This window comes from Nicotiana tomentosiformis, chromosome 10, assembly GCF_000390325.3.
Source record: "Nicotiana tomentosiformis chromosome 10, ASM39032v3, whole genome shotgun sequence".
NCBI classification, from domain to species: domain Eukaryota; kingdom Viridiplantae; phylum Streptophyta; class Magnoliopsida; order Solanales; family Solanaceae; genus Nicotiana; species Nicotiana tomentosiformis.
Window position 1 is genome coordinate 37,349,481 of NC_090821.1, and position 72,089 is coordinate 37,421,569.

A 72,089-nucleotide genomic window follows, 5' to 3' on the forward strand; every position below is an offset into this window, starting at 1 on the left:
TATTGATGATATATCTTCGGATTGTACTTCAAACCTTGAGAAATAGTTAGTTATATGCCAAGTTTTCAATGTGTGAGTTTTGGTTGGATTTGGTTTCCTTTTTGGTGTATGTTGTATCTTCCGAGGGCATTAAAGAGGATCCTAAGAAGATTGAGGCAGTTTAGAACTGGCCTAGACCTACTTCAGCTACAGAGATTCGGAGCTTCCTGGTTTTGGCGGGTTATTATTGCCGGTTTGTGGAGGGGTTTTCATCTATCGCAGCCCCATTCACTAGATTGACCCAGAAGGGTGCCCTATTTAGGTTGTCTGATGAGTGTGAGTTGAGCTTTTAGAATCTTAAGACTGTTTTGACTACAACTCCAATGTTGGTGTTTCCTATGGGTTCGGGGCCTTACACTGTGTATTGTGATGCGTCATGTACTGGGCTTGGCACCGTGTTGATGCAAGAAAGTAGGGTGATTGCCTATGCATCTTGAAAAATAAAGATTCATGAGAAGAACTACCCCGTTCATGACTTAGAGTTGGTAGCTATTGTTCATGCATTAAAGATTTGCGTGCCCAATGTGGATAGGATGCGTAAGTTTATTGTTAAGGGTGCCCAATCAGGATTTGAGGCAGCATTATTGGTGGAGTAGAATGAATAAAGATATAGTAGAGTATGAAGCTCGGTGTTTGAACTGCCAGCAGGTGAAGTACGAGCATCAGAGGCCTGGCGGTTTGGTTCAAAGACTTGAGATTCTCGAGTTGAAATGGGATCGTATTACCATGGATTTCGTTATTGGGCTCCCACGGACTTTGAAGAAATTTGATGCAGTATGGGTCATTGTGGATAGCTTGACCAAGTCGGTGCATTTCATTCCGCTGGCGGCTACCTATTCTTTAGAGCAACTGGCTCAAATCTATATCCGGGAGATTGTTCATCTTCACGGCATGCCAGTGTCTATTATCTCTGATCGAGGCACATAGTTCATATCGCATTTATGGAGAGCAGTACAGCTGGAGCTAGGTACGTCGGTTGAGTTGAGTACATCATTTCACACCCAGACGGGCCGGCAGTCCGAGCGCACCATTCAGATCTTGGAGGACATGCTACGCGCCTATGTTATGGACTTCGGGGGTTCTTAGATCAGTTCTTACTGCTTGCGGAGTTTGCCTACAACAACAACTACCAATCGAGTATTCAGATGGCTCATTATGAGGCCTTATATGGGAGGTGGTTTCGTTCTCCAGTTGGTTCGTTTGAGCTAGGAGAGGCTAGGTTGTTCGGCACAGATTTGGTTCGAGATGCCTTGGAGAAAGTCTAGTTGATTCAGGATCGGCTTCATACAACCCAATCTAGGCAAAAGAGTTACGCTGATCGGAGGGCTCAGGATGTAGCATTCAGGGTGGGAGAGAGGGTTTTGCTGCGGGTTTCACTGATGAAGGGTGTGATGAGGTTCGGGAAGAAGGGCAAGTTGAGCACTAGGTATATCGGTCCCTTTGAGATCCTTGAGAGAATTGGTGAGGTGGCCTACAAACCTGCATTGCCACCGAGCTTATCGGCAGTCCACCCGGTGATCCATGTTTCCATGCTCCAAAAGTATAACGATGATTCGTCCCATGTATTAGTTTTCAGCTCAATCCAATTAGACAAGGATTTGACATTTGAGGAGGGGCATTGGCTATTCTAGAATGGCAAGTCCGATAGTTGAGATCTAGGAGTTATCCTTCGGTGAGAGTGTAGTGGAGAGGTTAGCCGATCGAGACAGCTACGTGGGAGTCCGAGTTTGACATTCGGAGTAGATATCAATACCTTTTCACCAGTCCATGTATTTTTTTATGTCCGTTCGAGGACGAACATTTCTATTAGAGGTGGAGATGTGACGACCTAATAGGACATTTTGTGTATTAGTCCTTATTTTCGTCTTCTGAGACCTCTTTTAGCTCCATTTAATGTTTTTCGATTTGCGTGCACAGTCCGTACTTTTTTCGAAAAGATTTTATGTGAAACTTTTAAGAAAATATGATTTTTGGCTTTAAAAATAACTTGAATTGACTACAGTCAATATTTTGTGTAAACGACCCTGAATCGGTATTCAGACAATCCCCTGGGTCCATATATTGATTTTGGACTTGGGCGTATACCCGAAATTGAATTCGAAAGTCCCTAACTTGATTTGACTTATTTTGTCAAAAGCTAGTAATTTGAAGGTTTAAAAATTTCCTAAGTTTGATCGTAGGTTGACTTTATGGCTACTGGGTTCGGATTTTGGTTATGGGACTTGGTATAGGTTCATTTTGCTATTTGAAACTTGTCTGCAAGATTTGGTGTACATTAGAGTTGGTTTAATAGGATTCGGACGTACGGTTGTGATTTTTGAAGTTCTTGAGTTTCTTTGAAATTTTCATGCATTTTGATATTCGATTCGTAGTTCTATGTGTTATTTTGGTGTATTGATCGCATGAAAAAGTTCGTATGATGTTATTACCCTTATGTGTATGTTTGGTTTGGAACCCGAGGGGCTCGGGTTAGTTTCGGATAGACTATGGATCATTTTTAGACTTAAGAGATAGCTGGTTTCAGCTGTTTCTGGTGTCTGATGTCTTGTGCTTCACGATTGCGAAGCTACTCTCGCAATCGCGAAGGGGAATTTGGGCTGGGGGCAGAACTTTTCTTCGCGAACGCGGGGAACGGGTCGCAAATGCGAAGCAGGGGGGCTTACCCTTCACGAACACGACCGTCCTCTCGCGAACGCGAAGTATTATGGGGTTCTAGAGAAAGGTTGAGCTAACATTCATCGCGAACGCGAAGTTTCGCTCGCGAATGCGGCAGGGGGATAAGCCTTAGGCAATGCGAGGTGTTCACCACGAACGCTTAGGTCATTTTGGCCAGTCTCCTTCGCGAACACGTCAGGTGCTTCGCGAGCGCGAAGAAGACTTGACGCCCAGGTATTAAACATTCCAAAAGTGAGGATTTGAGTCATTTTTCACTATTTTCAAGTTTGAGCTCGGCCTAGAGGCGATTTTGAAGAGGTTTTTCATCCCCACTTCATTGGTTAGTAGATTCTAACTTGTTTCATTACATTTTCATAAACACCCATTGATTTTAACCTTTAATCTATGAATTTTCATGGTAGAAATTAGGGATTTAGGTTAAAATTGGGAATTTAGATCTCAAATTGAGGTCGGATTGCGAAACTAATTACATAACGAGGCTCGGGGTGAATGGGTAATTGGATTTCTGTCCGAATCTCGAATTTTGACCAACCGGACCCAGGGTTGACATTTGTTGACTTTTTCTAAAATCATTAAAGATTGCATCCTTCTAACTCACGGGTAGTTTCTAAAGCATATTTTGAATTATTGGCTATATTTGATTGGTTTAGAGGGTAATTCTAAAGTAAAGGCTACGATTGTGCCTTAATTTGGTTGCGGAGCGAGGTAAGTATTATGGTCAACCTTGATTGAGGGATTAAGACTTGCTGGTCTATTTTTTACGTGTATTATGTATGGGGACAGCGTATATGTGAGGTGACGAGCATATATGCGTTGTAATTGGGTTAAAGCATGCGGGTTGAAATTGTTCTTTTGTATTATGTGGTTTAATTGACTATGTTCATGCTTAGGTTAGATTATTACTTTTTATATATTCGCCTCATATTTATTGTCTATTTTTTATATGTTGAGAATTTTGAAAGTTGAGTTTGTTATCTTGGCACTATAATTGAAGTGAAATTGCTTCCCGCCTTGCATTTGTAATTCGGATTTGTATTGTTGCATGGTGAGGAAGAGTGAGGATTAAAGCACAAAGGGTGATGCTGTGCTAGAGAGTAAAAGCAAAAAGGTGATGTCGTGGAATTTTATTTATGATATTACATGGTGAGGATGACAGAAAAAGCACGAAAGGTGATGTCGTGCCATTTTTATTTCATTACCTTATTTGATTCTCGGATTGGTGATTTACTTGGTTATATTGTTGCTTATTTCGGAAAATGTTATTTAGTGATTTCGTACTTGCCATTCTTATGATATTTCCCCTTTCGCATGTCCCTTCCCAGCTAATATTTTATTGTTCTACTTGTTATATTGTTGCTTTATATATATAGTTATACAGGATTTTATGTAGGTGTCTTGTCATAGCCTAGTCACTACCTCGTCAAGATTAGACTCGATACTTACGTAGTACATTGGGTTGGTTATACTCATGCTACACTTCGGCACTTCTTGTGCAGATACTGATGTTGGTCCTAGTGGCGTCTAGTGGTGTTCTGCTTGGATTCAACCACATTTGGAGACTTGAGATATAGCTGCACGGAGTCCGCAGCCCTGAAGTCCCCTTCTTCCTCCATTTTACTACTTACCTAGCCTGAGATAGTTGTACTTTGTTTCAGACCATATATGTAGTACTCTAGTTGCTCATGTATTCGTGATTCCGGATTCTGGGAGATGTTTAGATATCATCATGTGTTTATTATTATACCATTTCAGACTATTTCAGTTTATCTTTATTAATGTTTTATTTAGAATTGTTAAAATTATTTAAATAATCTAGCTAACGTTGGCTTGCCTCTCCTTGACTTGCCGCAGCCAAGTCTTCCCCAACCTCTCCTGATGTTCTTGGTGAGCTAGCCTATCATCCACTGCCCCAACTGTGATGGTCCCCTTCGGCTAGTTCTTTCACAAGTGACCATGTCTTCCATCTGCTTCTACTTGCCCTTCTTCCTGAACCTCATCACACCCTTCATGGGCGAAACTTTGAGTAGAACCCTCTCACCCAGCATGAATGCCACATCACCAGCCCTCCTATCAACATAACTCTTTTGCTTGGACTGTGTTGTACGAAGCCGCTCCTGAATCAATTTCACCTTTTCCAAAGCATGACGAACCAAATCAGTGCCCAACAACCTAGCCTCCCCAGGCTCAAACCAACCAACTGGAAAACGACATCGCCTCCCATATAAGGCCTCATACGTAGCCATTTAGATGCTCGACTGATATTTGTTGTTGTAGGCGAACTCAACTAGCGGTAGAAACTGATCCCACTAACCCTCGATATTAATGACACAAGCTCGTAACATGTCCTCTAAAATTAAAATAGTGTGCTCGGACTGTCCGTCTGTCTATGGATGAAATGTCGTGCTCAGTTCGACCTGTGTTCCTAACTCATGATGTACGACTCTCCAAAAACATAATGTGAAGTGTGTGCCTCGGTCTAAGATAATAGACACCAGCACGCCATGAAGGCGAATAATCTCACATAGATAAATTTGAGGCTGCTCTGAAGAGTAGGTAGTCCTGACTGAAATAAAGTGAGCAGACTTGGTCCGTTTGTCCACAATCACCAACACAACATCGAATCTCCTTAAGGTCCATGGTATCCTAACCACAAAATGCATAGTCATCCGCTCCCATTTCCATTCTAGAATATCTAGCCTCTGAAGCAAACCGCCCGGCCTCTGATGCTCGTACTTAACATGTTGACAGTACAAACATTGTGCCACATACTCAACAATATATTTCTTTATTCTTCTCCACCAGTAGTGATACTTCAAATAATGGTACATCTTCGTGATGCCCGAACGAATGGAATACCGCGAGCTATGGGCCTCCTTAAGAATAAGCTCCCGTATCCCATCCACATTGGGCACACAAATCCGACCCTAACGCCTCAATACCCCATTATAAACAATAGCCACCTCCTTGGCATCATTGTGTTGCACTGTGTCCTTAAGGGCAAGCAAGTGGAGGTCATCATACTAACGCGTCTTGATGCGCTCAAACAAGGAGGAGCGTGAAACTATGCAAGCAAGAACCATGCTCGACTCTGAAATATCCAACCTCACAAATCTATTGGCCAATGCCTGAACATCCAAAGCTAATGTTATCTGCCCAGGCGGGATAAAAGCAAGACTCCCCATTCTCTTAGCCTTCCTACTCAAAGCGTCAGCTCACTACATTGGCCTTCCTAGGATGATAAAGAATGGCGATATCATAGTCCTTTAGTAGCTCTAACCACCTTTGTTGCCTCAAGTTCAGATCCTTTTATTTGAATAAGTGCTGAAGACTCATGTGATCCGTGAACACCTTACAATACACACCGTAAAGATAGGACCTCCAAATCTTTAGCGCGTAAATAATGGTTGCTAACTCCAAATTGTGCACTACGTAGTTCTTCTCATGGGGATTCAACTAACGCGGAGCATAAGCTATAACTCTACCCTCCTGCATCAACACACATCTAATGCCAACCTGTGAAGCATCATAGTAAACTGTATAAGAACTCGATGCTGAAGGCAAAACCTGAACTGAAGTTGTAGTCAAGGCAGTCTTGAGCTTCTGAAAGCTCTTGTCACACTCGTCAGCCCACCTGAATGGGGGCACCCTTCTGAGTCAATATTGTCAAAGGAGCTACGATTGATGTAAACCCTCCACGAAGCGGCGATAATTCCGGCCAGATCTAGAAAACACTGGATCTTAGTAGCGGTAGAAGGTTTGGGCCAACTCTGAACTGCCTCAATCTTCTTCGGATCCACCTTAATCCCCTTACTGGACACCACATGGCCCAAGAATGCCAATGAGTCTAGAAAAAACTCACACTTAGAAAATTTATCATATAGCACTTCTCCCTCAAAGTCTGGAGCATGATCTTCAAGTGTTTCTCATGCTCCTCACGGCTGTGAAAATACACCAGTATATCATCAATAAACATAATAATGAAGGAATCCAGATGCGGTTGAAACACATTGTTCATCAAGTGCATGAAAGCGGATAGGGCATTAATCAGCCCAAAAAACATCACTAAGAACTCATAGTGGTCATAGAGGGTCCTAAAAGTCGTCTTCAGAATATCTGAAGCTCGGATCTTTAACTGATAGTACCCCGATCTCAAATCAATCTTCGACAATACTCTAGCACCCTAAATTTGATCAAACAAATCATCAATATGCGGTAGTGGGTAATTATTTTGACTGTAACCTTGTTCAACTACCTATAGTCAATACACATCCTTATAGAGCCGTATTTATTCTTCACATATAGAATTGGAGCACCCCAAGGTGAAACACTCGGTCTGATGAAGCCCTTATCAAGCAACTCCTGAAGTTGTTCATTCAATTCTCTTAACGCTACTGGTGCCATAAGATATGGTGGAATAAATATAGGTTGAGTGTCCTACACCAGATCAATACCAAAATCAATATTCCTGTCGGGTGGCATGCCCGACAGGTCTTCTGGAAACACACCTGGAAACTCTTTCACTACTAGAACTGACTCAACGGTATGCGTATCAACACTAACATCCCTCATAAAGGCTAAGTACGCCAAACACTCTTTCTCAAACATCCATTGTGCCTTCAGAAAGGACAACACCCTACTAGGAACCTGACCTAATAAACCTCTCCACCCCAACCTGGGCAACCCCGTCATATACAATGTCATGCATTAAGCGTGACAATCAAGAATAACATGATATGGTGACAACCATTACATGCCCAAAATCACATCAAAATCTACCATATTAAGTAATAGAAGGTGAACCCTAGTCTCAGAGCACCCAATAGTGACCAAACAAGAACGATAGACCCGATCTACCATAATAGAATCCCCAATGGGAGTAGAAACATAAACAAGATTATCCAAATAATCACGAGGCATATCCAAATATGAAGCAAAATAGGATGACACATACGAATAAGTAGAACCCAAATCAAATAAAATTGATGTATCCCTATGACATACCAGAATAATACCTATAATGGCAGCATCTGATGCAACCGTCTCAGTCTAGAAGCAAAAGCATAACAACGAGTTTGGCATCCCCCTCTATCCTCTACCCGCATGTCCTCCACCTCTAGCTGGTTGTACAGGTGGAGAAGCAACTGGAGTAGAAATCATAGCCTGAGTATCCAGTGGAGGTCCACCCCTCTGAAGCCTGGGACAATCACTCACCATGTGCCTAGTATCACCACACTCGAAACAACCCCACTCCGAGCGTGGCTGCCGGTACTGAGTCTGCCCCGAACGACTAGAATAACCGATGTAGGAACCCCGTGTAGAATATGCATTGAAAGATGGATTTCCAATATGAGTACCCTGAGATCCCTGACTAGCTGGAGTACTACGAGTAACATAAAGTGCAGACTGAACTAGTCAACTAATAAAGCATTTGCCATGACGAGATGAAACTGCAGAGGGGGAACCACTAAACCCTCTGAAATCTCGAGGCCTCATGGCCACCCTATCCCCTCTCTCCTGTCCGCGGATACGCTTTAACCTCTTAGCAATCTCCACAATCTAATGGAATGGAGTCTTAGTCTCCAACTCCCGAGCCATCCAAAATCAGAGGCAACATGTGGCTCAGGTGTAGCAACATGTGCCTCAGGTGCCTTCTCCCTATCCGGAGCTACTTGTGGCTCCTCGGTCGTGGCCCAAGCATGGTCCCTCATTGCAGCGCATGCTCCTCCTCTACCTTGGCCTCTAGCAACACCGACACCGGGGGCAGCATTATCAGTAACTCAAGCTCATGTCCTAACCATCTGTGAGAAAATAGAAAGACAAAGGCTCAAACTCCAAAATTAATAAATCTGCACGATAAGGAATTAATGAAGTGGAATTTCCTAATAGTTTTGTAGCCTCTCTAAGATAAGTACAGACGTCTCTGTACCGATCCGCAAGAATCTACTAAACTTGCATATGACTCTCGTAGAACCTATGAACCTAGGGCTCTGCTACCAACTTGTCACAATCCAAAATTCCACCATAAGGGTGTGATGACACCTAGTTCCTAAGACTAGTAAGCCAATTACATGACGAGATCAAACATAATATAAAAACTTAAATATTAAATTAAAGCTAAGAAATGCCATAACATAGCTAAAACAGAAATACAACAGTCATAATCACAAAACCCGATAATACTGAGTCATAAGCTCTACAAGGAATACATAATAAGTCTCAAATGTACATCATTGTTGGAAGACATAAACATCATAACAAAAATAAAAAAGGGTGACTCCGAGGCCTGCGAGCTAAATAGTAGGTATACCTTGAAGTCTCCAACAATGCTGGCTCAACTCTCTAGTGACCAGCATGGTCCGAGGTACCAAGATCTGCACGAAGAATGTGCAGAAACATAGTATGAGTACATCACAGTCAATACCAAGTAAGTATCAACACTAACCTCGGTAGACTAGTGACGAGGTTCAAGTCAAGACACTTACTAGTCAAGTAACCTATAAGACACTAAACAAAACTAACAACAGATAGCATAATGAAACAAATATCAACAACCTCGAAGAACAAGTAACATCAAATTTCAAGTAGAATAACCCATTTGTACCAACAAATTATCAAACAGGAGTGGGACACGTGTTAACATATCAAATCAACCAATGGCTCATGAAAGTACATGGTTGAAACATTTAAGAGAATTAGTATGTGACCAAAACATCAATCCCCATTCCAACACATGAACAATCACAAGGGAACACCCCGAAATATCACATAACATCATCACCATGCCATCATCATGTCACCGCACGCATATCACAATGAAATATTCCCCTTATATTGCTACACGCGCATAAGCTACCCTTATCTTGCCGCATGCGCATCAATAAAAACCACTCGTATGTCATCTCATGCATATCACACCACCTTTATACTCCACACAACAACAATTAACTTGCAAAACAAGCCCACATGTGCCACAATATCACAAAAGCAATAATATTCCAAACTCACATCAAGATATAGCCCACGGCTCAGAATACGAATATGATAATAGTATACGACTGCGGGGAATATTCAACAATAAGGCAGGTTCATATAGCAAACAACCTCAATTCAAGGCATATTAATAGCCTAAGGTCTAATCCCATCTCAAACCACATATACGCCCGTGTACACACTCGTCACCTCATGTACATGTTGTTTCACATAGCACAAATAATGCAATTTAGACCAGATTCTAAAGGGTAATTTCCCCACACAAAGTTAGGTAAAATACTTATCTCAAATAGCCTCAATCAATACTCTAAAAATGCTTTTCCTTTAAAATTCACCTCCGCGCGACTCAAATCTTGCCAAAAATGACTTGATAATATCAAACTATGCAAGAGAAATTAATTTTGATTAATAAAATTAAGATCTTTACACATTTCCCAAAATTCAACCCCGGGTCCGCCAGTCAAAACCCGAGTCGAGGGATAGATCTCGACTATCCATAACTCTACGAGTCCAAATATGTGATTGATTTTTCAAATCCGAGTCCAAATTGACTCTCAAACTCCAAATTTTTATTTTTCAAAATATAGTCAAAATCCCCAAAATATCCCTTCAAATATCATGATTTTGATGTTACAATTCATAAATAAGCATGTCAAAATATCAAAATTGAGTCAAAATCACTTACCCAATAGCTTTGTGTGAAAATCCCCTCCAAAAATCGCCTCCCACCGAGTTTAGGGCTCAAAATATGATAAAACGAGACTAAGTCCCGAAATCCCATCGTTTGACCCAGTTGCAGATGTCGCATTTGCAATCTGAGGTTTGTAAATACGATGTAATGACCCAACCGGTCATTTTAACTTTTGGAACCCCGTTCCCTAAAATAAAACTTTTCGTATGTGCTTTTAATGATTTATGACTTGCGGGGATGGTTGGTTCGGGATTTGGAAGTGCTTGGGTTGAAACCGGAACACTTGGTTCCTTAAGTTGGCCTTAAAGTGCTAAATTTGACTTCGGTTAACATTTTGAGAAAACAATCCCGCAATAGAATTTTGACGATTCCAACAGCTCCGTATGGTGATTTTGGACTTAGTAGCGTGTTCAGAATTTTATTTGGAAGTCCGTATTTAAATTAGGCTTGAAATGGCTAAAATAGAAATTTAAGTTTGAAAGTTTGACCGGGGAGTTGACTTTTTGATATCGGAGTCGTAATCTAGTTTTAAAATTTTTTATAGCTCCGTTATGTCATTTATGACTTGTGTGCAATATTTGAGGTCAATTGGACTTGAATTGATAGGTTTCGATACATAATGTAGAAGTTGAAAATCTTAAGTTTTATTAAGCTTGAATTGAGGGATGATTCGTGGTTTTAGCGTTGTTTGGTGTGATTTAAGGGTTCGATTAAGTTCGTATGATATTTTTGGACTTGCTGGTATAATTGGTTGAGGTCCCGAGGGGCTCGGGTGAATTTCGGACAACTAACGGATCACTTTTGGCCTTTGGAACATTACTGATAGCTGCTGGTATTTTCTTCTGGTATCCTTATACGCGATCGTGTAAGTTGGTCTGCGATCGCGTAGAGTAATTTAGGCAGCTGGAAATTTGTTCACTGCGATCGCGTGGATACGTCCGCGATCGCGTAGGATTGGCCAGTGTGTGTATCACGATCGCGTGTCATTGTTTGCGATCACGTAGGGGAAATTTGAGAGGAAGCTGGGCCACGCATTTGTGCTACGCGATCGCGTGAAGAGGGATGCGATCGCGTAGAGTCAAAACCTGGTGTATCGCGATTGCGTGGGACTTGATTTGATCGCGTAGGGTTAATGTTTGGGCAGAAAATTTGTGCTACGTGATCGCGTGAGGAAGTTCGCGATCGCATAGAAGAAATCACTCGGCAGAGAGTTTAAGTTTTCGTCCCATTTTCCATTTTTAACGATTTGGAGCTCGGATTTAGGCGACTTTTGGGTGATTTTTAGAGAAAATAACGGGGTAAGTGTTCCTAACTCAATATTGGTTAAATAACCCGAATCCATCACTATTTTTATTATTTAATTGGTGAATTGAGTTGGAAAAATTTGAAAACCCTCTTGGATAGATTTGATGATTTGAGGGCCGAATTGTTATCAGAATTTAGTGATTTTGGTATGGGTAGACTCGTGGTTGAATGGGTATTCATATTTCGTAACTTTCGCCGGATTCCGAGACGTGAGTCCCACGGACAAATGTTTAATTAATTTCCTAATTTTTGTTGCTAATATAGTATTTTCTTATAGAATTGATTCCTATAATATTTAGTGATTGTATCGATTATTTTTGGCTAAATTCGAGCCAGACAAAGTTGGATAATCATGGAAAAGGCCTTATATTGGATTAAATTGGAGCAAGACGAGGTAAGTCTCTTGTCTAATCTTGTGAAGGGGAAATTACCTCATAGGTGATTAAAATTAAATAATTGTTACTATTTGTGGGGGCTACGTACGCACGAGGTGACGAGAGTCCGTGCGTAGCTACTATTAATGCTAAAAATATTGTGAATTGTTAGATAAAAATATTAAAGGGTGAAAATCTCATATATTTGATTTTCTATTTAAATTAATTAATTGTTAAGAAAAATTGTTATTCCTCCCGAATTTATCTTATAATAAATATACTCTCCTTCCGGAGGTACATGAGAAAATGCCCTCCTTTCTTGTGGAGCGGGCCGAATGCCTCGGCAGGATAGATGCATCTATGGATCGTGCCGCATGTCCCTCGGCAGTGTACACGATACTCTGAATCGGGTCGTACGTCCTCGGCAGAAATTGTGCTTAATAATAATAATTACATGATACTTTAATAATTTATTTCAGCTTGCAAAGCTAATTGATAAATTGAAAAAAAAATCCTTGGAATTTAATGAATTATTATTCTTGCTTGTTAAAGAATTAATTGGTATTCCTGTAAATGATAATTAAATGATAAATTGAAAATTATTTGAATTGAAAGAATTTAATTAATATATTGAGAATTGTTGCATTTGAAGGAATTTGCTTATTTTCGCTGATTTAATAAATTATTTTAATTTCCGTAAATCATGGTGATTTAAATATCCTAATTTTATTTCAATTATTATTATTGACTCATAGTGAGTATTAAAGTCGGCCATCTCGTCTCTACCACTTCGAGATTAGGCTTGATACTTATTGGGTACGCGTTGTTTACATACTCATACTACACTTGCTGCACTTTTTGTGTAGGACCTAAGGCAAGTACTAGTGGGAGACCTATCGTCTTACACCCACGCTATGCAAAGGCATAGTGGTGAGCTGCCTTTCTGAGCCGTACTGCAGCTACTAGTGTCTCTCCTTGTATCTTTTTATTCTGTCTATTTTATTTCAGACAGTATTTGAGGTTTTATGTAATCTACTAGATACTCATACACTTATGACACCAGGTCTTGGCACACACATTGGTAGAATTTGGGCTTTATTATTTTTCTTGGTTTTAAATTTGGTCAATGAAAGATTAATTTATTAACGGGGCTTGCCTAGCTATAGCATTAGGTGCCTTCACGACCTATAGGTAAAATTGGGTCGTGACAACATGGTATAAGAGCACTAGGTTCACTTAGGTCTCACAAGTTATGAGCAGGCCTAATAGAGTCTTGCGGATTGGTACGGAGACGTCTGTATTTATCTTCGAGAGGCTATAGGGTGTTAGGAAATTACCTTTCTTCATATTCCATCGTGCAATTAATGTAGTACTAAATATCCTTCTCTCATTCTCTCATAGATGGTGAGAACGCGCTCGAATGAAGTTCCAGACCAGGGTAGAGCTACTCCCCCAGTTGCTAGAGGTCGAGGCAGAGGTCGAGGGAGGGCTCCAGCCCGTGGTAGAGGGCGAGGACGTCCCAGGACTAGTCCAGTTATGTCGCCAGTGGGTCCAGCAGAGAATCCCATCATTGAGGAGCAGGGTGAGGTGCCTATGGCAGAGCCAGCTCTGGTGGATTTCACATCTGCACCGGGATTTCAGGATGTCATGGGTTGTATGTTGCGGTTCATGGACAATATGACTCAGGCCAGTTTATTTCTGATAGACCCAGCCACATCTCAGGCGGGCGGGGTAGCACAGACCCCTACCGCGCAGGCTCATGGACAGGCAGTTGCTGTATATCAGACCTAGGGTGCACTACCCGTGGGTGGAGCCCAGCCAGTGGCAGCAGCTACACTTGAGCCCAGACCAGCTGTAGTCACCGATTCTTAGAAACTATTGGATAGATGGACTAGACTACATCCTCCTGTCTTTGGGGATGAGCGACATGAGGATCCACAGGACTTCATTGATCGTTGCAGGGACAGACTACACAACATGAGGATATTGGAATCTCATGGGGTTGACTTTGCTACTTTTCAGCTAGAGGGCAGAGCCCGTAGATGGTGGCAGTCTTATGCTCTTGGTAGACCAGCAGATTCTCCTCTCATGACTTGGGACAGGTTCACCCGTATCTTCCTGGACAGGTATATTCCACCCTCCCAGAGGGAAGAGTTTCGGTTTCAGTTTGAGCAGCTCCAGCAGGGTCAGATTTCAGTGACTGATTATGAGGCGAGCTTTTCTGAATTATCTCGCCATGAACTTATGATACTCCCTACTGAGGCAGAGAGAGTGCGGAGGTTTGTAGCCGGTTTACATACTTGTATTCAAGCCACTATGGCTCGAGAGGTTGAGATGGGTACTTCTTATGAGCGAGTTGTGGAGATAGCCCGGAGGATTGAGGGTGTGCGTCAGCGGAGCCGGGAGCAGATTATGAGAGATAAGCAGTTCAGGTACTCAGGAGAGTTCAGGGGTGCTCCGTCTGGGGGCAGAGGTCAGTTTGTGAGGGGGCAGTCCAGCAGACCTCCATATCCAGCACCACACCTCCTCGAGGTACTCCAGTGCGACCTTATCTCAGTGCTATACCAGAGAGTTCTTACCGCCCACCAGCTATTCAGTGTCCTCTCAGTGGGTATTCAGTTCCCCAAGGCCAGACACTTAGTCAACAGCCCATCGCACCGATGAGTTATTACGAGTGCGGGGATCCCAGTCACATACGGAGGTTTTACCCCAGGCTTCGGGGTAGACCAGTACAGCAGGGTCAGCAGCCTATGCTTACCGGACTAGTTGCTCCACCAGTGGTCCGACCACCAAGAGGTGGAGAACAGGTGGGTAGGGGCCATCCTAGAGGTTGAGGTCAGCCAGGCGGAGGCCAGCCAGTTGGCGCTCCAGCTCGGTTCTACGCTTTTCCTGCTAGACTAGATGCAGAGGCCTTAGATGCTGTGATTACAGGTATTATTTCTGTTTGTGGCAAAGATGCCTTAGTATTATTTGATCCAATATCCACGTATTCATATGTGTCATCTCTATTTGCTCCATTCCTGGGTGTTTCTTGTGATTCCTTGAGTACTCCTGTTTATGTGTCCACTCCTGTAGGCGATTCTATTATTGTGAACCGGATCTACCGGTCTTCTATTATTATATTCTGTGGTTATGAAACTAGAGCAGATCTCTTATTGCTCAAGATGATCGATTTTGAAATTATTCTGGGTATGGGCTGGTTATCTCCATATCATGCTATTCTAGATTATCATGCCAAAACTGTTACCTTGGCTATTCTATCTTTGCCTAGCCTGGAGTGGAAGGGTTCGTCGGTTAGTTCATTTAATCGGGTTATTTCTTTTATTAAGGCTCAACACATGGTTGAGAAGGGTTGTTTGGCTTATCTAGCCTATGTTCTGGATACTACTGTAGAGACTCCGACTATTGATTCAGTGCCAGTAGTTTGGGAGTTCTCCGATGTATTTTTTTCAGATCTTCCAGGTATGCCACCTGATCGTGATATTGATTTCTGTATTGACTTGGCTCCAGATACTCAGCCTATATCTATCCCACCGTATCGCACGGCTCCGAAAGAATTGAAAGAGTTGAAAGAACAGCTTGAAGAATTACTAGCTAAAGGGTTCGTCAGACCGAGTGTATCGCCTTGGGGTGCACCGGTATTATTTGTGAAGAATAAAGATGGCACAATGCGAATGTGTATTGATTATCGCCAATTGAACAAAATCACTATTAAGAACAAGTACCCGTTGCCACGTATTGATGACCTATTTGACTAGTTGCAGGGTGCTAGGGTGTGTTTCTAAGATCGACATGAGGTCGGGGTATCATCAGTTGAAGATTCGAGATTCGGATGTTCCGAAAACTGCTTTCCATACTAGATATGGTCATTATGAGTTTCTGGTAATATCTTTTGGTTTAACTAATGCCCCGACATCGTTTATGGATTTGATGAACAGGGTATTCAGGACGTATATTGATTCATTTGTCATTGTCTTCATTGATGACATTTTGATCTACTCGTACAGTAAGGAAGAACATGAGTAGCATATGAGAGTAGTGCTTCAGACATTGCGGGAACAAAAGCTATATCCTAAGTTCTCTAAATGTGAGTTTTGGCTAGAGTCTGTAGCATTTTTGGGACATAATGTATCGGGCGAAGGCATTGGAGTTGATCCCAAAAAGATTGAGGCAGTTCAGAATTGGCATCGTCCCACTACGGCGACTGAGATCAGGAGTTTTCTAGGTTTAGCAGGTTATTATCGTCGGTTCGTGGAAGGTTTTTCATCTATTGCAGCACCTTTGACCAAATTAACCCAGAAGGGTGTTCAGTTCCGATGGTCCGATGATTGTGAGGCAAGCTTTCAGAAGCTCAAGACAGCATTGACTACAACACCAGTGTTAGTGTTACCTTCCGGTTCGGGGATGTATACAGTGTATTGCGATGCCTCACGTGTTGGTTTGGGTTGTGTATTAATGCAGGAAGGGCAAGTTATTGCATATTCCTTACGAAAGTTGAAGCCCCACGAGCAGAATTATCCGGTACATGATTTGGAGTTAGCTGCGATTGTTCACGCCCTTAAGATTTGGAGGCATTATCTTTTTGGGGTGTTCTGTGAAGTTTATACTGATCATCACAGTTTGCAGCATTTGTTCAAGCAGAGGGACCTAAATTTGAGGCAGCGCAGATGGCTGGAATTACTAAAAGATTATGATATTAATATCCTATATCATCCGGGCAAAGCAAATGTGGTTGCAGATGACTTGAGCAGAAAGGCGGAGAGTATGGGCAGTTTGGCTTTCATTTCAGCAGAGGAAAGGCCATTAGCCTCGGATATTCAGTCCTTGGCTAACAGACTTATGAGGCTGGATATTTCAGAGCCCAGCCGAGTTCTTGTATGTGTTGTAGCTCAGTCTTCACTATTTGAACAGATCAAGGCTCGTTAGTATGATGATCCACACTTGATGGTTCATCGAGAAACGGTACTATGAGGTAGTGCCAAGGAAGTTGCTATTGGAGTGGATGGTGCTCTGTGACTCCAGGACCATCTATGTGTTCCTAATGTGGAAGGACTGAGGAAAAAGATCCTGGAGGAGGCACACAGTTCTCGGTATTCTATTCATCCAGGTGCTACTAAGATGTATCGTGATTTGAGGCAGCATTATTGGTGGCGATGAATGAAAAAGGACATAGTTGAGTATGAGCTAGGTGTCTAAATTGCCAGCAAGTTAAATATGAGCACCAGAGGCCAGGTGGCCTACTTCAGCAGATGACTATACCAGAGTGGAAATGGGAACGAATTACTATGGACTTTGTAGTTGGGTTGCCGCGGACCTTGAGAAAGTTTGATGCAGTTTGGGTGATTGTTGACAGGTTGACCAAGTCGGCACATTTTATTCCTGTTGTGACTACGTATACTTCAGAGAGGTTGGCCTAGATTTATATTCAGGAGATAGTTCGATTTCACGGTGTGCCAATTTCTATCATATGAGATAGAGGTCCTCAGTTTACTTCACATTTCTGGAGAGCAGTACAGAGTGAGTTGGGGACCCGTGTAGAGCTCAGCACAACCTTTCATCCGCAGACTGACGGGCAGTCAGAGCGGATAATTTAGATTTTGGAGGATATGCTCAGGTCATATGTGATTGATTTTGGAGGTCAGTGGGATCGTTTCTTGCCTTTGGCCGAGTTTGCATATAATAACAGTTACCAATCCAGCATCGAGATGGCTCCATTTGAGGCTTTATATGGTCGGCAATGTCGTTCGCCCATCGGGTGGTTTGACGCCGGTGAGGCTAAGTTATATGGTACTGATTTGGTAAAGGATTCCTTGGAAAAGGTAAAGTTGATTCAGGAGCGACTTCGTACAGCACAGTCCAGACAGATGAGTTACGCGGATCAGAAAGCGCGTGATTTATTCTTTATGGTAGGTGAAAAAGTTCTCTTGAAGGTTTCGCCGATGAAGGGGATTATGAGATTCGGAAAGAAGGGCAAGTTGAGCCCAAGGTTTATAGGCCCATTTGAGGTGTTGAGACAAGTTGGGGAGGTTGCTTATGAGCTTGCATTGCCTCCCAGTCTATCAGGAGTTCATTCGGCTTTACATGTATCGATGCTCCGGAAGTATCATGCTGACCTATCACATGTGTTGGACTTCAGCACAGTTCAGCTAGATCAGAGTTTGGGTTATGAAGAAGAGCCATTTGCCATTGTTGATAAACAAGTTCGCCAGTTGAGGTCCAAGAATATTTCTGCAGTAAAGGTCCAGTGGAGGGGCCAACCAGTCGAGGAAGTGACTTGGGAGGCCGAGGAAGACATGCGGAGCAGATATCCACATTTATTCAGCACTCCAGGTACAATTCTAAACCCGTTCGAGAACGAACGTTTGTTTAAGAGATGGAGAATGTAATGACCCAACCGGTCATTTTAACTTTTAAAACCTCGTTCCCTAAAATAAAACTTCCCGTATGTGCTTTTAATGATTTATAACTTGCGGGGATGGTTGGTTCGGGATTTGGAAGTATTTGGGTTGAAACTGGAACACTTGGTTCCTTAAGTTGGCCTTAAAGTGCTAAATTTGACTTCGGTCAACATTTTGAGAAAACGACCCCGGAATAGAATTTTGACGATTCCAACAGCTCCGTATGGTGATTTTGGACTTAGGAGCGTGTTCGGAATTTTATTTGAAAGTCCGTAGTTAAATTAAGCTTGAAATGGCTAAAATAGAAATTTAAGTTTGGAAGTTTGACCGCGGAGTTGACTTTTTGATATCGGAGTCGTAATCCAGTTCTGAAAATTTTCATAGCTCTGTTATGTCATTTATGACTTGTGTGCAAAATTTGAGGTCAATCGTACTTGAATTGATATGTTTCGGTACATAATGTAGAAGTTGGAAATCTTAAGTTTCATTAAACTTGAATTGAGGGATGATTCATAGTTTTAGCGTTGTTTGGTGTGATTTGAGGGTTCGACTAAGTTCGTATGATATTTTGGGATTTGTTGGTATAATTGGTTGAGGTCGCGAGGGGCTCGGGTGAATTTCGGACGACTAACAGATCACTTTTGGCCTTTGGAACACTGCTGGTAGCTGCTGGTATTTTCTTCTGGTATCCTTATACGCGATCGCGTAAGTTAGTCTGCGATCGCATAGAGTAATTTAGACAGCTGGAAATTTGTTCACTGCGATCGCGTAAGATTGGCCAGTGTGTGTATCGTGATCGCGTGTCATTGTTTGCGATCACGTAGGGAAAATTTGAGAGGAAGGTGGGCCACGCATTTGTGCTACGCGATCGCGTGAAGAGGGATGCGATCGCGTAGAGTCAAAACCTGGTGCATCGCAATCGCATGGGACTTTGATGCGATCGCATAGGGTTAATGTTTGGGCAGAAAATTTGTGCTACGCGATCGCGTGAGGAAGTTCGCGATCGCGTAGAAGAAATCACTGGGCATAGAGTTTAAGTTCTGAAAATGGGACTTCGTCCCATTTTTCATTTTTAACGATTTGGAGCTCGGATTTAGGCGATGTTTGGGAGATTTTCAGTAAAAACAACGGGGTAAGTGTTCCTAACTCAATATTGGTTAAATTACCCGAATCCATCACTATTTTTATCATTTAATTGGTAAATTGAGTTGGAAAAGTTTGAAAACTCTCTTGGATAGATTTGAGGATTTGAGGGCCGAATTTTTATCGGAATTTAGTGATTTTGGTATGGGTAGACTCGTGGTTGAATAGGTGTTTATATTTCATAACTTTCGTCGGATTCCGAGATGTGGGTCCCACGGACGAATTTTTAATTAATTTTCGAATTTTTATTGCAAATATAGTATTTTCTTATAGAATTGATTCCTATAATTTTTAGTGATTGTATCGATTATTTTTGGCTAGATTCGAGCCACACAGAGTCGGATAATCGTGGAAAAGGCCTTATATTGGATTAAATTGGAGCAAGACGAGGTAAGTACCTTGTCTAATCTTGTGAGCGGAAAATTACCTCATAGGTAATTAAAATTAAAAAATTATTACTAATTGTGGGGGCTACGTACGCACGAGGTGACGAGAGTCCGTGCGTAGCTACTATTAATGCTAAAGTCCGGGTAGTTTAGAACTCAAAGCATGAATTACTTGTGTAAATTATATTCTTTGTTTAATTAATATTATTTGATATATAAATATATTGTGAATTGTTAGATAAAAATATTAAAGGATGAAAATCTCATATACTTGATTTTCTGTTTAAATTAATTAATTGTTAAGAGAAATTATTCTTCCTCCCTAATTTATCTTATAATAAATATACTATCCTTCTGGAGGTACATAAGAAAATGTCCTCCTTTCTTGTGAAGCGGGCCGAATGCCTCGGCAGGATAGATGCATCTATGGATCGCGCCACACGTCCCTCGGCAGTGTACACGATACTTTGGATCGGGTCGTACGTCCTCGGCAAAAATCGTGCTTAATAATAATAATTACACGATACTTTAATAATTTATTTTAGCTTGCGAAGCTAATTTATAAATTGAAAAAAATAATCCTTGGAATTTAATGAATTATTATTCTTGCTTGTTAAAGAAATAATTGTTATTCCTGTAAATAATATTTAAATGATAAATTGAAAATTATTTGAATTGAAGGAATTTAATTAATATATTGAGAATTGTTTCATTTGAAGGAATTTGATTATTTTCGTTGATTTAATATATTATTTTAAATTCTGTAAATCATGCTAATTTAAATATCCTAATTGTATTTCAATTATTATTATTGACCCATAGTGAGTGTCAAAGTCGGTCATCTCGTCTCTACCACTTCGAGATTAGGCTTGATACTTACTGGGTACACGTTGTTTACGTACTCATACTACACTTGCTGCACTTTTTGTGCAGGACCTGAGGCAAGTACTAGTGGGGGACATATCGTCTTACACCCACACTATCCAGGGGCATAGTGGTGAGCTGCCTTTCTGGGTCGTACTGCAGCTACTAGTGTCTCTCCTTGTATCGTTTTATTTTGTCTATTTTATTTCAGACAGTATTTGAGGTTTTGTATAATCTACTAGATGCTCATACACTTGTGACACCAGGTCTTGGCACACACATTTGTAGAATTTGGGCTTTATTTTTTTTTTTTGGTTTTAAATTTTGTCAATGAATAATTAATTTATTAACGGGGCTTGCCTAGCTATAGTGTTGGGCGCATTCACGACCTATAGGTGAAATTGGGTCGTGACATGCTACCTCCATAAATGCGACACTGGGATCGCAAAAGCGAACCCTGGCATTCCCAAGGAAAGTCGCAATTGCGACCTTAACATGGCAATTGCGATGCCAGTCCATGTCACAAAAGCGACCAAGTGGTCGCAAAAGCGACCTGCCCAAGCCCAGCTCCTCTCTTGCAATTGCGAGGCTGGCTTCACAAATGCGAAGCCTGCCTTTCCCAGCCCCCTTCACAATTGCGACCATGATAATCGCAAATGCGATAACCTCAAATACGAACTGGTGCTCGCATTCGCGAGATCTGTAGCACCAGCCAAAAACCAGCAATCACTAAAATAGTCTGAATCACTCTGAAACGCGTCTGAAACTCACCCGAGCCCTAGGGCTCCACACTAAACATCCACACAAGCTTAAAAATATCATACGAACTTGCTCGCGAACTTGAAAAACCAAAATAACATCTGGAACTACGAATTGTACACCAAAACGCATAGAATTAACAATGAAACTCAAGAACTTCCAAAATCACAACCAAGCGTCTGATTCCTACCAAACCAACTCGGAATGACACCATACTTTGCACACAAGTTCCAAATGAGAAAACAGACCCATTCCAAGTCTCAAAACTAAAATTCGAACCCGATGGCTACCAAGTCAAAGCATGGTCAAACTTAAAAATTTTCAAAACCTTCAAATTGCCAACTTTCGGCAAAAAGAGCCAATTCAACCTAGGAACTCCTGAATTTAATTTCGAGTATACGCCTATGTCCAAAATCGCCATACAAATCTATCGGGACCATCAAAATACTATTCCGGGGTCGTTTTCATAAAATTCAAACATTGGACAACTCTTCCAACCTAAGCTTCCAAACTAGGAACCAATGGTTCCAAATCAACCCAAAATCTTTCCGAAACCAAACCAATAATCTCCGTAAGTCATATAACCAAAAATACACATACAAAAAGTTTTAGAAGGAGAAATCGGGCTCATATACACAAAACAACCGATTGGATCGTTACACCTACTTCCTTTGACCTTTAAGCTTTGTCATATTAATTAGATTTAGGAATATAAAAATGTCATCTTTCAGGAAAATTCCAAAAAACAAACCCAGCCTTTTCGTTCACTGAGAATGTAGAGCAGTGAAAAACTAAGAATAAAGTAGATGAAACAATTAGCAAACTCTCCTGTCATTCGCAACAATCTCAAAATCAGAACATAGCATGAGGTAATAAGATTTGGTATTTTTTTAAAAGTTAGAGATTAAAAATATTTTGTAGAAGGATTTTGGAATTTCTTTTCCATGCTTATGGTTTATTCTTTCAAAGCAGATTCAATGGACTTTTTAGTTATTTTATGAACTAGTGTTAGTACCCGCACGATGTACGGATAATATTATGATCCTGCTAAATTCTATAAATAAAATAGAAAAAATTATATGAATAACTATTGACATACACTTAAATATTATAACCCCATATATAGTCGGTGATACAAACAAACAAAAATACAATATGATTCAAAAATAAATACTCATTCCCTTTCAATTTACATAAAATATTTTTCTTATTAGTCTGTTCTAAAAGAATGACACATTTCTGTATTTGAAAATAATTTAACTTTAAATTTTTTATTTTACCCATTTTACCTATAATGAGATGTTCTTACACTCATACAAATATCATTGCCCCACAAAACTTTTAAGACTATAAGTTTCAAAAGTCTTCTTTTTTGTTCTTAAACTCCGTGCCAAGTCAAACTATCTTATATATATTGAAACTGAGTGAAGTCATGCTATATAAAGTAATAACTAATAAAAATACATTTAGTAATGTCTTAATTTAAATTATAAAAATATATTATATTATTATCTCAACATAATAACTTCTCACATCAATATCAACTTCTACCAACCTAAAATTACACAATGACAAATTAATATATACATACATGATAATTTATTAACAACCAATATATTCTAACTTTTGGGAGTTATCAACATATAAAACAGTTGGATCGTAATTTGCTCAATAATTTTAATATCACCTCAATTTTAACCACACAATTAAAGTCACTTTGTTTTTAACAATTTAAATGATACCTTTGGGATATAGTTAAGATTAATATATTATAATTAAATAAATGTTAACCTACTTTAAATATTTTTCTTCTACCATGCACATGTGCTAAAATAAGATGAGTTCTTGCATGTAATTCATAATTAAATGAATCTTACCTAATGATTTTTTGTAATTCACTTTATTTTGTGTAAATAGCAATCCCAAATAGTGCAATTACATTCCTCTATATGTTTACCCTATCCAAATCTATTTCATTCTAATTGACACATATATGACCCCATCGGTTGCTCGATCAATTGGCTCATACAATTTGAGAGAACATACATATCAACAACGGGCTAAAAAGTCATAGTCCATACCTGAGCCATTAGAGAAGAATCTATCCTCCCTTCCTATCTATTTTAGCATAGAACCTGCTAGCACTAATAGAAAAATAAAAAGACAAACAAATGTATCTATGGCTTCCAAACAATTGAGATATAAAATAAATTATAAAATATTGGATAATTAATTTTACCGTAAGGCAACACAATTGACATTTGTTTAGTCGATGCCTGAGTCGATTCATAGTTTAAAATATTATCCCCGCAGAAATATATGTCATCAGTTCCTTTATTCTTGTGTAAATTTATGATTGATTAACTCCCTTCTAACATTATTGGAGTTGCTTAAAAATTGATCGAATCGAACTGCATTTATGTGATCATTCTCTTTTGGAGAATCATTTTAAAAGGATCGACTCCAAACTACATACATCACACATCTTGATTCTCAAAACTGAAAAGCTAATTGAGCAAGAGATATAGATTTATTTTTAAATTAATTAAAAGTATTAATTTATCCGTACTATCTTTATACCCCCCCTCTTTCTATATTTTTCCCTCTACTATGAAAATTTATATAATTATTTCATTTATATGGAAGTTTGACTTTAAATTTCCATTTAAATTAACTATATAAGAATTTGAATTATATTTAAATTTTTTTAATTTGTTTCTCAGAATTATGTCAATTGTTTATTTATTTTAGTTTTATCTATTATAACGGTTTTAAATACGTGTATCTTATTTATATAGTATAGCTTAGCTCATTATTATTTTAAAAACTTTGTCTTCTCAAAGATCAAATAAATCTTATCATTATGTATACATCTACTACTGAAATTATTTAATTACATATTTAATGCATTACCCATAACTTAGAGTTGTTCATATTATTGTCCACAACTCCCATTAATAGATGAATTTAGTTTTTTTTATTATAATAAAAATTATATTCACTATTTTTTTATTCTACTGCTCAAATTAATATTTAAATTTACCAATAATATTTTTGTGTGTCATTTATTTATTATCTTATATTTTATATTTTAGCTGAATGGAGTAGTGGTACTCGTAGTATGTATTAATAATAACTCCATATTTATCTTTATAATGAGTTAAGATAGGGGTGTTGTTTTTATCTTTCAGTTCAATTTTTTTGTGTGGTCAAAACCTTATTAATTAAAATAGGTAGTTGGTTATATCATTATAAGACTATTATTCTTTCTTTCCATTTAGATTCAAAATAATCTTATTTACTATCTTTCCATTTAAATTAAAAACATTATCTTCTAATTTTAAATTAAATTAAATATTATTATAAATATTATCCTAAATTGTCAAATAACTTTATAGTAGCGTGCCACTGCCCACTTAACTTAGCCACAATGCAAATTATTCCTTTAATATGTATAATATATATATATAGATTGATTTATCACCAAAGCAAATTTTTCTTTATTAATCACCATACAAGTTGATGCTTCAATTTATATTTTCTCTCTTCTGTTATCACTATATGTTATACTTAAATCTTTTGAATTAACGTCTTAGGGCACACGGAGAAGTGAACACTATTGATCACCTAAGGTAGTTACGCAAGTTAAGTTATGATCCAACAACTCGGTAATTATGATTATGGGTTCGAACCTAGATTATTTAGTCTTATTTCTAGTAACAAATACGTTTTTGTTTTTTATGTTGTTTTTGTTGTGAACTCAAATTTCAAAAAACTCTTTCTCATCATTTAGAACAATTTGCCTCACTCGTTGAGCCTCTCGTTTGAATTGGAACATTTATGTTTTGATTAGCTTTCCTAATTAATTAATTAATCAATCAATTCAAATTTAACTTTCTTTCCATTCAGATTCAAAAGAATCTTATTTACTATCTTTCTATTTAAATTAAAGAAATATCCTATCTTTCAATTTAAATTAAATACTATAACAAATATTGTCCTAAATTGTCAAGTGACTTTATATTAGCCTGTCACTTGGTTTAACCACAATGTAAACTTTCTTACTTTAATATATATATAGATTTATGTTATTTTTTGTAACGACCCGACCAGTCGTTCCGAGAGTTATAGCCTTGTTTTCCCATTTCAGCTTCTTTATATATTGTTCACCTGTGTTGAGTTGCATCGAGTTGGTAGGTTTAGGTCCGGAGTAGTTTTGGAGTGAAATGAACACTTAGTCTCTTAGTTAGAAAGTTAAGTTAGAAAAGTCAATCGGATATTGACCTATATGTAAACGATCTCGGATTTAAATTCTGATAGTTTTGTTAGCCCCGTTAGGTGATTTTGGATTTAGGAGTCTGTCCGAAATGTGATTTGGAGGTACGTGGTAGAATTAGGTTTCAATTGGCAAAATTGAAAATTTGGCGATTTCGGTCGGCAGTAGAAATATTTTGATATCGGGGTCGGAATAGAATTTCGAAAGTTAGAGTAGGTTCGTAGTGTCATTTGTGATGTGCGTGCAAAATTTGAGGTCATTCGGACGTGGTTTGATAGGTTTCGGCGTCGTTAGCGAATTTTTGAAGTTTAGAAGTTCTTCAACACTGGCTGCCTTGTGGTCAATACACGGATTGGAAAATATCCGTTATAAATGCGAATAATCTTACGTTAATATTTACTATTAACAAATAAATTTGGTCCAAAAAATTAATCAATCAATCGATCATTTGACCAAATCTAAATCCGAAGCCGAAACCGTAGCCGTAGCCGAAGCCGAGCCGAGCGAGCGACGACGACGACGGCGCGAGGCTTGCTTTCTTATTAACTCTTTAAGAGCTACAAGAAGAGCAATTATATATATACCCACCAAAAATCTTTTCCTCTTCCAATATGGGACAATGTCTCATTGTCAAGAGGGGAAACTTAAAATTTTACTCAAAAATTTCATTTTCCCTCCATTTCCCATTCACCCTCATTTTAAGACTATTTCATCTTAAAAACAAAACCTCAACAATCCCCCACATGAATGAGGAATGGCTATATCACGGAAGTATGCATGGAAAAACTGTGTGATTTATAAGCAAGGATTAATCGCATCTGGATAAGTAGGTTTCCCTTTGAACTTTCCGTAGTAAACTTATGTCGGATATACTCGGTCAATCGGTAGATTTGATATCTTTGAACCGTCGATCTTTGGTGTATACCTAAACAACCATAAGTCACACAATCAACCCTTAACCGTATTTGGTTCTCATTGTTGTGTTCGTTTCAGCCATGAACACCGCCTGGTTTCATAAGTGCGTAGAGAACTGGCCTTACAAAGTTCTCCTTGAAGCGGCTAACACTTCACACTTACATAGGTGATTCCTAAACGTGTCATCCTATAGATACACTATTTGATATACCCCGTATCAAATTTAGAAATCATTAAAAAGCCTTAATGCTTTATCCTTGGTACTGAACATTGTCTCATCACGAGAACGGACTAAAATTTTATTTGACAATGTTGAACCGTCATTAATGACTTTGTTTGATCTCCTTGAACCTAGATCTTGGGATCTCCAGTCTTCTAGGTAGAGTTACTGCCACAATGACTTGTTCTCGGCCATAGCCCCATTTCCCTTGATGATTTCTCAACTACCTCTCTAGTTAAGCCTTTTGTAAGTGGATCCGACACATTATCACTTGACTTTACATAGTCAATCGTGATAATTCCTCTAGAGAGTAATTGCCTAACGGTTTTATGTCTTCATCGTATATGACGAGATTTACCGTTATACATAACGCTCCCAGCCCTTCCAATTGCCGCTTGACTATCACAATGTATGCATATTGGTGCCAACGGTTTGGGCCAAAATGGAATGTCTTCCAAGAAATTCTGGAGCCATTCAGCTTCTTCACCGGCTTTATCTAAGGCTATGAATTCAGCCTCCATTGTAGAGCGGGCAATACATGTTTGTTTGGACGACTTCCAAGATACCGCTCCTCCACTAATAGTGAATACATATCCACTCGTGGACCTAGAATCAGTTGAACCGGTGATCCAATTTGCATCACAGTATCCCTCAATCACCGCAGGGAATTTACTATAGTGCAAGTCAAAGTTCTGGGTATGTTCTAAATATCCCAAAACTCGTTTCATTGCCATCCAATGAGATTGGCCTGGATTGCTCGTATATCGACTCAGTTTACTTATAACACAAGCTATATCTGGTCGTGTACAATTCATGATATACATTAAGCATCCCAACACACGAGCATAATCCAATTGTGATATGCTTTGGCCTTTATTCTTTGGTAATGCAAGATTCACGTCAATTGGAGTCTTTGCAATTTTAAAGCCCAAGTGCTTGAATTTTTCAAGTACTGTCTTAATATAATGAGATTGTGACAATGCCAGACCTTGAGGAGTCTTATGGATCTTAATTCCCAGAATTAAATCAGCAACTCCCAAGTCTTTCATATCAAACTTGCTATTGAGCATACGCTTAGTAGCATTTATGTTGGCAATGTCATTACTCATTATCAGCATATCATCCACATATAGGCAAACAATGACTATGTGATTTGGAACATTTTTAATGTACACATATTTATTACATTCATTTATCTTAAAATCATTTGACAATATTGTTTGGTCAAATTTCGCATGCCATTGTTTTGGTGCTTGTTTTAGTCCGTAAAGAGACTTAACAAGTCTACATACCTTCTTTTCTTTACCTGGAATCACAAACCCTTTAGGTTGTTCCATGTAAATTTCTTCCTCCAACTCTCCATTTAAGAAGGCCGTCTTAACATCCATTTGATGAATTTCAAGACCATACACTTCAGCTAATGCTACTAATATCAGTATGGGCGTAATTCTTGTAACTGGAGAGTATGTATCAAAGTAGTCTAGACCTTCTCGTTGTCTATACCCTTTGACTACGAGTCTTGCCTTGAATTTATCAATAGTACCATCATCTTTGATTTTTCTCTTAAAAATCCATTTAGAACCCAAAGGTTTATTTCTAGGAGGAAGATCAACCAATTCCCATGTATGGTTGTTCAATATGGATTCTATTTCACTATTGACTGCCTCTTTCCAAAATAATGATTCCGAAGAAGTCATACCTTCTTTAAATGTTTGAGGCTCATTCTCCAATAAGAAAGTCACAAAATCTGGTCCAAATGAAGTAGACGTTCTTTGACGTTTACTACGTCTTGGATCCTCCTGATTACATGTACTTTCTTTTGTTTCTTCCCGAGGTCATTTAGATCCTTCACCAAACGACTCACATTCCTTTTTATACGGATATATATTTTCAAAAAACTCAGCATTATTTGATTCTATAACCGTATTATTATGAATGTCGGGATTTTCTGATTTATGAACCAGAAATCGATATGCTTTACTATTTGTTGCATATCCTATGAAAACACAATCAACGGTTTTCTGTCCTATCTTTACCCTTTTGGGTTTAGGAACTTGCACTTTTGCCAAACACCCCCACACTTTAAAATAATTCAAGTTGGGCTTCCTTCCTTTTTATTTTTCATATGGAATGGATTGTGTTTTGCTATGGGGCACTCGATTTAATATTCGATTAGCCGTAAGAATGGCTTCCCCCCACAAGTTCTGTGGCAAACCAGAACTTATCAACAACGCATTCATCATCTCCTTTAATGTGCGATTCTTTCTTTCCGCAATCCCATTAGATTGGGGCGTGTAAGGGGCTGTTGTTTGATGAATAATTCCATATTCTAAACATATTTCTTCAAAAGGAGATTCATATTCACTACCCCTATCACTTCTTATCATTTTTACTTTCTTGTTAAGTTGCGTTTCAACTTCATTTTTGTATTGCCTGAATGCGTTTATTGCTTCATCTTTACTATTCAGTAAGTAAACATAGCAATATCGAGTACCATCGTCAATAAAAGTTATGAAATACTTCTTTCCACCGCGAGATGGTATTGACTTCATGTCACAAATATCTGTGTGAATTAAGTCTAAAGGATTTGAATTCCTTTCAACTGACTTATAAGGATGTTTAACATACTTAGATTCCACACATGTTTGACATTTTGAATTTTCGCATTCAAACTTAGGCAGTACTTCCAAGTTAATCATTTTCCGCAAGGTTTTATAATTGACATGACCCAAACGTACATGCCATAAATCATTCGATCAAGTAAGTAAGAAGAAGCTGAAATATTATTATTGTTTTCCACAACCATTACATTCAGATTGAAAAGGCCCTCAGTGAGGTGACCTTTTCCTACAAATATTTCATTCTTACTTATGACAATCTTGTCGGACACAAAAATGCACTTAAAATCGTGCTTAACAAGAAGTCCAGTAGAGACTAAATTCTTTCTCATTTTAGGAACATGAAGGACATTGTTCAAAGTCATGACCTTGCGAGAATTCATTTTCAGAAATATCTTCCCATATCCTTCAACTTTTGCTGTTGAAGCATTTCCCATATAAACTGTCTCTCCGGGTTCAGCAAGAGCATAGGTAGCAAAAGCCTCTCTAACTGCACAAACATGGCGAGTGGCTCCTGAATCAAACCACCACAGTTTAGGATTTCCCACCAAGTTACATTCAGAGAGCATGGCACACAAGTTATCAACATCATCATGGTTTACTACCATGTTTGCTTGACCCCTTTTCTTGTCTTTCTTCGGAGCACGACACTCCGTAGATTTGTGTCCGGTTTTCCCACAGTTGTAGCAGTTTCCACTGAACCGCTTCTTGCTTGGGTTGTATTTCGGACCAGAAGCCTTCTTCCTCTTTTTGTTAGCTTCAACAATATTTGCTCCCATTATTGTTGAATTTCCACGGCCTCTCCTTTCAGCAGCTTTATTGTCCTCTTCGATTCTCAACCGAACAATGAGATCTTCAAGGGACATTTCCTTTCGTTTGTGTTTCAAATAATTTTTGAAGTCCTTCCACAACGGAGGCAACTTCTCAATCATTGCTGCTACTTGGAATGCTTCATTGATGACAAGACCTTCAGCAAGTAGATCATGAATAATCACTTGCAATTCCTGAACTTGGGTAATAACAAACTTGCTATCTACCATTTTGTAGTCCAAAAATTTTGCGGCAACGGATTTCTTCATCCCGGCATCTTCAGTTTTATATATCTTTTCAAGCGCATTCCACAATTCTTTTGACGTCTCCACGCCACTGTATACATTATACAGATTATCATCCAGTTACATAAAAAATCAGAATGCTTCCACGCTTCAAGCACGATAAAGCGTTCATTCTCTGGAGTTTTATCTGGCAGATCAGGAACATCTTCCTTGATGAACTTCTGTAGACATAACATAGTTAAGTAGAAGAACATCTTCTGCTGTCAGAGCTTGAAATCAATCCCGGAAAATTTTTTGGGTTTTTCTGCCGGTGCCAACGCCGGTGTTCGGCTTGTCGATGCGTTGGCAGTCACCATCTGAATAGCTTGGTTTTCGCTTTCAGTCGTCATTTTTTCTGTAAAAGAATGACACAAACAAACGTTTATTACACGTTTTCAAACTTGAGTAAAAATCACGTAGATTTTAATCTCCAACAAAACTCCACGAAGTCTTTACTCTCCAAAACGGGAGTACACAAAACCACAAAGGTTTTAGTTTGCAGAATAATAAGAATAACATAAATACAGAAATAAAATTAAATTCCTTAAGATTGTTAGTCCCGCCAATATTGCTGTATTTGTAAATAATAATTCTACAAAATATAAGTTAACGTAATGAAACAGTTAATTATTCGAGCCCACTGAATTCACAGTATTTCCTTAAGGAATTTAATCCCCTCCTAGTACCCAAGGTAATGGATTATTTCCTTCCAGGATAGAACGAATCACACACTGGTGTAGCGGTACTTTAAACCCCAGTGTTTCAGCGAACACAAAGTTCGATAGCAAATCACACTTACAGTTGTTTTATTTGAAGTTAAAACAATGCAGAACGAAGGAGTAGAAACTCAGAAAATCGTATGGAAATGCTGAGAGGAAGGAGTGCAATGAATAGCCAAATCTGTTGAGCGATTTCAGTTTTGTGTGTTGTGTATTGTGTGTTGTGTGTTATGTGTGTCTTTCTTCAACAGTTGCTGCACATATACATAGCAGCCAGTGTTGAAGAAGAACAATCGTCCACCCTCCATGGTGGAGCAAGCATTAGCTTGTTTGTGGACCAAGCACATTCATGGTGGGAAGAGTATTAGGCGACTGCCTTGTGGTCAATACACGGATTGAAAAATATCCGTTACAAATACGGATAATCTTACGTTAATATTTACTATTAACAAATAAATTTGGTCCAAAAAATTAATAAATCAATCGATTATTTGACCAAATCCAAATCCGAAGCCGAAGCCGAAGCCGTAGCCGTAGCCGTAGCCGAGCCGAGCGAGCGACGACGACGACGATGCGAGGCTTGCTTTCTTATTAACTCTTTAAGAGCTACAAGAAGAGCAATTATATATATACCCACCAAAAATCTTTTCCTCTTCCAATATGGGACAATGTCTCATTGTCAAGAGGGGAAACTTAAAATTTTACTCAAAAATTTCATTTTCCCTCCATTTCCCATTCACCCTCATTTTAAGACTATTTCATCTTAAAAACAAAACCTCAACAATCCCCCACATGAATGGGGAATGGCTATATCACGGAAGTATGCATGGAAAAACTGTGTGATTTACAAGCCAGGATTAATCGCATCTGGATAATTAGGTTTCCCTTTGAACTTTCCGTAGTAAACTTATGTCGGATATACTCGGTCAATCGGTAGATTTGATATCTTTGAACCGTCGATCTTTGGTGTATACCTAAACAACCATAAGTCACACAATCAACCCTTAACCATCTTTGGTTCTTATTGTTGTGTTCGTTTCAGCCATGAATACCGCATGGTTTCATAAGTGCGTAGAGAACTGGCCTTACAAAGTTCTCCTTGAAGCGGCTAACACTTCACACTTACATAGGTGATTCCTAAACGTGTCATCCTGTAGATACACTATTTGATATAGCCGAATCCGAATCCGAATCCGAATCCGAAGCCGAAGCCGAAGCCGAAGCCGAGCCGAGCGAGCGATGACGATGACGGCGCGAGGCTTTCTTTCTTATTAACTCTTTAAGAGCTATAAGAAGAGCAATTCTATATATACCCACCAAAAATCTTTTCCTCTTCCAATATAGGACAATGTCTCATTGTCAAGAGGGAAAAACTTAAAATTTTACTCAAAAATTTTATTTTCCCTCCATTTTCCATTCACCCTCATTTTAAGACTATTTCATCTTAAAAATAAAACCTTAACAAATTCATTGGTTAATTTTGATAAGAACAAGATAATGAAGTTGGCTAAATATTATCCGAATGAGTTTAATAGTAACAAGCTCCGGGATCTTAGTTGCCAACTTGACAGTTTTATAGTTTATGCTCGTGCTTGTGACAAGAGGTTATTCAACATGAAGAGAATTAGTGACCTTTCTAAAGTGTTGGTTAAGCCAGATCCGCATCAAACTTGGCCGCTTGTATATGTGCTTATCAAGTTGACTCTCATTCTTCATGTTGCAACTGCTTGGGTGGAACGAGCTTTCTCATTCATGAACTACATAAAAAATGAGATTCGTAATAGCATCGGTGATGAATTTTTAAATAGTATTTTAGTTTGCTATATAGAGCGTAAGATATTCTCAAATGTGAATAATGATGTCACTATTCATTCACATTTGTGACTTGTGACTAGAAGTCCTTCTTGGTAATAATAATAATAATACTATTAGTAGTTCATTGTGACTTGTGACTAAAAATCTTTTTTGGTAATGATAATATTATTAGTAGTTTTCTCATAAACTCTTTTTACTCTTGCATTCGAATGGTTGTGCACTTGTATTATGCGATATACTAGTTGCTGCAAGTTCCCAAGAATCCTCTCCCCACATCCATGTTCTCCAGCATTGTTGGGTATCGTAGTCTTAATAATATCAATGCCTTTCATGTAAATGTTAAATGGCGATAGCTTCTTTATTAGCTTATTCTTTTTTCTCTAATTTAGTATTCAAAATTGTGAAGAAGAATATTTTGGGAAAGACTCATATTTTGCTTCTATACTTCATTTTCCTTATGCATCAGCAGTTTGAAAGATAATAGGAAAATGTAATTTTTCTGTTCCATTGGGACTAATTTAATTTTCATCCAGCTAATTAATATAAATAATTATTTATTGTTGAAAGAAAGAGTAGAAAATTGAATCTTTGGCCTAGCGATTAAGAAGATGGAGATCTAAGTGTTGATATTCTTTTAGCATAAATATGGATATCCTTTCCAACTTAATTGTACTAGAAGATTCAATAATTTAGTAATTATTGACGTAAATAGTACTTGATTCGCCATCTAAAGAATGTAGGTTTAAGGTTGAACCATTGAAGGCCACCAATGTATAAAATTTTAAATTGAATTCGAATATCAATTTCTTACTTTTAAAAACATATTTTTAAAAACTATACTTAAAGAAAAAGATAATATTTGACTTTTTTTGTCAGCAAAAACTATTTGAGTCAATAAAAATATATAATAATAATAGCAATTATATATTATTAGATATATTTTCTTAAAAATCCTCTGCCTTTAGCATTTAAAATTAGAAGGTGTAACCTTTGAGTGTCTTTATGGTTATATTGATTTTGCTGGCAAGAGTTGAGTTTTATTTTTGAGCTTTGTGCTTTTGTGTCTTGTGTTAAAAGTTTTGATGGGAGCTTGCTATGACATTCTGTCTGTTTTAGAGCTAACTTGTGCAGAGGAGAAGATGTTTTTTAAGTTATATATATTGCTATACCTTTAAATTCAAGAAAGTATGGTTGTATTGTATTGAAAGAGGAGTGAATTTGTAGAATAGGTTGAATGTAAGGGATGAGTCAAATAAGACTCACAGTGGCTTGTTTTCGGGGACATAGAATTGAGGGATTGAAATTAGCCTAGTGCTTCATCTATTGATCAAGTTGCTAACTTGCTATAGTCAAAAGCCAGGCACATGACCATTTTTTTAGTTGCTTGAGGATTGTAAAGTTAAGTGAGGCACATGACCGATTTTCTAGTTGCTTATGGATTTGTAAAGTTACGTGAGTTGAGTGCGGATGCACAAAATGTCTTCTTGACTTTGCAGAACTGAGCATAAGGTTTGGATCTTTGCTGGGGTTTTAAGGTTTCTAGTACTATAAAAATCAATCTAGTGCATGAGGAATTTTTTTGGAGCTAGTAATCCGGACTATTTCCCTCTCGACGATGAAGCTTATCCTCCATCATCTCACTTGAGGTCATATCTAGTATCCCCTGTTATTTTGAGGCCATATTTAGTATTCAGAATTTGCCTCGATTTGCTCGCAACCCCATCGAAATAGTGCTTTACCCCTAGATATCGACGACGGAACGAAGAACAAAACTTTACGATAGCTTTGCCGTAGACGTTCACTTGTATCACATCATCTTCAACCAACCTCCACACGAGATAGTTTCTTTAACTCTTGAAGTATGTTGTGCAGCTCCAATTGCTTAAACCCAGCTGAAACTATGAGGCTTATTGTCTCCATATGTTGCGGTGTCATTTTTGGCTTATTCATTGGAATTTCATTTCCTGCTGGTTCATTAACCAAGGTATGGATAACGTCTTCCTTTTTCATACAATCATATGGTGGTCTTATTCGATTCGTGCAGTTGTTGTAATTTAATATACGTCCAATTAAGTAACTTCTTTCGATTCCAATTTGGCAGCTAAATATTACAACCAGTATGTTTGTGAGCAACTTCCCAATTGCTAGAGACAGAAATAACATTGATTCTTCGATCAAAAATCAGAATGGTACAGATAAAGTGAAGGTATTTTCTTCTTTCTGCAGTTCTTCCAGAAATAACAATTTTATAGACATCAAATGTGAAGACACTTGTGCAAAATTGCCTTCTAAGAATACAAAAGGAACTTATTCTTGCTATTCTCCTTTAAAAGGAGTTTGTGTGCACATTGAGTGACATGGTTTTTCGATAGATCCCTGCTAGAGTTGAATATATGGTCTATCAACTCTATTATTTTCTGGATAACGGAGAAATCCCCGCCGGTAGCACACTGTTTGAAACATGGTGAAAAATGGGCCTACCCGTCTACCTTTCTCAACTTAAATTCCAGACTTTGTTTGTGGCATGGTTCGAACCAATGCATGCACTTAACCCACACATCATGCATTGCTCTGTATCAGCTAGACCAAAGCCCGGGGGGTGGTCATCAACACTATTACTGAAGCTAAACATTCCAAATTCTAGCCTATCCTGCATAGCAACAGTTAACAATGCATCACAATCTTCCAAACTTCTTCCATTTTCAATGTAACTTCTTAAGTTGCACTCTTTGCATCATATTTAAGTTAAATATGCTCACTAAGTGCTGCCTAATCTATCTTCTTCATCTTTATCGTCTTTGCTTCATGTGTGTGAGTACTGTGTTTGATGTTTGAGATTATGCAAGTTAATATCCTAAGATAAAAATCACATTTATTTTGTCTGATGGTCATCCTTATGCTGACCAGATTTGGGTTGAATCAAACCCAAGAGGGGCAGAAAGATTACCTCCAGAGATCATTGCTTCTGAGTCCGACTACTATACCCGGAGATTGTGGGGAAAACCCAATGAGGTAAGTGTTCTGTTACAACTTCTGTATCATGTTTCCTCAACTCTATAGACCTATACTCTTATCATATTTATCTGCAGGACCTACCACCCAGCAAGCCAAAATATCTGGTAACATTTACTGTTGGTATTAATCAGAAGTATAATGTTGATGCTAATGTAAAAAAGGTATATCAGTCTGTTTCCTTTTATAGGTCCCTCCCTCCTCTCAGTTCCCAATTCCTCACTCATTTTTCCTGTGCAGTTCTCAGACGACTCTACAATTCTTCTTTTTCACTATGATGGTAAGACGACTGAATGGGATGAATTCGAGTGGTCAAAACGAGCCATCCATGTGAGTGCTCGGAAACAAACAAAATGGTAAGTAAACCATGTTAGTGACAAGAACTTTACCTGTGATCAACTTTAAACCATGTTAGTGACAAGAAGTTTACCTCTTTATAAGGTGGTATGCAAAAAGGTTTCTGCATCCAGACATTGTCGCCCCATATGACTATATTTTTATCTGGGATGAAGACCTAGGAGTTGAGCATTTTGATGCCAAGGAGTAAGTACTGTCTAATTTCCTGTGTTTAACGACACAATATCTTAGTTTTTCTAAATTCGCCTGTCCAACACCAGGTACATTAGACTTGTCAAGAAGCATGGTTTGGAAATTTCACAGCCAGGTTTAGATCCCAAGAAAGGAACAACATGGCAAATGACAAAGAGAAGAGGTGATGGTGAAATTCACATGTAAGAGCCAGGAATCCCATGATATCATTTATCTATCGAGTCCTGTTTCGCTCTCATCCTTTTAACTGTTTTGTACTTGTTGATCAGGATAGCAGAAGAGAAACCTGGTGTGTGTCCAGACTCCCATTTGCCTCCATGTTCAGCGTATGAATAGTTCTCCTGTTTGCTGTTTTGTTTCACTTCTTACTTTGTCCTTACCACATACTCTTCTCTGTTTTCAGATTCATAGAGATCATGGCTCCTGTCTTTTCCCGAGATGCATGGCGTTGTGTGTGGCATATGATTCAGGTATCTCAGCTTGCATATTAAACGCAGAGAAGGTCATACACTTTGTGCTATGTTGAGATTGACTGTGTTGTTTTGTGACTTGTAGAATGACTTGATCCATGGTTGGGGACTTGACTTTGCACTTCATAAATGTGTTGAGGTAAGTTCAACTCATCGAATGAATTCAGTCTTCTTAGCTACTTTCTTTCACATGTATTCGTCTTGTTAGTACCAAAGTATTCAAGGCACTAAGCATACATATATATATATATATATATATATAATATATATATATCTATATTCTGTTTTGAAGCCTGCTCATGAGAAAATTGGAGTTGTAGATGCTCAATGGATTGTTCATCAAAGTGTCCCTTCCCTTGGAAATCAGGTAACAAGATGAAGTGATTGTAACCAACCTAAGTTGCTTCAACACGACAGTTTAGGTGCCGCCACCCGTGTCGACACGACACTAGTATGTGTGTGGATATGGGATCCGTACCGGATCTGGTCAAACACTTTTGAGGAGTTTGACCACAACGTACGGAAAAATTCGAGACGATATACAATTTGATTCCCGAAATCATAACTAAAATTAGGGTAAATTTGAAGAAAATAACATATTTTATCCAGGAAATCAATCTTTTACTTATCTAACTTAGAATAAAAAAGAACTCAACACTTTACAAGCTACACGTAAGTATTCCACAAAATTTCTCTTAGTTTAGAGATATCTTTAGTTTTTTTATATTTTTTGAATTATTTTTAGCCGGATCCCCGCCCGTATCCATAATAGGATCTGTATCTCGGAATTTTAGAATTTACATTTCGAAGGATCCGATCTCTAGATCCGCACCCGTGTCCGAGCAACTTAGTAACCAATTATATTATACATGTAATATGCTAGTTAGTGTAACTTGATATTGGAAACATAAAGCCATCTTTAGTTTATGCCAAATGGAGTAGATTTATTTGGGTATATAGCATAATTATTATTGGCTTTTACACAAAAGTGACCACTTTTTTTCCTTTCCTCATTCATTTCTATACAGGGGCAATCAAAAGATGGGAAGGCTGCATGGAAAGGGGTAAGTACCTCTCTATGTTACATTTGAACACTTGGGCATATAATCTTTCTATTGACTGTTCATTTATTCCTTTGGAATGTCTCTTTAGCTACTTGTTTTTCATTATTTTCCACTTTAAAACTTGAAGCAGGTGAATTGCTGTGTGATTAATTGAACTTGTGTGTTGTTGTGGCAGGTGAGGGAGAGATGTGAAAATGAATGGGCAATGTTTCAATCAAGGGTAGCAAATGCAGAGAAAGCCTATTTCAAGTCAAAAGGAATTGATCCTTCCAATTTCAAGTCAAAAACCATTGATCCTTCTAATTTCACATCTCATTGAGTTAACTTATAGTCAAGTTGATGGTTATACATACTCTTGGCAATTTTGCCTAGGATTATAGGTGATTCATCTTGTAAAATAAATAGTCAATAGTTCTTAAGATACATCAAAATTTTAAAGTAAAGAATATTATAGAGACTCTTTAATAGAATCGCATACATGATTGCAATGTACTTATAATAAATTAAGTTTGAAAAAACATTGGTCATCCATTATGGTTATATTAAAGCCACTTTAAGTTTAAATAATTCTCTACAAGCATATTACAAAGGAGGTTGGTTTAAAGAGGATAAAGCCGATAAAATGGGATTAAAGTCAACGCCCCATTTTATATAAGCAATCAAAGTAATTTTTGATGATTTATTTCTAATCTCCATCCAAATTTGGGAGGTCTAAAACAACTTTGACATCCTCAACTCCTATCTCACATTCATGGCGTAACTTTTTAATTAAGTATTCTTTTACTAGATAATGCATTTGATGTGGATAGTGGCAAATGTAGAACTTAAAATCATTATTTTTTACTTAAAATTATATTTATGTTAGTCGATCGATGCGTCATTAAATATATTCAGTCATGTGAATCCTCCTCAATGCGTGTGTGTATATAGTAGATATATACTTTTATTGTTGATTTTGTTTTTTCATATAATATGTTTATATTAAATTTGCAATACAAAGAATAATAGATGTATTGATGTGTAGTAACTTAAAATTCCGAATCTGCTTAGGACAAAGGACAAGAACATACAAAAACTTCCTGATTAATCCTTTGTGGATACCGAGGTGGACAAACATAAAAGAGCATGTATTTTTTGATTCATCTGGAGATACAAATCTGCCAAATGACTAACTTTTTTCCCGCTGAAACTGAGCAATTGTGGAAGCTATAGGTGTATCTCCATTTTGTTTCCATCCAAAATGCTTTTTCCATTGTTTTTTTTCGTGTTTCGTGTTCATTAGGTTAGAATTAGATTAAGGTATGAACTCACAAACTTTCATGCCCCAAGAGAGCCAACAGCAATCACGTCTATTTCCATCTTCATTTCCCTTTTTTTTTGGGGGGGGGGGGGGGGGGGGGGGAGTTTGTCAAAAAGTATGAAAAATATTTAAGGAAATAAAAAATCTTGGGAAAAGCCAATTTCGGACTTCCCTCCTTAGCAAAGGTTATATGTTCAAGATTCTTACGCCGGGGATAGACATGCGTGACTGGACATTTTGTTGTATACTTGTATAGAAATTAGTTGAAACTATACAAATCAAGATTTGATTGCTTTTAATCTTAGTTGCCACAAGCTCTGCCATATTTCCAGAAAAGTTCATGAAGTCGTCAAAATGTGTTTGCCCCGTAGGCTGGCCGAATCTAGCCCACTAGTTGAATGTGGTTGGACCAATATTTCTTTAACTCTTAAGACTTGAGCTTTTTAGCTCAGCCTAAGTCAGCTTCTAGCCTCATGGGATTAGCTTAGGCTGCCCCAAGCGACAGAGACAAGATTTTCACGAAAGAGTTTAAAATATTAAAAAGAATACGCGAAGATTATAGGATGATAAACGGGTAGGGTGACTAAGGGAAAGACTAACCTTAACTCGTTTAAATTATATCTTGCTTTGTCATGTCTCGTTTAATATTTCTTCCTATTTTTGCCCTATCCAATCGAGCCCTTTTCTAAAATTTCTTGCGTTTTTTTTTTTCTCACTTTGTAGTGTTCTATTTAATTTTATATATATATATTTTTTTTCAAATTAGTGCCCCGTCAATATATATTATCTTTGAAGATGGCCAACTGTGGGATACAAAGGGATTTTAAATATTGATGGAATTCATACCATCATTTGGGATGTCCAAAGCACTTTGTTGAATCGGAGGGCGCCTTGTATTTAGAATAAGTTTGTGTGCTTCAGGTTCTTTGATAATGTCATGTGAATTTAGTGCACCGATTTTTGCAACAGTTAAGCATAGAAGAAAGAAAAGCAACTACTTGGGCTTACATTTACTAATACTGGGATAGAAATATGGAAAAATTGGAATTTAATAGCTTTTTATCCTATGGATTAAAAGTTGTGGGGAACGAATGAAAAATACTGCATCGAGGAATTGTACTAGCAACGTTTGAGAAATATGAACCCCTTGACCACTGAGCTAAGGTTCTGAGCTATGTCAATATAATTCAATTTATAAAATATAAATATAAAAATCAAAGTTTGTCTTATATATACAATATAATTTTTCGATAAAGGGTTCTGAAGGAGAAAATAGCGTGGCGGGTCCAAAATTATACCATGGATCTCTACCTTCCCGGAGGAGCTTTGCTCTTAAATATTTATGCTGCCAAAGGAAATACCATGTGCACGCAAATACCCAGATAAATTTCTAGAGTTGAGCTCGTCAAAGTCCTTCATGACTCCTAGATTATAAATTATAAAAAGTTAAGAGAACCAAAGGAATCTCTACAGTCTGGTGAGCCAACTTTTACCAAAAAAAATAATAATAAAACCGTTTTCACAAGTTTTGACCATTCCTATCTGAATAAACCCATTAAAGTCATCTTTTCATGCCAAATGTTTCAATCAAAAAATAGAGACCCAGAAGAAAACCCCTTCTGGAATATATAAACTATCATGGCAAAACATGATTGGATCAAGAATTTCAATAAATAAGGAAAAGGAGTTTGGTGGTTCAAATGCCCCCTTACAGCATACTGTCCATAAGATCTGATACCACATTATAAGAATGAAGTAAGAAACTACCAACGAAGCAAACTTAATTATAGACACGAAAGTTTCTCTACAAAAGGGGTGGCGTCACAACCCGTTAGGGATGACTTGCCAAGATGGATTCACAACCCGATAAGGATGGCTTGCCAAATAGGGGCTAGCTTCGACAATCTGTTAGGGATGGCTTGCCAAGCTACACAAACAGTAAATTTGTTTATAGTCACAAAAGTTTTCCTATAAAGGAGCTGGCTTCACGACCCTTCTAACAAATTTGTCCATTCTGCTATATATTCACAGCACAAGCAAAGGATTTTCCCCAAGAACTTTTATTCTTTTTCTGGTACTTATGCCATCAGTATTATATTTTCATGGAATTCAAGTGCAACGAGTTCAAGGATTTTGACAACATTGAACATACTCTTAAATTATTTCTATTATGGTTCAAGGCTAGATGATATTGGATAAAATGTTTCAATGATTCATACAAAGGATTTCAACGATCCATCCTCCTTGGACAAAATGTATTCCGAGAAAATCAATATCCTTTTAGGCAAGAACCATCTTTTTGCCGAAAGCATAATACCATACTGTAGTACCAATGCCTCAAATTGATGTAGCAAATTGATATGTTCCTCCAGTGTACCACTAAATAATAGGATATCATCAATGTAAACCAAAGAGGTATGGAGGATGGCTGAAATACTTTTATCATGGCCTTTTGGAATAAGGAAGGTGCAGTTTTTAATCCAAAGGGCATGGCTTTCCATTGAAAAATGATGATTGGGGATACAAAATTACATTTTGGCTAAGTGGGTGAAAATGGTGAGTTTATTTGGGACATGAAATTTATCATCTTCGAGGAAATGATTAAGAGGTTCATAGTTAATAACTAACCTGAGCTTTCCTCTTATTTTCTCAGCTCTTTTGTTAACATAAAATGCTTCATATGCCCATTGTGAATTTGATGGTTCTATCAAATCAAATTCCAAGAATTCTTCGCATTCCTTTTTTGCAAGCTGAAGATGATCTGGGTTCATTCCTGAATGACCGGCTTTTGTTTGATTGATTTTTTCATTCTTCTTGAAAATGAGCTTGATAAAGAACTCTTCGTTCTTCCATAGCGGGCTATTGCCTTTCTTCATAAAACCTTGTGGGATTCCGCACATGAATGCTCAATGAGATGTTGTTCAATCCCCTTGATTTGGTCGTTGTTCGTGATTTGGAATAGCCTTGGAATATTAGAATAAGGTTAGAACTGCTTCTTAAATGTTATCCCGTTAGCGCTGATCTGGAGTTGATCTTTTAGTTGTCTGAAAATGTCGAACCCAATGATAAGGTCTTTTCCTGGTAGATCAGACCCTATTAGCTTGGTTTTGTATTTCAATCCTAGGAAAAACTCAATTGTAATCGGGTGCTTTGTGATGACAGTGGTAGTCAGGATCCCATTTGATGCAGTATTGAAATCCTTTAAGTGCGATACCCATTGATCTTCAGGGAGAACAACTGGATTCATGAGTAAACAAACCGCTCCAGTGTCAATAAAAGCAATGATGTGAGTTGGTCTATCCCATTTAGATGAATAAACTTTGAGTTCCACCTGAGAAATGACTATGATAGCGTTGATATCCTCTAGGGATTTGGCTACTGGTTCTATAATTTTGTAGTGGTCATCACCGTAATCTTTGTATATATCAAGAGAGAAAAATGTTTCTTCAGTGGGTTTATCATCCATAGAGAATATGGATTCTAGGTCCTCTTCTTCTCCGAGATGTATACTAGTATAATCTTCAATTTTTGCAAGAAGTTTGATAGAACTCCGCAATTGGGGATAATTTCTTGCAAAATGTCCAATCTTCTGGCAAATATAGCATCGATTTTTTTTTTGTGAAAATTTCCTGGCCTCCTTCGTCTGAATTATTTTGTGCGTCTCCTGGACCTTGTTCTCCCATCTGGAATTCTTGGTCATTTGAACCTCTTGAATCTTTTCCGTCACCTACGTATGTGGCAGAACATCCTGATCCGGTGATCAGATCGAATCTGCGACATAGTTTGTCAAGCTCCGGATTATGTTGGATAATTTATTTTAGGGCAGAGCGCTTTCTACAAATATCCTCCAATGCAATGAAAATTTTTTCCCTGATGTAGCTGATTCGTGGGGCTAGTATTGACTGAAAACTTTCTTCAATGATGGTCATGGTTCAGCCTATTAATAATTTGGGGAGAGAGGAGAAAAAGGCTTACTTCAGATTGATGTCTCCACCTATATCAAAGTATATCTTTGCCATTTTTTGAAAATGTTTGTCAATGTCATTTCTCTCAAATGACACACACTTCATCTCGATGCGTTGTCTTCGTATCGTTTATTATCTTTGGCCAGAATCTCAGCAGAAAATTTCATGTAGGATTCTGATCTTGAAGGCAAAATATTAGGAAGTAAGAAAATTATTTTTTCCTTGAATCCAAAGTGAGTTCCACCAATCTCTAAGGATTTCTTAGAATCGTGAAGTGAGTTCTGACATTATGTATACTTTTCTCATTCCACCAAATATTTGGCTAACATCCAAGTATAGAAGTCTTGTATTCTTGAGGCCATTTGGAAGCCTTGACGTCATCCAAGGTAAAAATATAGAAACCAGTTTCAACTATTTTTGATGCCACTGGTTCTTGTCTTCTTACTGGGATCGGTTCATCTTTCATGCTATCTTGATCTTCATTTATCTCAGATATTTCTGGTTTTCTTGGAAGGTTTACAAATATTACGGGATAGTCTTCTATAGAAGAGTTTGGTGTCGAGTCATCGCTTGATTGAGAGCTGTCTTCCGTAGCATCATCATCTGATGAATTTTGAGATTCGGGCCAAGTGGTATCCTATTCTTCTGCCTTATTTCTTGGTTGTGAGACATAAAAGTTTGGAGACATTTGATCATAAATCATCAAATTCTCAGGATTGGCCCTTTTTGAACTTTCTTCCTGATCTCGCCTTTTCTTGGGTTGTTTCTAGGAAGCAAGTGCATCTTTCTTTTCACAAACGTTTTTTGCAATGTCAAATTCATGTTCTTTTGAGGGTTGGGTGAAAGAGATAGGATTATGTGAGGTAGTAGGGAAAGTTAAAAAGGTGTAGTCCAATTTAGGCAGGGTGTATGCTTGTGACGACATAGGGAAGAAGGTTGACTTTTAGAAAACCTGGAGTTTTTTGTAACTCAAAGCGGTCATTTTCAAAAGTTGAATTTGTTCCTTGATGGCAATTGTCTCCTTTTGTTGTTGTTGGAAGAATTGAAAAGGTGAGGTTCCTGGCAGACAACGCTCATATTGTAAGTTTGTCAACCTTTGTTCTAGAGCTTTGATTAGTCCTGCATGTTGAGACGATGTCTGCTCCACCTTTTTCTCAATTGTTTCTACTTTGCTCATCATTTTATTTTGTGTATGGGCCACCTTTCTTATGGTGTTGCCAATATTATTCAGTACTTTCTTTTGACAGATCGCATTTTTTGATTGCCAATTCATTATTGCCTCAATATCACTCTTTGGGGGATTTTTCTCTAGAGGGTAGCATTATTATTTTTTTGGGAATATTTGGAGCATGGCTGATACCCTCTTTTACAAAAGGTTGAAGTGACGGAAAACCTTGGGTATGACTGAAGCTTGAAGGACTTAGCATGAATATTTGTGGATTTGTGGGCTTTGGTGTATTATGAGTTGAGGAGTTTTTAGGTTCGGGTGTTATTTCACTATTTTCCAACTTGGAGCAAATTTTTCTGGTAATTTCGGCCATTTTTGGGATTTGTAACTGACAAAAAAATCATATTTACCTGAACGGCTTAGTAAGCCAATAGAAGGATCTTTATTTTCATATCTAGCTCAAAATTATTTTTCAGTGGTTTTCTCCCTTTTCTAGGTTTTTGGTTTGGTATTATTGAGGTCAAGTTTATTCCAATGATACAGGTAGTGTTCATCATATTCTCCAATCATATCTTCAAAATAGTCTTGAGAGTCGCAACCAAGATCCCATGTGCACTGGGATGTAAAAGGGCATTTGAACCACCAAAATCCTTTTCCTTCTTTGTTGAAATGCTTGATCTAGTCATGTTCTTCCATGATGGTTTGTATATTCCAGGAGGGATTTTCTTCGGGGTCTCTATCTTTGGGTTGAAATATTTGACAGGAAAAGATGGTTTTATTGGGTTTTTTCAGCTGAAAATAATCAAAGCTTATGGAAACGGTTTTATCATTTCTCTTGGCAAAAGTTGACTAATCAGACTGTAGAGATTCCTCTGGTTCTCTTAACTTTTCATAATTTATGATCTAGGAGTCGGGAAGGATTTTAATGAGCTCATTTCTAGAAATTTGTTTGAATATTTGAGTGCACATGGTGTTTCTTTTAGTAGCATCAATATTTAAGGGAAAAATATTTTCTTCTCCGGGAAGGCAGAGATCCATGGCATGATTTTGGACCCGCCACTCCATTTGATGATGAAGAGTGGCTTGGTTCGCATCTTTGGCCTGTAGGGCTCCTTGGATTTGGATTTTGATTTTTAATGCTTTGGTTAAGTATGGATCATAGAGGGACATGTTCAAATTTGGAAAGATAGTTATGAAGACCGTCCCGGCATTTAAGGTAACTTCTGCAATATCCAGATTTGTATGTTAGTACTCATAGTATCTTGTATCCAGAAGAGAAAGGCGAGAAACAACAAGTTGACCTTTTTTTCATGATATGTCAAAGCGATTCGGATAACACCAAAATGGATATGGATAAAATTATGGTTTCTCCATTGTCTGAAAAAATCATCCGGGATTTGAAGGGTTATGAATTGTTCCTCTCTAGTTGCAAGAATAGGATGCTGGTCAAGTTTTGAGGCAGCAACGTCTTTGGGGAAATTTATCAAGATTTGCAAGTTGGACCCGTTGAGTTCCTTGTGTTATTCCAAGTGATGGATATCTCTTCCTCCTACAACATTATACTAGGAAGTCCATGCATACACATGGTAGGAGTAGTTCCGTCCACTCTCCACCAATGTTTAGTGTTTGAAAAGGTTTGTCAAGAAATAGTGATACATGAAGAATGGAGTCATCCAGCTTATTCAGAACACTCGGTTACTTTCATAGAGGGGCTGGATGAGGTCACCTTTCATGCGCTCGAGATCATGTAGACAATGAAAATGGAGAAGAATAAATGGCACCAACACACAATTGTCCTATGGGTCAGGGATGTCGATCAGGGGAATAATGATATACGGGTACAAGCCAAGATCTAGGTTGGGCTCCATATCAGATAAGCTAACTGAACCAATCCAACTGAAGCAGTAGAAGGGTACTACCGGTTTAAGATACCAGCCTACAATCGGAGGAGTCTATAACAATGCCCATATGATAAAAGGTTTCGTCCTAGAGCATATTCTGAGTTCGGTACAGAGATCAGTGCAAGAAGAGGAAATCATCAATGGAATCAGAAGGTTATTTATGGCGATGATCAAGGAGTATTGCGGTAAAGATTACATCAAGACAATGACCACTAGGGACGCTGAATCAGGAGAGACTTTGCAGAATTGGACAACCAATCCATCTTTGGTTCGCCAAGAGTCTTGATAGTGTGGAATTGCAGCAATATTTGAGATTTACATGTACAATTGAGACATGAATCATGCCAATGCCTTTTTTGTTAAACCGCTTCTTTGAACTCTGAGACGTTCTTTTCAATGAAATAAAATTTTATTTTTCCTAAAGTATTGCGCAGACTTATCTTTATTTTCATTTATACTCGTCTTTTCTTTTCAGTGATCAAATTAATAAAAACCAGCATTCCAGGATTATGACATGTAATGAAACCTTTGAACAAAGCGTTAACAACGAGCCGAAATACAAGGAATATGATGAAAGTATGATGTCCGAGAATCTACTGTATGAAATTGAATAGTTACAAAGTCAACACATGCCTAACCTCGGGGAGACTATGGTGATCAATATGGGGAATGAAGAAGTAAAGGAAACTTGAATCATCATCCACCTGGAAGCAGGACAAAAGAGGGAATTGGTGGAGCTACTTCAGTGGTACATTGATGTGTTTGCTTTGTCATATAATGACATGCCTAGGTTGAGTACCGATATTGTCTCATATCAATTGCCCACCGATCCTGCCAAACCACCAGTCAAGCAGAAACCCAAAATATTCAAGCCTGATTTGAGTCTGAGAAGTAAAGAAGAAGTCACCAAGCAAATAGAGGCGAATGTGGTATGAGTCACGAACTATCCCACCTGGTTAGTTATCATAGTACCGGTGACTAAAGAGGACGGTAAGATTAGGATATGTGCGGATAATCGATATCTCAATAAAGCCAATCCCGAGGATGACTTTCCTCTGCCAAATATTCACATTCTTATTGGCAACTATGCAAAATAGGATTTACAATCATTCGTGAATTGTTTCGTCGGATATCACCAGATCCTGATGCCCGAAGAAGATGTAGAGAAGACAACATTCACCATACAATGGGGAGTCTACTATTACAGGGTCATGCCATTTGGCCTCAAGAATGCCGGTGCCACCTACATGAGAGTTGTTACCACACTTTTTTATGACATGATGCACAAGAAAATTGAAGTATATGTGGATGACATCATAATGAAGTCGTGCGAGAGTATTATCATTTAAGTGACCTACAAAAATTCTTCGAAAAGTTGTGAAGAAAAAATTTGAAGTTGAACCCTGCAAAGTGTGCATTCGGGGTCCCCCCGAAAACTGTTGTGTTTCATCGTCAGCATGAAAGGGATAGAGTTAGACCCCTCAAAGATCAAGGCTATTCAAGACTTGCCTCTTCCTAAAATCAAGAAGGATGTAATGAGCTTCCTCGGGAGATTGAATTACATCAGGCGGTTCATAGCCCAATCAAAAGTAATCTGCGAGCTATTTTTCAAGCTATTAAAGAAAGATGCTGCCACAAAATGGCCGGAGGAATGCCAAAAAGATTTCAACAGAATCAAGGAATACTTGTCTAGCCGGCCAGTGTTGGTTCCTCCCAAACTAGGAAAGTCGTTGTTACTATATCTCTCTGTCTTTGATAATGCATTTGGATACGTGTTGAGGCAGCACGACGAGACTAGAAAGAAGGAGTAGGTCATTTACTACCTGAGCAATAAATTCACACGGTATGAAGCCATATATACCTTGTTGGAACGGACGTGCGGTGCTTTAACTTGGATCTCCCCGAAGTTGAGGCACTACCTATCAGCATATACCACGTATCTGATATCCAGACATTACCCGCTCAAGCACATCTTCTAGAAGACAATGCCAACTAGAAAGCTAATAAAGTGGCATATCATTCTCAGTGAATTCGACATCATGTATGTGATGCAAAAGGCCATTACAGAACAAGCTTTGGCTGATCTCCAGTAGACAAGGAATATGAGCCACTTACGACATACTTCACAGATGAAAAGGTATTATTCGCAGGCGAAGGTATTTCGGAGTCTTACCCGTGGTAGAGGATGTTCTTCAATGGAGCTGCGAACTTCAAGGGAGTAGGGATCGGGGCAGTTTTAGTCTCTAAATCAGGACAAGATTATCTGATTTCACCAAGATAAGGTTCCCGCGCACGAATAATATGGCAAAATATGAAGCATGCATCCTAGGATCAGGATGGCATTCGATATGAACATTAAAGAACTATTTGTCATAGAAGATTCTGATTTTCTTATCCACCAAGTCCAAGAAAAATGGACTACCACAAACGTCAAGATTCATTCATACTTGCATTGTGTGAAGGAATTGTGTAAGAAATTCACCAAGATCGATTTCAGGCATATTCCTAGAATCCATAATGAATTCACAGATTTTCTTGCAACATTGTTGTCACATCTCTTTTTTCACCTTAACCCTCTTTAAAAGAGATAGGTGATTTTTAAAGCTCTAAAGGGTTTTCATATTGAAAGTGACAAAAGATTGTTTAAAAAGGATTTTCTCAGATTCGTCACTTGACATGAATTTCGGTATTCCAAGTCACCGTTTAAAAAGATAATTGTCCCTTAAAAAATTTTTTTACTCTAAAACATAGTTTGCACCATAAATCCAAGCAAGGGGGTTCATTTGACTTCTGAAGAAGGTTTTAGGAACTCTCCATGTCCCGTAACTAGTATGGTTCCTCAACCACAAAAACCTCTAAATGACCTGAATCCCTTACACTCACTTGTTGCATTGTGTTTCCATTCTGACAATTGTTGAGCCTTTGTATTTTCTCAAAATTCAAGAATAACTTGATCACCTAAACTTCAGTTATCACCACATTGCTCCTTCTGAATCATGTCACTTGAGATGTGCTTGACCGAACTTCGCTTTGTGCAATTAAAAAGCTGGTAGTAGACTTTGAAGTCCTTTCTTGCTTGTTTAACAAAGACTAACTTGAAGGAGACTCAGAAAAATAGAACCAAAAGAACAAAGCGAAGTGACTTTGAGAATTAGGAATAAAAAAGGAAAAGTTTGAAAAAAGATGACTATTTGAAGAAGAGTGGAAAAGAGACTTATCTGAGTGAAGCAGGTAGCTCCAGTAATTATGACATGCATTTTGGATTGATAAGTCGAATCTCTCCAACCAATCACGCCTTCAGTTTACGTCATTCCTTCACACTATGAAACCGGCCTTCAATGATTCAACTCCTCTATACAACTCACAATTCTCGTTTGACTTGTAGTGCCCCGAAGGGTTTTTACCATCAAGCCTCTCTTATTTCTTTATCTCTCACTCATCGTCGTCTTATGGTGCCCGTGAGAATTTTCACTAATAAGACTCTCATTTTATTTATTTTTCCTGGCGCCCATAGACAAAGTGCTAGCCATGATCCTCTATCTCACGCTTGATTTGGCATCCTCAAAGATTGATCGAAAGGTCTTTCTTTGGACCGTAATATAGGCTTTTGGTCAAGGTTAGAAAGAAAGGGTGGCATAAAGGCTCAAAATAATTTAAGATGAAAGGGTTTAAAATTATAACTTTTGGAATCAGATCTTATAGCAAAACTAAAACATCCGCTCCAGTTTCTTTGAGTATGGGGAATTTTTTAGATTTTTATTTTGTTGGAACCGAATCATAAAGTAAGGCTGCTTACCTATCCTTTAAAGAAATCAGGTCGAACATAGTTCAAACTACAATTTATTTTTTTTCTTTATTCTCTTTTCTCTCTTTCTTTTTTTCTTTCTTTTTTCTTTTTTTTTTTTGCTTTTTCTTCTCTCTCTTTTTTTTTGTACTTTTTTTAATTTTTCTTTTCTAACCTTATTTCCGATTGCAAAAGAGGGGTAACAAAGGATAAAAATATTATGATATAAAAAGGAAGGCAGAATAAGTCCGCGTGTAACCCTAGCAAATTGTGACGACACTCTGTCAAAGCTCGAGCACCTCTTTCATGGCGTCTCCGACCACTGTTCAGCCTCCTTTTGAGGATGGTCAGTCATCCCTACCATCCCCCAGGCTAAAACAACCTCTACAAACCCTAGTCAACCGATAAACTACGCACAATTATTACAACCTAGTTCATTGAATACTCCCATGCAAAATCTACCCGTTGTTCCTATCAAAACTGTTGAATATCTCCATGGTGAGCCTGTGATTAGATAGAAGAAGGCAGAAGTGATGCAATTCATCGTTCAACAAAAGTTAACATTGGCAGTCCTTGGAAAATTTTCATACGGCACGCCAGTGATTCAAGAGTTACGTAACGCAATCCTAATCCAGTATAAATTGAAAGGGGCGTGTTCATTAGGTCTCATTGAGGATAATCATGTGTTAATTAGAATATCTTTGCTTGAAGATTATGTACACTTGCTATCAAAACCTGCTTTCTATTTGAAAGTCCAAAGTGAGATGTGGCAGATGCGATGCACAAAGTGGAACCCTTAGTGGAATCCTGATGAAGAAATACCTATTGCAATAGCGTGGATAAGCTTTCCTGAGCTGCCTCCAAATTTCATTGGTAGGGAGTTTGTGTTTTCTTTGGAAAAAAGCAGTAGGTAATCCACTTAATGTATGCTTGGCAACTCAAAATGGCACACGACCTAGTTGTGCTACGGTTAAGGTGAAGGTAAATTTACTTGCAAAATTCTCTCAAAGAATTAAGATTGTATAAGAGGAAGATGAAACTAGACCGGAGGAATCTAAGTGGATTAAAATTAAATAAGATTACTTGCCAAAATACTGTAAGGCCTGCAAGAAACAAGGGCATAATAAAGTTGAGTATTGTATTGTTCATCTAGAATTACACAAGAGATATGATGAGGCTACTGTTGATCAAAATAATGGTAAGGAGATCGTAGGTACTGCAGCTGCCTCAACCAAGGTTCTTGCAAGTGATAAAGTTCTGGGAAAACCTATTGTAAATCATGCTAAATGCGAGTGGATGCAAGCAAGAAGGAATAAATATCAACGAGACAATACATGCCATATCATTGAGAATACTAATGAGAAGGAAGCTCATAATGGGAAGAGAAAGAACAAAATTTAAGTAGTAGCTACAATCAATCATTCGTGCCATGAGGTTCTTTCTCAAACTTATGTGGATTCTGGTCAAAAGGAGGAGAATATTGAAGTTAATTCTGGAAAATCACTATGGAGTAATGAAGTTGATAATATGGAAGCTAAAACACATAAAACAATGAATACAGGAAGCAAATAAAAAGAAGGCGACACTGACAAGCAAAAGCAAATAGGAGACTTGATTGAAACAGATGTTGCAGTAAACCTTAGGAATCAAAAACCTAGTGTTGATGATAAATTGAACTGTAGTTTACAAAAATTAATTACACCAGCTGGGGGTGATAGAGGAGCAACAAAAGAAGTCAGTAATCAAGGAGGATCATCTACTGCAGCATCAGCTAAGAAGCAATCCAATGGAACAGTAAATACTAGAAGTGTTGAGGTAGTTTTGATCAATGTTGATGATGGTTCGGTGGAGGTTTCAGGGAATATTCAAGCTAGGACTTTTAATGTGGATGGTTTGGAGAATACAGTTGGGTCAAAACTTCACACAGCTGGTGGTAAGGCTGGTGAGTTCAATGGAACGGTAATTCCTGGGAATCCTGCCACAGAGAACCCTAGCTTAGATTCTGTCTATGAGCTTCGATTTAGAGCTATACAAGAGTCTTTAGTTGTTAAAGGTAATGGTGCTGAGGTATTTAAGGATTCATCTATGAAGCATGAGCAGCTGGAGCAGGCTATAGTACCCAGGGAATCAGGTGCAATTGAAACTCTGCCCATGCCATGTGCTTCAGGTACTGGTTATCCAATGCAAATTCAGATCAATGCAGCATTGAAATATCTGAATCAGGTGCTCCATGATATCATTACACACAAGGTACTGCCTGAGGATAGTCATAATGCATTAGTGGATCAACAACAGTTAGAAGATGAAGGTGATGATGAGCCTACTGTTGGAAATCTTAAAGGGGTAGCAAGGGAAGGAGATTTGTCACCTAGGATTTCATCTAGAAGTGGAAAGAAAGGAAAGAAGCAAACACAAGCTAAGGAGCGACTTCAACCTACAAGAATATTGCCCAAGGGGGCAGCCTGAACAACAAGATGATGATTAAAACATTAATATGGAACATAAGGTCTGTTAAGACACAATAGACCTTTCAGAGAGTTATCAACATGCAGAGGGAACATAGTTTTTTCATTGTCGCACTTATAGAGCCATTTCAAAAGGAGAGATTTATTCAGAATTACAGAAAGAGGCTAGGTATGGAAGCTGCAAATATCAAATATTAATGGAAAGATATGATTATTCTTTTATGTTGTTGTGGAATGGGATTTGTTGATTGATATTGAGTAGCAGTTAATCATCAAGGTGTACCATCAAGACATTGGTAAGCACATTATGATGACCTTTGTATATGCAAAGTGCTCATCACTGGAAAGATTAGAATTGTGGGATAATCTATACTACCTTGCTAGGGATATGGAGTTACCTTGGGTGGTAGGAGGGGATTTTAATGTGACTCTTAGTAAAGAGGAGAAGATAGGAAGATTGCCAGCGTACCCCCCAGAGTCTGAAGATTTTGCCTTTTGTGTTAACTCTTGTGAACACTTTGATCTTAGATACAAAAGGCAGCCCCTTTACTTGGTGGAATGGGAGACCTAATGCAGAATGTATTTTCAAATGTTTGGACAGAATTTTTGTGAATTTGCCTTTCCAGGCCCTATTTGCCAATATAGAAGTGAAGCATCTCATAAGAACAGGCTCAGATCATGCTCAACTTTTGATGAGTTATGGTGATCAGGCTTTACAATTTATTATACCATTCAAGTTCTTGAACTTCTGGACCAAACATGAATCTTTTACGGAGGTGATTATACATAATTGGATGGCTGACTTCACTGGAGATACTTTCTTAATACTCAAGAAGAAGCTAAAGAGGGTTAAGATTGCTCTCTCTAAATATAGCAAGCTCACTTATGGGGATATTTTCAAGTAATTAGCTATTAGAGAATATGTGGTTAGAGTGAAGGAAATGTTGTTTGAAGAATAGCGAACATTGGAGAATAGAATAATACTTCAACAAGCTCAAGCTGAATTAAAGAAGTACTTGAGCATTGAGGAGCAGTATTGGAAACAAAAAGCAGGAATGACATGGTTTGCAGAAGGGGACAGAAATACCAGATTTTTCCACAATCATGTCAATGGTAAAAGGCAAAAACTCCAGTTGAAGAGAATTCAGAATAATGATGGTGCATGGATTGATTCACAAGTTTTGATGTCTGATGCTGCAGTTGAAATTTTCCAGAAGCACTTCACATAAGAAGATGACCCTACAAGCTATGAACTCCTAAACAATGTGCCTACAATGGTATCTAGTGAGCAGAATTTAGAACTTTGTATAAGTCCTACAAGAGAGGAGGTGAAGGCAGCAGTGTTTGCATTGAGTGGTGAGAGTACAAGTGGTCCAGATAGCTTCACTAGTATTTTCTTTCAAGTATGCTGGGATATAGTAGGGGAAGACATACACAATATGCTGAAACTGGTTTATATAGGATGTTCTTTACCTAAGTCTATAACTCACACAAACCTTGTGTTGCTACCAAAAAGGCCAATGGTCCAAACATTCTCTGAACTCAGAACTATATGTTTGAGCAATTTCATAAGCAAAGTAATCTCGAGAGTTGTTCATGATAGGCTGGAGAAGATACTACCTACTTTTATCTCTTCCAATCAATCAGGCTTTGTCAAGGGGAGAAGTATATTTGAAAACATTTTGTTAACTCAAGAGATTGTTAGTGACAAAAGATTAAGGAGAAAACCTACCAATGTAGTCATCAAACTTTATATGGCAAAGGCATATGATAGGGTGTCGTGAAAGTACTTGATGCATGCGTTAAGGAAAATGGGGTTTCCAGAATGCTTCATCAACATGGTGTGGAATCTACTTGCCAACAGCTGGTACTCAGTTCTGATTAATGGTCAAGCTTCAGACTTTTTTCACTCCACAAAAGGTGTCAAGCAAGGAGATCCTCTGTCTCCAGCATTGTTTATACTTTCAGTAGAAGTATTGTCTGGGGTCTTTGAATAAGCTATTTGAAGACAAGAGGTTTAAAGGCTTTGGCATGCCTAAGTGGACTGATACATCAAATCACTTAGCCTATGTTTATGACACTATAATCTTTGCTTCTGCTGATTCATACTCTTTAGAAAATATTATAGAAGTTTTGTCCAAGTATGAGCACACTTCCGGCCAAATGATCAACAAGGCAAAGAGTTCCTTTTATATGCATTATAATGTGGTTGGAACATTGTTAAATTCTATGGGGGCTATTACTGGATTCACAAGGGGTGAGTTTCCATTGACCTATCTTGGATGTCAAATATTCTACACAAGAAGAAGGAAGGATTACTACAGTGATCTGATAAAGAAGGTAAAGGCAGAGCTACATTCTTGGAAAGGGAAACTACTGTCATATGGGGGAAAAGCTACTTTGATATCTAGTGTCCTACAAAGCATGCCTACACATATCCTATATGTACTTGATCCACCTGATAATGTACTTGAACATCTACATAAAACCTTTGCCAGGTTTTTCCGGAATAACAAGGAGGAAGGAAGAAGTAGACATTGGACAAAATGGCAAAATCTTTGCCTACCTAAGGAGGAAGGATGAGTAGATTTTAGATCACTGTTTGATGTCTCCAAAGCATTATTTTCCAAGCTATGGTGGATGTTTAGGACCTCAAAGTCCTTATGGTCTAATTTTATGTGGAATAAATACTGTAAGAAAGAGATGCAAATAGTTATTTAATTTGGAATGGGGTCTCATGTATGGAGGAAAATGTTGGAGGCTAGGGAAGAGGTTGAGCATAAAATATCATGGGAAATGAATAGGGGATCAACTAATGTTTGGCATGAGAATTGGACTGTATTAGGAGCTTAATATCATGTTGTTCCTCCAGACTTTCCAATCAATGAAGAACTACATGAAGTAGCTGACTTGAGAGCTGATGATGGATCGAATGAGAAACTCCTGGAGCAATCCTTCCCAAGGGATATTGCTGATCCTATTAGACTGGAAGCAAAATTTGACAATACAAATGAATAATGGGATACTCCAAGATGGATGCCTACTCCTTTAGGTAAATTTTCAGTTAGTAGTGCTTGGAGAATTCTAAGACATAGGGAACCACCTAATTCTGAGTTTAACAAGCTGTGGACTAAAGGTTTATCTTTCAAGATCTCCTTCTTCTTATGAAGACTATGGAAAGGTAAGATCCCTACTGATTATTTGTGGAAGAGAAGTGGTTACATGGTGGTATCAAAGTGCTGGTGTTGTTTACAACTAAAATAAGATTCATTTCAACACTTGTTCTTAACAAGTGATACTGCAATTAAGGTGTGGAAGACTTTCCTTCAGGCAGCAGGATTGGTAGTGAATTTGGTGCAGGTTCATCAAGTAATAAGAGCATAGTAGAATACACCATGCTGCCCCAAACTTAAGCCATTGTTTCAAGCAGCTCCAGCAATCATTATATGGGAAATTTGGAAGAGGAGAAATACTATGAAGTATGGAGGTTCAGTGTCTTGCAATAGGTTAATTCACGAGGTGAACAAGACACTACATTATCTAGCAAGAGTGAGATATCCATGGCTCCCAAACATTCCTCTCTTATGGCCAGATATGATCAGATCTTTTGAAGGCTACAAGCCATATATTGTAACGAAGAGAGTAACAAGGCAACTTCCTTATGAAGGGTGGTTCAAATGTAACACTGATGGTGCATCTAGAGGCAATCCTTGACCTAGTTCCTATGGCTTTTGTGTGAGAGATTGTGCTGGTAATGTGGTATATGCCAAGGCTGAGGTGATAGGGAAACAACAAATATAGTGGCAAAAGTTAAGGCAATATTAGAAGGGCTGGTATATTGTGTGGAAAGGCAGCTGCATCCTCTTATTATGGAGACTGATTTTTTGGTGATGAGGAAGATTATTGATGGGGAATGGGAATCTCCTTGGTGTTTAGGGCCGTAAGTAAGGAAGATAATGGAGATCAAGAGCAACTACAATGTACCCTTTCAGCATGTGCTAAGGGAGGGCAATGAAGTTGCTGATTTTTTAGCTAACCTGGTTTTTTCTTTTGCAGGTACAGTCACATATCACTCTTTTCAGGATCTACCTATTGAAGCAAAAACACTGGTGAACATGGAAAAAGCTCAAATCCCTAACCTTAGGGTCAAGATTGCCAAAAGAAAAGCACCAGACTGATGAAGGAGTCCCTGAGTTCACTGCTTGTTCTTGTCATTGCACTTTCTTCTTCTCTTATCTGTATAGTATGCAACGACTTTCCAGTGGTATTAGCATGGCAACATGCTTAGTCTGGAGGTAGTTTTACACTGTGTAGAATCATTAGGGACAACATGCAAGTCAGTAGATCAAATGCAAACTTACAAGATGATACCTCCTTTCTTATTAGGACGTTGTACTGTCTATTATATGATGATACTACTGCACGAAGGACAGTCATTACTACACATTCAGTGTATGATCATATACTGTGTGGATGTAGATTGGACAATGGCATTTATGCTAAGTCACAAGAACTACTACTGCATATTGTTATAGACATCATAGGGGGTATATTGTTCCATCATTTTCTAGTGGTACGAGTGTGGTTTCATACTCATTCTGGAGATGAGAAGGCAGTATATACCCCTATAGTATTAAGCTGGTAGTTGGTGTGTTATACTTCTGTATGTACAGGTTTGAGAGACTGGCCTGCAAGTGTCATGTCTGAGTTTAAACAGGGTGTATTTGCTGTGAAATGGAGATCAAGATAGAAGAGAACAAGCTGGACATACTGATTTGGCAGTTTCGGATTGCTTCTATACATTGGTGTATTTATCTGGAATTCATATTAGCCTTTTCCATTGGATTGTTCAATGGAATGCATACCCTGGAGCCTGGTAAGAGCTTTAGAGGTGCTACTTGGTATTTTCCCTTGGCTATTGGATTCACTTACACTACTTGGAGATAGATGCATACATCTTGCTACTTTGTATTAACTATTAGTAGTTTACATTTTTGCATTGGCTTAGACATTTTGTAAAGTTTGTACCCATTTTGGCTTTATATTTATATATTAGCCACTAGGCAGCTAGCCTAGTGGTATATTTTCTTAAAAAAGGATAAAAGTATTTGGGTAGCAGAACAAAATGCCTTCGTCATTCCAACTTTGAACATGCCAAGTACAAAATATGCAATTAAAGATAAGCAAAGAACCATACACAATATCTTGGCATAAACACAAACAAAAAGTGCCAATGGGCAATACCTTTATCCCAAGGAATGACCCTTGCTAGCTCGAAGCAGACTTGACTCAACCTTATCTTAATATGGAGGGATGCATTTCAACACTAACTGATCTACCTAAAATTTCTCAAGAAACATCTCATTGTTGTGTAGTCTTATCAACCTCTTGACTTCCTAGACTAACTACCTCAATATTACTCAATTCAAACTTCAGTTTATCTTAGAATGCGTGAATCTTCACTTGTTTCCTCAAATGCATCTTTTTTATCATATTCAAAATTGTGTTTCCTTATTCCATGATTAGACTAACTTTCAAGATCTGGCTAAGAACTCAGCATACATGCCATGTCACTAAAACTAGCGTGAAAAAAACAATATATAAGAAAAAAAAACAAAACAAACTGACTAGAAATAATAGAAGACAATAACCTCATTTAGCCAAAGGACAGAAAGGTTTGAACATTAGAACAAAATCTAGATTAAAGCCCCGAAACAACCCCAGATGATAGACTTACATAACTAAAACTTACTAACAAAACTCGTTGAGATAGACAAAAGAGGATATAACGGTTTGAATCACAAAAACAAACAAGATAAAATATGGGTTACAACCCCAAAATAAATCAGATAGTAGAAAAGATGACAAAATAGGTTACCAAAACTCCTTCCTGGTGAGGAAAGGATGTGCTTTCTAATTACCAAGATCGAGATCTTAGCCACTGAGTTGTACATCAAAAATTACTGGGACCTTCATCAATTTCAATCACATTGACCTCATCAAATGGCTTATTGACTTTTTTGACCAACCCTTCCTCAGTACTAACTATTAGATTCAAGACTGATAGCCTGAGAGATTTTGTAGTAAATGACTCACCAAAGGACTTTGCAAGATTCTTGATATTCTTTTCCATCGCAAATAATCCCAATAATGTGAGTGAGATATGCGGTAGTTTAACTGGTGGAGCACGAAAAGGTTGAGATGATGTGTCAGGGTAGTTATGGTAAGGGGTAAAGCCTGGTGCATGTTATGGAAAAAGATCAGTAGTAGGGGAAATCTTGGCTTGTGATAGTGGTGGGATAGTGGAAGGTTTTTTTGTGTAGTTAGTGGGGAATGAGGGTGGAGGATGCCCACTAATCCAGGCTTGGTACATTTAGGCCATCTATTGCTTTAACCTTTTGGCCTCTTGTTTCAACCCATATTCTGATTCCACAATCTCCTCTGGCAGATCCACAACACCTATGTCCAGTTTTTTGCTAGTCATGGTTGGCTTGCTCTTGGACTGGGTATTGTACGGATGACTTGCAAGAATGCCACAAACTAACGACCTTTCTAAAATTATAATTCAAATAACAAAGCCAACTAGTTAGCGTTAGGACATTATTAGATGATAATATCGCATTATGTGCAATGCACCTAGCAACAATTAACGGTTCTAAGATGACTTTGAGGGTCACAAGGTCACTTGGCATCACCCCAATTTTCTCGCTCCGGCCTTCCTCTTTTCTTTCCTCTTTAACACTCCTTTATTTACAGCATTTTCTTTCCTATCTTTTCCTTTATGCTCATCATTATTTTCTTTCCTCTCATTTCTCATATCCCACAACTTTGGCTCTTTTTTCTTTAATTTTAAAAAATAATTCGATCGAATACGATATAGGTTGCCTACATATCATGTTCCACAATAATCAGACCAAGCGTAGTTTTAGAAAAATGATGAACAAAATAAACCAAAAAACAAAAATCTTTTTGAATTTTTCATTTATAATTTTTTTGGTTTTTCAGAATACAAAAATAGGAAGTATGGTAGTAAGAGACTCGACAAACTTAACTAGACTATGACAGACTCTTACACTGCCTAAAGGACTTAATACTACTGGACAAGACTAAAAAGTAAAAGACAACATAAAACGGACTCAAAACATATAAATAATAAGCCTCCTCAAGCGGCTCCTGAATGTAATGGTCCTGGCTGGGATGGTCCTGGGGCGTCTGTCATGCTCAAGCTTTGTAATATGCCCCATAATGATGCACCAATACTAGGAACAAAGGTCTTGACATGTGACCCCGCCTCCTGAAGGCCGACCCTAAACAAATACTGACCATGCTGCTCCACATTTGCTAAAAAACCCAGCTAACTGAGACCCTAGAAACGCAAGCCTACCCCAAGGATCTTGATCCAAAGCCTCCTGATAATCATCTGTCTGAACTACTTGACCCCTAAGCTGCGCTGGTAATGGGGTACTGACCCCTGGTGGAATAGACTGCAACCAAATCAAGTACTCAAGAGTAAATTCGGGCCTGCCAATGTCCTCTACTAATGTATTCTTTTTAAACTTCTTTGCATTATTCCAATATTGCACGTACTTGATCTCATCGGCTGCTTTTTTGCTAAAATTCAATATGTGCCTTCGAAGATTTAGAATCGGTGGCTCTCCTTGCCTTGTACCCAATTGTCCATTGCCCTAATTGGCGTGTACAGCCTAACACCCCTAAGTCCTATCAACATCAGAAAAGGCTACATGCGACATCCTACCAAGATCTCATCTATGGGAAGCCAAAGGTAGGTCCACAAAACATTCACACTCGTCCTTAACCCTAGTAACTCAATCCAAGCTATAACGCCCACCGGATACGTAAATTTACGGTACTTCATCCTATGCTCAATACACATCACTCAATCACGTAAAGTACGGTCTATGGGACAAAGTAAAGAAACATCGTGTAAATGCTCCATCCACCACAGCTGCAATAGAAGGTTACTCCCCTCAACGAACCTTACACCTCCCCTGACCTCACTAAGGGCTCGATACAACTCTATTAAGTTCATTGGCACAATGGTAACATTTTTGCAACATTTCTCATGAAATAATGTCATGACCACTGACTGTAATCGGGTATTAATATGCCTCACATCAAAAGAAAATATCAATATATCCAACAAAAAGCTTCTAGGCGATGTCTTTGCCACTTTGCCTTAGTCCTGCAAAAGTCATCACAGAAGACATCAAAACTATCTCGAGGCCCAAACCTAGCAAATAAGTAATCCAAAGATATCCAAGATTGTTGAAGGCATCCCAAATGCTTATTGTCTTTAAGGCCCGAGTCGCTAAGGAATCTTATTCTAGAGTGATCTCGGGGAAGTATCATGTCTTTGTCTAGGTAACATAGATGAGTGAGACCAGACATTTCTGACAGGGTAGGAGTCATTTCACACTCTCTAAATCTAAAAACCATATTTTACGGGTCCCAGTAGGTCAACATTGCCTCTACCAAATCCGGGTGAAAGTGTGATATAAATAAGTGAAGTGAGAGTACCCAACTTATCCATTAGCTCGTGTTGTTCTAACAGTGAAAACGTTTTCCACCACTTGACCAACTTCCTTGGAATCTTCACTACTATCAACATTCGGGATCAAATTAATGGGTCCATACCAAAATGAAGAGAACACAGTTAGTGACTCAAGATACTATGCGACACCACAACACTTCATATTGGACACATGCAAGACCGGACTGGGCTATTTTTGCAAAATAGCCTACATGGACGAGAGTGGCCATTGGTGAAAACTCAATAACGTGACTCTAAGACATGAAAACACCTCACGAAAGCCTACATGGCCCCAAACTCCCAGGAATCACGGTCCTCAGAAATACTTTACAAAAATGACCTATTTTGCAAAAACAACCGACATGGCTAGAGATGCAAATTATACAAGGACGGACCTTAAATTAATAGGACACCTAGTTGTGGACTTAAGATTCTAATACATGGGTCACTGAATAACTTTTGCGAAAATGGCACCATTTTGTAAAAATGGCCGATGTGGCCAAACGTGGCTAGACACACAAGACTTGGCTACGAACCCTGAAGCGAAGAACTTGAGACTCACTAGGAAGATCGGACCCTATGTGGGCTGCCTACGTATCCCGCCCCGAAAGACGAGAATCATGTATGCGTAGTTTGGGAGGATTGGATACGGGAGAAAACTTGAAAATGCAATTCATTTGGAGAAAACTATTTTTGTATTTTTTGAAAAATGATAAAAAAGTGTAAAATCTTTTTTTTATTTAGTTTTATCTTTTTAGAAAATAGGGCAAGAAAACTAAAAGTGATAAAACTCTTAATATTCTCTCTTACTTTATTTTTCACCCTTCTTTCACAAACATTGATTTGCCAAATGATCTTTTTACCCTCAAAGATGCAACAATTATCACATAGGATAATTGAATATCATTTTGGGCCGGCGGGTCCATTTGACATAATTTGGATAGGCTTCCTTCAAAGGAGCATGATACCTAGGACCGGTCCCTGCTAGGTCATAATGATATGATGCACATAATAATGACCTAAAGGCTGACCTACATTTGGAGTTCACGAACAAGACAATTCGAGGGAGCGTATGGTCGATAGTGGCTGCTCAAGCTTTCTACCCATTCGATAAGAAAGAACTGACCTAGAGTTATGCAAATGATTCGAGTAATACATAAAGTAGTAAACACATAAAGAAATAACTATAAACACATAAACAAATAAACAACTAAGCAACAAAGTAAAAACAATATAATGAAAGAAAAAAAAACACAAAGTTATCACATCCCTCTTTTCACCTTAAGCATCTTTAAAAGAGATAAGTGGTTTTTGAAGCTCGAAAGGGTTTTCAATTTGAAAGTGACAAAAGATTGTTTAAAAGGGATTTTCTCAGAGTCGCCACTTGACATGAATCTCGGTGTGCCAAGTCAGCATTTAAAAAAATAATTTTTTCTTAAAAATATTTTTGACTCTAAAATATAGTCTGTACCAGAAATCCAAGTAAGGGGGTTCATTTGACTCGGTGAGAAGGTATTAGACACTCCCCAAGTCCTATAACTAGTACGGTTCCATACTTCATCAAATTGGCTTTAAAGAATATTCTAATTGAGGTAAAACACACAAAGAAAATAAATACTTAGAGGTTCAAGATTGTCACCTACCTAAAATGGAAAATAAAGGAAATAAAAGTCTTAAACTAGCCTATACTAATGCTTCCTCGAAAGGGACGACCTCTAGCCTTGAAATCTAGCCTCGAAAAGAAAAAAATCATAATAACTAATGGGGGCAACCTCTAGCCTCGAAAAGAAAAAAAATAAACGACCTAATATTTGGCTACCCAGGTGTGGTCCGCCTAAATATACTAGTAGCGAATAATACAATAAAATAAATAAATAAATAAATAAAGAGAACAAAGTAAAAAGAAAATTCTAAATCATGCTCAAATTCTTTTGATTTGTTATTTTTATGTATTTCCTAACTCTCCAAGGCCCAAATAATTAACACATATTGTCCAAACAAACCAAATAATTAACAGGCCAATCATTTAAATAAATTAAGAGCTAGTGCAAGACAGAATAAAAGAAAGGTGGATTAAAATATGACAAGAGCATCTAAAATATTAAATCAATCTCACCCCCGTACATCACCTATCAATTTCTCTCAACTAGTCATTACGTGACAACTGATCCTATAACCTAATGAGATTGTGTAAATTTACTGCCCCAGAAATAATTTATCTCCTCCCCGCAAGACTAATGCTAGTCCTAAGTTGATTTTCAATTGCCTTTAATCCTATCTGTTAATGCTCACACATAAGTTCGTTTTCTACAAGAATTCACCCACATGGTATGACAAACATTTCAACAAGACATGACACATATTTAAAGAAGAAGAACCAACCCCTTCACTCTTTTGACATAAAAAACATAAAATTCAACTAATAATGTAAGAACCCTTTCAAATTTAAATTCCTGTTTGCCAATACATGATACTCATACAAACATGGTTCAATGAGGGTAGCCAAGAGAAGACAACAGACCTTGCATGCATCAAATGATTAAACTTTCACTTCTTAATTTGAAACATGTACTTAAAGAATAAGAGTCAACAGAGATGTGCCATGTAATGATCCGACCAGTCGTTTCGAGCCCTAGTGCATCGTTCAGCGATATGAAGCTTTGAGTTGCTTCACTTCAGGTCTTATGACTTGTACATGTGGTCGGAATTGAATTTTGAGAAATCCGGAGTTGGTTTAGAAAGAAAATTCTCGTTACAGAAGTTTTAAGTTGGAAGATTTTACTAAGGTGTGATTTTTAAGTAAACAACCTTGGAATTGGGATTCAAAGGTTCTAACAGGTTTGTATGATGATTTTGGACTTGGGCGTATGTCCGGATCGGATTTTGGATGACCAGGGAGCATTTCAGCGCCTATTGTGGAAGTTGGGGCATTTTTGGAAGGATTTTATAAATTTGGGTTGAAGTGTATTTCAATGCTATCGATGTCCGCTTGGGATTTTGAGTCTGGGAATAGCTCCGTTTGGTGATTCTGGTATTGGGAGCGCGTCTGGATATGGATTTGGAAGCCTGTAGGTCATTTCGGAGCCATTTGGCGAAAGTTGGAAATTGAAAGTTTTTGAGATGTTTTGCCGGGGGTGGACTTTTTGATATCGGGATCGGATTCCAATTTCAGAAGTTGAAATAGGTCCGTAATGTCAATTATGACTTATGTGCAAAACTTGAGGTCAATCGGACCTGATTTGATAGGTTTCGGCATCGAAGATAGAAGTTTGAAGTTCTAAAGTTCCTTAAGTTTGAATTGGAGGGTGATTCGTGTTTTAAGCTTTTTTTTGATGTGGTTTGAAGGCTCGACTAAATTTGTAATGTGTTTTGGGAAATGTTGATATATTTGATTAAGGTTCCGGGGGCATCGGGTGGGTCCCAAATGGCTAACAGGGCAAGTTTTAGACTTAAGGAATAGCTGAAGTGCACCAGTTCTGGTATAATCGCACCTGCGCAAGTTTGACCGCATGTGCGTGACTGCAGAAGCGAGGAAAGGATCGAAGGTGCTGTTTGGGCGAAGCTGGGCAGGGACCGCAGGTGCGAAGGGTTATCCGCACATGCGAGGTCGCATATGCGGAGGTGCATCGCAGGAGCGAGATTGAGAGAAAGCGTGAGGGCGCAGGTGCGAAAGCATATCCGCAGATGCGGATGCGCATTTGCGCATGGGAGACCGGATATGCAGAAACTGGATGGAAGCCCTGGATCGCAGAAGCGATGGGAGATCCGCAGAAGCGGGAACGCAAATGCAGTCAAGTAATCCGCAGAAACGGAAACTGCGTAGAACATAAGGGATCGAACTTGGTCATTTCTTCATTTTCATTTGGAATTTTTGGAGCCGGCTATGGAACTTCGGAGTGAGGTAAGTCTCCTTTCTAACCTTGTAAGAGGGAATTAACCCCATAGGTGAATCAAATCATTATGTGCTTCTATTTGTGGGGGCTACGTACGTACGAGGTGACGAGAGTCCGTGCCTAGCTACTATTATGCTTATGTCCGGGTAGTCTAGGACCCATATCATGTTGTACTAACGATGTTGTGCCCCTACTTGTTAATTGTTTAAAATATTTAGAAACTCGATAAAGGAATTGTAAAAAGGTTAAACTTCATTTACTTGACCGTTAAATGGGAATTTGTAATTCTTGCAATATTTGTCCCTTAATAAATTTTGAATGGTTTGTTTAACGTGTTTTCTCTTTTGTGGAGCGAGCCGAACACCTCGGTAGCAGATAGATACATCTATGGTTCATGTCATTCGACCCTAGGCAGTGCACAATTTAAATATTATGTTGGATCAGGTCGTACAACCTCGGCATGATTTGCTCATTATTGAATTGGTTGCTTTGAATTTTATGATAATTGATATTGCTTCATTGGCCTGAGATACACAATGATAAACGATGAAAACATAAATTTGGAATTTTTTTGTTAACTAAAGAATTGTTTACTTATTTCATTATATTGAGCTTACAACCGTTCTACGTAATCCATGCTAAATTATATAATTGGTATTTTATTTATAGCCCATAGTGTCGGAGCCGACCCCTCGTCACTACTTCTTCGAGGTTAGGCGGGATACCTACTGGGTATGCGTTGATTTACGTACTATACTACACTTGCTCCACATTCTTGTGCAGGTGCATATATGTCTAGTTGACTTGTAAGAGCGGAGGCGCGGTTATTGCGGGAACTTAGGTGAGTTGCATTCCACATTACGAGTCCGCAACCATCTGAGTCTCCTTCAGAGTATTTATATTTTCTCCTGTCCGAATTTGTATTACAGACAAATGTTCTATTTTATTGTACATTTCTAGTTGAGGCTCATGCACTTGTGACACCGATTTTTGGGGTGATTTGGATTGTCATGTATTGAAATTATTAAAAATATTATTATTACACAATAAATTCCATATTTAATTGAAGGAAATATGATTTTAAAAATATTTAAAATGAGAACTAAATTAAGTATTTATTTTTGGCTTGCCTGACAGTGGTGTCCGGCGCCATCATGACCTTTAATGGATTTTAGGTCGTGACATGCCCGATCACCAAAGATAAACAAACGATCAATTATCGTGACAATCTAGAACTAGTAGCCGCTAAAGTTGCCAAAGAAAACTAGATAAAGGCTTAACGGTTATTAGGAAAAGGCTGTAAGCATTATAATGATCCGTAAAGTACCCGCATCGCCAAGACAATAATGAGATGGTAAAGAACCCCCAAAAACCTTTTCTCGACACCAACCTAGTATTTATAATTAGAACCAATAGGCAAAATAGTAGAACAAATTCACATACTTTAATAGCAGAGAAAATGGACTAAGACGATATCGCAAATCAAATTCAGAGAACTATAGCCAAACAAAGGGCTACTATTCAATCCACCAAAGTTCATGAAAGTCTATTTCACATTATGCACCAGAATAAACAGCTCACTTTCCATGAAAGATTTGATTCATTCGCCATAATATTCAAATATCGTTGCTATGCTATTGTTAACAAAATCCAGCCACCTTAGATTTAGCAATGAATCAGGACAGTTTCTAAACATTAAATCGGACAGACCAAATGACGACATGCATGAAAATTGAGGAATAACTTCGAAACTCACTTTATGTTTAAACTCTAAAGGACCAACAGGATAAGCTCCTGAAATTGAAAGCAAAGGGTCAACCATTTTAAACTTTAAAAATGTGATCAACCATCTAGCAGTAGAACATCATGTATCTCAAAAGAATTATAGATCGATCTAAACACCTACTAACAAGCAAATGAATGCGACAATTTAACTATTATCAAAAAATTTCAGCAATACTAATTACTCATACTCAACAATTGAAGAAAAACCAATAATGAATCAAGTGAAAATGCATCATCAATTGGTGTCTCATTAACAACCACAAGACTAAACCAAACAAGATTGCTCACATTAGAATCAGACAGCCATCTATTACTATAGCTGCTTAGCGACCCTGATAAGCCCCAAAATATTGGCTTAAATCAATCCCTAGTTAACACTTCGACTAAATAAAATCTGAATTCACGAACACCTTCATCCTAGGCTCTAATCATATTTTAATCCACCAAAACAGAGTAAAAAGAATCAGAAATGAACCTGAAAACTAAAGTTTTGATTGATGCAATTTCAATAATTTACAGCAACTGAGACGAAAAGTGAATGAATCTGAGCAGTGATTTCAACGGGGAACTTCAACCAAGGCAGCAAACCGTGATTGGAAAACTCGAACGACACAAACTCGACAGGAAAATGAAGCCGCGAAGAACTCGAAATAAAACAACACCTTAAACGAACCCCAAAATTTAGAAACCAAACTCTGAAACTAAAACGAAGAAACCGAGATTTGTGTTATGGTTTTCTCTGAAATTTAAAATGCAAGACTAACTCACATCAATAGAAACCCATTTTTGTATGTATTTTACTTCCTAGAATCTCATTCAAAAAAAAATCCGAGAAGAAAACTCAAAAAAGAGAAGAAAAGTTGGCCCTCAAACCCTAGTTCTTTTTTTATGTCTCTATTTTTTATGTCCCGATTTTTTTCCTCTCCAAAATGGTCCAAACATCCCCCAATATTTATCAACTCCCGAAGTTTCCATCCTCCTTCCAAGTCATGCTCGAAATCCCCTTTGTATATGCCCACGTTATGAATGGAGGGCTAGGATTGACCAAGATCAATCAAACACACTTCACTCATCTCGCACGAGACTTTCCGAGATTTTGTTCGCGTAACTTAGTTTATAAAAGGGCGAGTGAGGAAAAGAAGTGATGATTGAGAATATTCGGGCTGCAAAATGGTTAAATGTTAGGCCACGTGGAAGAAGAGGATGAGAGGAGGGAATCATGCGATCCATCGCCGAATATGGGGCATTTTCCGGTGAGTTCCGCCGCTGGCAGAGGAGGGTGTGCGACTGGCTTAGGGAAATTTAGGTTTAGGGATTTGGGAAATTAGGTTTATGTGCATCTAAGATAAAACATAGGCCATTGGATTAAATGAGATGAAGGGTTGAGATTAGGGGAAGATAGTGGGGCGGGTCAACGAGTTGGTGGATATGGGTTCAAGTGACTGATGAGCTGTGTGGATTTTGGGCTCCGATTATGAAAATTTGGTTGGGTTCATGTCTTGTTGGGTTCAAATTTGGGCTAAGATACACTAAAAATCCCTTCTAAAAACCAACCTTCTTCTAAAGTAATATAAAACACTTATAAAAATATAAACTAACTCCTAATTGATTTTAATAAACTATTAAAATAAAACTAAAAATTAAAAGCGAAACTATTTTTGTATTTTCCAAGATTATATTAAAATAAAAGTAGAGAAAAATAAATAAAATCCTAGTAAAATAAAATAGTATGACTAACATTAATTAAACATTTTTTTGTGTTTTTAAATTTATGTTTAAAAATTAAAACTAAAAGTAGACTAAAATCCAATTAAAATAAAACAAGTAAATTGTTTAAAAAAAATATGTGAAGCATTAATCTTACGAAAAATGGATGTCTTAGTGAGCACAAAACCCATCAATTCAAGCATTATCAAGAAGCACTACGTTTGAAGACAATTTAGTTAGGTTTTTATGTAATAGAAATACGCTTGACCTGACTTCTCACGGTGGGATACGTATGCAACCCACATATCGTCTGGTCCCTTTTTTGGAATAGAAAATCCAACTATCATTTCCATGTATTTGGAACTACGCCATGACTTGATTTACTTTGGAAGGAATGCATAGGCAATCCACGTTGGATTCAGTCATTTATTGTCATCGAACTACTTTTGACCCGATTCCATTTGGACATATAGGCAGTCTGAGTCAGACTCGGTCATATCATTTAAAATTTAATTTCTTCATTTCTACAGTTATTGTAATCGAACTATGTTTTGATCTGAATCCATTTGGATATGTAGGCAGCCTGAGTCAGGTTAAGTCACTTCAATATTTTATTTCTCATACCCTTGAACTACGTTCGTACCTGATTCCTTTTGGATACATAGGCAACTTAAAAAGGTTCGGTCAATACCTTAGGAAAGTCGTTGTAATGTATTGTCTAGATTAGGAAATGATTCCATCATCAATGGGAACTTTGTCATCAGGGGCATATCCATAAAGGCAACATCAACGAAGCAGAGCCATCCGAATATGATATTCACATAAAGTAGTTCAGGGATTTCTAAATGTTTCATATTCTGGAACGATGACATTTATCGTAGATATAAATGACTTTTCAAAATAATTTTTCAAAATTATTGTCCTACTTTTCAATCTACCAAGCCTTATGGCATATCTCACCACAGTCAGAAGGATCATGAAGGAATCCAGGAGGCCAAGTTTGCGGTCAACACAAATCAACACCCCTCCCCCCACTAAGAATTTTTCTTTGAGGCAGGATTGACAGCAGTTAGAATGCGTAAGCTAGAATCAGAATCATTTCTAGATTCGCTACAACCTCATGAGCTTTCAACTCTCTTTTACTTCATTACTTGATTCTTTTTAATCTCATAAAGCTAGAAACTGACTTTCAATATTAGCATGTATCACGAAGCCAAATCTCCAACACAACTGGAGTCATTCACCCACTCTGCGAACCGAAGTACCTTGTACAGATCGTGCCATCCGCTCTGCCAATTGGAGTACCTTGTACATATCACACCATCCGCTTTGCTAACCAGAGTAACTTGTACAAATAGCACCGCCCGCTCTGCTAATCAAAGCCCATTATTACAGTTGCACGGTCCGACCTGGACACACCATTGGATTGAATAGCCATCATGTTGCTCCGCTAAATCGGAGATTTCAAATAGATCGTTACAAACCTCGTCACCGACTTTGCCAATCGAAGGCTGATTCATTCAAATTACGGCATACGTCACTAATTGCCACAAATCTAGCCACATCAAAAAGAGGGGATCAAACTTAGAAAAATAATTTTGCAGTCAAGAATATCTCTTGGGCATGCTCTCTTATATCTCTTTTTTATTTCGAATGTCTTGATGTTTTCATTATGTAGCTTATAGGCGCTTTTACGTTTAAGTTCATTTCAAATTTCAAACTTCCCGTCGCGTGGAGATTCAAAGTCAAAGATCAAAGTCAAAGTTCAAAGCCAAATACTCTCACCACAAAGATTCAAAGTCAATGTTAAAATTCAAAATTCAAAGTCAAAGTTCAAATTAAAATTCAAAGTCAATGTTCTAAGTCAAACGCTCCGAAAACTTCGGAAAGGTACACATCCCCGCTAACCCCAATGCCAAAGATCAAACACCCAGTCTACGGAATCCCAAATAATGCTCCACATCTTGGAGCTTCAAATTCAAACACCAGTCCCCAAAACTCCCAAATAATGCTCCACAGCTCGAAGGTTTCAAACTCAAACACCTAGTCCCAAAATCCCCAAATAATGCTCCACGACTTGTAGGTTTTAGATTCAAATATCCCCTCACCCAGAGATCCCAAATAACGGCTTGCCAGCAGCCAGACATTATCATTTTGCACAGTGATATTATATCCTAACATATCTGCTTTATAATATTTGGGTAAGTGTGTATCTTCCTTTGTAGGGCAAACTCTACATTGTGGAACTGTCTCTAAGCAGCAAACCAGGTTACATTGCTATGAGGGAATATAAAACTCATAAGCGAGCCGAGGATCCAGTCTCCAGTTAAACTCGACCAGTAAAATTATGAAATATTAAAATCTCTTAGAATCTCTAATCAAGCTGTGACTCAGAAGCCGTCTTGAATCTCAAGATCTCCCCGTCTTACAGTATCGTCATAACATGATACTGGGGCAATACCTGCAAGCATAACTCTCCTCAAATCATCATTCATGAACTACATATGGCTTGATCCTCGTTGAGCCTGAGGTATGTAGGTGGTTCAAAAGCCAGAATTCAGCTATAATTTCATAGCTCATTGTTTTCACAACTCCATATGCCTTCTTTATAGTATGTGTTTAATGTCGAGGAAAAATTGGTCACTAGGTCAATATTTCTCCCGGCATGATCATTTTCGGGCAAAGAGGGGCAACTGGTGACGACCAATTTTGGCCCTCCATTTTTCTAATTAACTTGCTATGCTTCTTGATCAATAATAAAGTAATAAAGTACTTTTAAAATTGCTATTCAAATTAAATATTTTTCTTAAAAAAAAGATAATATCTATAATAGTAATAATAACTACTAATATTAATCATATATCAATAATTATATAATGGTTATTTAGTCTTAGACAATTACAGTTGTATCACCTCTATTATTTTAAATTAATTGACCAATGGACCTTTTATAATTCTAAATATATATAACTATAAAGTATTTTAATTATTTTGATAATACAAAATTAACCTATAAATATGCATACATATAATAATTTATTAATTATACTGTAATATATTTTATTGGGATTTAAGAAGTTAATTAATTTAATTAAGAAAAGAGGTTAAGATTCAAATGAGTTATACTTAAAATTGATGAGTTATAATTAAAGTGGCTATGAGATTAGTTTCATTTCTAACCTTCTCTTCCAAA

General features: G+C 38.0%; 2 protein-coding genes across 3 annotated transcripts; both read left to right on the top strand.

Annotated features, from left to right (window-relative positions):
- Window positions 1–34,767: 34,767 nt before the first annotated feature.
- LOC104112222 (uncharacterized) lies at window positions 34,768–38,901 on the top strand. Of its 2 annotated transcripts, XM_009622083.4 has the most exons (13): window positions 34,770–35,266; window positions 35,384–35,488; window positions 36,190–36,294; window positions 36,372–36,458; window positions 36,535–36,650; window positions 36,736–36,837; window positions 36,912–37,025; window positions 37,113–37,169; window positions 37,247–37,313; window positions 37,399–37,452; window positions 37,606–37,680; window positions 38,342–38,377; window positions 38,553–38,900. In XM_009622083.4, exons 1-13 carry the CDS (start codon window positions 35,144–35,146, stop codon window positions 38,694–38,696), a joined length of 1,185 nt encoding a protein of 394 aa, XP_009620378.1. In that variant the 5' UTR covers window positions 34,770–35,143; the 3' UTR covers window positions 38,697–38,900. The 2 variants fall into 2 exon arrangements, with proteins under 2 accessions (XP_033516158.1, XP_009620378.1); XM_033660267.2 differs by lacking the exon at window positions 37,606–37,680 and having other exon boundaries at window positions 34,768–35,266; window positions 38,553–38,901.
- Window positions 38,902–53,270: 14,369 nt separating this feature from the next.
- Window positions 53,271–54,189, top strand: LOC138900026 (uncharacterized). The gene is made up of 3 exons (XM_070186726.1): window positions 53,271–53,513; window positions 53,587–53,861; window positions 53,937–54,189. Exons 1-3 carry the CDS (start codon window positions 53,271–53,273, stop codon window positions 54,187–54,189), a joined length of 771 nt encoding a protein of 256 aa, XP_070042827.1.
- Window positions 54,190–72,089: the final 17,900 nt, after the last annotated feature.

Excerpts from the sequence above, each read along its gene's own strand:
- LOC104112222 (XM_009622083.4), top strand. The coding sequence starts at position 35,144 with ATGTTGTGCAGCTCCAATTGCTTAAACCCAGCTGAAACTATGAGGCTT. Across the intron at positions 36,651-36,735 it reads GCTCGGAAACAAACAAAATG|GTGGTATGCAAAAAGGTTTC; the intron begins GTAAGTAAACCA and ends CCTCTTTATAAG. Across the intron at positions 37,681-38,341 it reads TCCCTTCCCTTGGAAATCAG|GGGCAATCAAAAGATGGGAA; the intron begins GTAACAAGATGA and ends ATTTCTATACAG.
- LOC138900026 (XM_070186726.1), top strand. The coding sequence starts at position 53,271 with ATGACCTTTGTATATGCAAAGTGCTCATCACTGGAAAGATTAGAATTG. Across the intron at positions 53,514-53,586 it reads AAAGGCAGCCCCTTTACTTG|GCCCTATTTGCCAATATAGA; the intron begins GTGGAATGGGAG and ends TTGCCTTTCCAG. Across the intron at positions 53,862-53,936 it reads ACTTATGGGGATATTTTCAA|AATAATACTTCAACAAGCTC; the intron begins GTAATTAGCTAT and ends ATTGGAGAATAG.